The following is a 68,624-nucleotide window of genomic DNA, read 5'->3' on the forward strand; positions in this document are numbered from 1 at the left end:
GTTTGTGTATTAAAGGATGAATTAATCACCTTACAGACAGCCAAACAGACAGTTCATTGTACAAATTATTTGTTTGTGATAAAAAGACAGTAGTTATCTGCACTGTTGTACTTCCCCTAGGCTTGGAGTGTGTCGGCCGCCTGACCAAGTGAAAGCATTTGGTCGGACGACTGAGCGTATGAAGCCGCTGAGGGGCGAGGGCCAAGGCCGTGAGGGGTAATTGGGCCATGTGCCCATGCTGCCATGGGCTAATTACATTAGTTGGAGCGGGTCTTTTTTAATTTCGGGTAGTTCGGACTGTTCAGGTATTGGGACCTAATACTCGAATTATCCAAAGTAATTTCGGGTTTTATGAACTTCTACCCGAAATCAGACTCAAAATTTTGAGTATTGGGTAATTCGGGTTTGGGTTCGGGTTCGGGTATTTCGAGTTCAATTCCAAAATTTTGCCTGTGCATGCTCCGCTCGTCCTCCAGGTTTGCAGCCGCGCCTTCGTAAGCGCAGGTCGACAGCTGCGCGGTGTGTGCGTGTGGAAAGGGCGACGACGCTCAAGACGTGCAAGTGGGATGAACTGGTCCGGGGCCCTCGGGATCATTGGTCTAACATTTGCTGGTTTTGCTTTGAGAACTCGTTGGTTATGGCTGCAGCGTACAGACACCGACAAGGAAGTTTTGTGGCACGCACTCGGATGGGCTGCACTTGCTCCTTCAGCCAGGTTAACTAAACGCTGCAGGATTGGTGGGAGCTGACGAGTAAAGTTGTAGAAACAGAAGATAAGAAGAGGTTTTAATACATTTTTTATTCTGATTGCTTGGCTAATTTGGAAGCAGCGCAACTCACAATCACTTCTTGTTCTTGAGGTTTTCGAGCTCCTCAAGCGGGAGATCCACATTTGGATTCTAGGCTGGTTCGATTACAAGGCGAGTAGTCGGGTCTGTTGTTTCTTTAGGTCTTTCTTTTCGGAACTTCGGTTACAATGTGTACGTGGCACTTCGGAGTAAAATGCATGGCGGGTTCCTAAACTTGTCTTTCTGTGTCATCGCGGTCCCCAAACTCCCAAAAATACAATTCTTAGTCCCCTAAAGTTGTTAATTGGTTCACGTGAGGTCCAAATCACAATTACCCTTCCCAAACTTGGACCTGACATGTGGGGCCCACATGTCAGATCCACCTCCCTCCTTCCTCTACCTTCCACAGCAAGCCGAGCTGCTACAGCGCGGCCCTCCTCCCTCCTAGCGCTGGCCGCCACGTGGCTCTCCTCCCTACCAGCGCCGGACGCCGCGCGGCCCTCCTCCCTCCCCGCGCCGGACGCCGCGCGGCCCTCCTCCCTTCCCGTGCCCGCCATGCCGCGCGGCCCTCGAGATCCGGTGATGGCGCGGCAGCTCGGCCAACCCTCCCACGCGCGGTGGCCGGCCAACCCTCCCCCCTCCCTCTCCCACGCACGGCGGCCCGCCGACCTCCCCCTCCCTCTGTCTCCCACGCGCGGCGGCCGGCCGACCTCCCATTCTCCTCCCCTCCATCTCTCTACCATGCGCCGGCGGCTGAGCGGATCTGGGGCGGCGCCCCCTCCCTGCACGACAGCCGGGCCAGATCCGCCTCTCCCTCGCGGCTCCGGGCTAGATCCGCGACCGGCCGGGGCGGTGGACGAGCGGGTGCCCCGGCGGCGGGCCTCGGAGCGGCGGCCACGATGCGGAGGGCCTGGATCCGGCCGCACGCGGCGGAAGCCACGGGCGAGCGCGGCGCGAGAGCTGGAGGCGGCGGCGCGGCGGCTCGCCGGCACAGTAAGGGCAGCGCGATGCCCGCGGGCGGGCGCGGCAGCTGGAGGCGGTGGCACGGAGCACGGCCGCGGGCATGCGGCGGCCCAATGCACGCGGGCGGGCGCGGCGCGGCAGTTGGAGGCGTGACGGCCAGGCCCGCTCGCCCACGCGACCGTCGGCGAGGCCGACCCGCCCCTGCTTGAGTGCGCCGGCCAGATCCCGCGGCGGGGCGGCCTTGGCGGCGGCTCCTCCCTCCCCCTCGTCAGATCTAGCACGGCAAGGCTGCGGTGGAGGCCCCTGCTCCCTCCGTCGGCGCAGTCGAGCTCAAGGTCGGCCACCGGCGCCCCTCCCTCCCTCCCTCCCCTGCGCTGTCAAGCAACGGCCGAGGTCCGCCGTCGAGCTCGGTGTCCTCGTGCTCCGCCGCACCGAACTTGAGCCCCACATGTTAGAGAAAGGAGGGAGGTGGATCTGACATGTGGGTCCCACATGTCAGGTCCACGTTTAGGAAGGTAATCGTGATTTGGAGCTCACGTGAAATTAATAATTTTAGAGACTCATAATTGTATTTTTGGGAGTTTGGAGACCGCGATGATACAGAAAGACAAGTTTAGAGACTCGCCATGCATTTTACTCTGTCACTTGGCAAGGTTGTCAGCGTGTGTACTGTCAAGGAGCAAAATTTGCAGGTTATTTGTTTGGTAGGAGTAGCTCGGCGGCGGCGGCGGCGGCGGCGGCGAAAGATTTGGTTCGGCGACAGGCGCTGGTGAAACCCATCATTTATTTTGGCTTATGCGGATGGTTAACAAATGATGCGAGGATGCCGTGCTGGGGCTCGTGGCCGCGTCGCAACACGCAATTGCTCAGCAGCCGCTCCACGTTCCAGCAGCACGACACCAATCAATCCGCGGCCGCCCTTCGCCACACGCCCACACCCACCGGTCTACCCACCCGTCACGGTCACCGCGCGCGTGCGGGATGGAGCTGCGGCGGCCGGCAAACCGGGCATGGGCTGCCTAGCCTGCCAAGCCCCTCGCACAGGACCGCGACGACGTGTGGTCGCCATCGCAAATAAACGGCCCGGCCCGGCCTGGGGAGCCACGCACCACGGCATGCGGTTTTTTATTTTTATATTTTTTAAAAATATTTTTTACAGAAATATATTTTTGATTTCACATTTTACGTCCTACCGCCCGGTAGGAGAGCGGCAGAGATCTACATATAAATAAATATATTTTTCTTTTGTGCGAAGACCCCTAAATATATTTTTCTTTTGTGCGAAGACCCCTGGTGGGAGCCTGCCGCCCCCCCTGCTGGGCGGCAGGCACCTACCGCCCGGTGGAGGGCCGGAAGGCTGAGACCATCTTTGACATCGGTGGACGGACGAGCTAGGCCCCCCCCCCGGGTGGGAGCGGTCGATAATATATGGGCACGTGCATGGTTTCAGGCTCCGATGGTCTCTACACACCATGAGAGAGATGAAGTCCAAGCAAGTGCAACAAACACATTATTAACGGACAGTATGGTACAGGAACGCATTTGCATACGTGGCTAATTTTGGGACACGTGAGGAAGGCAGGCAGAATTAAAAAAAGCAGAGCATGCATGTCCGAATACTATAGTATCATGCTATAGCTATGGTATTTTGTTTAACGTTCAATTTAAATTTCGTTCATTGTATTAAATTGGTCAGCCCTAAATGCTTGGACACATGGTTTGTGGCCACCTTTAGCACAAGCACTAATTTTATATTTGGGGGGGAGCTGGCCGCCCCCTGCCGGGCGGGCGGGCTGCCTGCCTCCCCTCCACCGAGCGGCAGGTGCCTGCCGCCCGGCGGGGGGCGGCAGGCTCTCGCCAGGGGCCTCTGCGTAAAAAAATTATATTTATTTACATGTAGGTTCCTGCCGCCCCTGCCGTGCGGTAGGGGTATAAAACTATAAAATGTGAAACCAAAAATATATTTCTGTAAAAAACATTTTTAAAAAATATAAAAATAAAAAAGCCGCCCACAGCATCATGCATGTGATGCATGCGTCCATCTATCTATCCTTTGCCCGGAAATAATACCTTTGTGTCCTGGTCCTGCAGGCCAGCAGCCATTTCCGATTATTTTCTGGTTTTCTAGAGCTCTAGGCAGCCTATGGGGCCACGATACTATATATCTACTCTATTCCTAGATGGTACTGGTACTGCCACGACCACGATAGAATCCATCGCCGGCGTTTTGTGGTGATGAATGTGCCGTGCCGGGAATTTAGAAAATTGATTGATGGCGTGGTGAACGCTTGAAGGTAACCGGGGGAAAAGTTCGGCGCACACACGACGTATATGATGATGATGATAAGACTATGTGCGGCGCATATGCTATATATGTTCTTCTTTCGTGAGCTGAACCCTTTAGCTTTCTGCACTATTGTATTATAATATTATTAGCCTTTTAACCTTACTTTGATGATGATGAGTTGTTGTACCGAGACGTCAGATTGCCGTACGGACATGAAATCTGCCGTCAAATCGCTATCGGAAAGTTAGACACCGCAGGCTTTAGTTCCATAAGGTAGAAAAAGGCACGTGGGTTAGCCCGTGTTTAGTACAGAGAGTCAAAAAGGGCAAGTATTAGGTGCACCCGTAGCTCCCGTAAGGCAAAATAGCCAATATAGTCGCTCAATTTTCAAATGGTCCAGTATAGTTCCTCAATTTTTATTTTAAGGTTAAATGCTGATGTTATATTCCATAACTAGACGTATAGCCCGCGCATTTGCGCGGTTAGTATTGAAAATTCAAAAATTTACATGTCGTTGTATTGTTGGTTATTTACTATACATCACCATGTTCATTATACTATTTTTTACTATACATCACCATGTTCATTATGGTAAATTATGTCTTATTGTTGGTTAAAATAATTTAAATATGATCTACCTATAATAACAATTTGATTTGTTGAGTTTTAATAATATTATGAATATAATTATTCCTATTTTCATTTTATTTTGGTTGATTATTGTTAGCTTTAGTTTTTATTAATAGTATATGTTTGTAACTGATACATAGCTAAATGATATTTTATATTTAATTTTCCATAATGGCATTGGTGGGTGATTTTAGTTAGGCACAGGGTATTTTAGCCTAAATTTTATTATAATGACAGTGGTGGGTAATTTTTTATTTTTTATTTTTCTCCGATTAATGTGGGAATTTCTAGGCCTTGAGAGTGAACGTGGAGGCTCTGTTTGTTGGCCAAATAATAAGATAATAGATAATATGAGATAAATATAAAAGGTCTTTTTTTATTCTTTGCTTCTTCTCCTCCTCCTTAATTTCCACTCTTTATGCACTTGTAATGTTCCAAATTTAACACTTGCGATATTCACCTCCTAAATACATTGATGCTCATGCTACTACACTAATTAGCTTGCATTGGCTAATTATTTTTAGTAATAATAAACTGCTGAGAAATTTAGAAGGAGAAGGAGACCAGGGTAAAGTGAACTTTTTGCACAAATCTCATGTTATTATGAAGTATAAGATAGCACAAGGATGAATTTGATCCAAAAACAAAAGTTTTTGCTTGTTGTTGCAATAACAGTTGTGGCAACGGGCTATCACAAGCCAGTGGAGCATAAAAATGGCTTCAAATTAGATGCATAAAAGTGAATATGTGAAGCATTGTAGTACTTTCATTTGTATTTGGTAATTATTGTCCCGCCATGGATTAACTAGGCTCAAAAGATTCGTCTCGTAAATTATAGATAAACTGTGTAATTAATTATTTTAGCTACATTTAATACTTCATTCATGCGTTCAAAGATTCGATGTGACGTGGAGTCTTGTAAAATTTTGAAATTTTGAATGGAACTAAACAAGGTCTAAATTTTGAAGGAGAGAGAGATGGCTCATACCTATCCATCCCTTCGGGATGCCTCTCTCATCCCTCATCAGAGGGATGCCTCTCTCTCCATCCCTCCGGGATACTATCGTGTTGGGTTACGAGGAGTTGAAACTAGCTAGAGAAAGCCAAACCAAATGGGATCTAAATTCCAGGTGCAAAAAAAGTCAAAAATACACACGTGCACTTAGATGGATGAGCTCTCTGGTCTCATTTACAGCTAGTTGCACTAGTGTGCACCAACACGTTATGGACGTGCAAATAATGATCGATGTGTTTATGTAGTGTGTGGGCGCATCCAACTTCCCCGCGAAAAACAGAAAGTCGTCCATGCACGGTTCGACTGGTAAGGACTGCTAGAGCGTGGCGTCGAGGCGATTGCCCTGGAGCCCACGCAGGTTGGACAAAACAGAAAGCCGGTAGCAGCGGCTGATCGAGTTCAACTTTGCTTGTTTATGCACAAAACTGTAAAGGATCTCTATACTCTAGATCGTCGTGAATTCGTACTAGCTCGGATTGAAGCTAACATAAGGTCTCGTCAACGGGCTTGAATTGTATGCAAGGCCGCTAACGTGCATGGTGACATCCCTACTTTGCGAATGCACGCCTGCGTGTGGCGTAGATCTGTGAAAAGGTAACATCATCATATCGACTTATCGAGGCATTCATGCAACGTGCATTACAAAGTGTCAAATCACAAGTGAAGAGGGAGAAATCTTATTGTTACAAGGAGGCATTCATGTAAGAGAAGAGGAACCTGCCGCATGCACCCAATCCAAACCACGCCAATCAAGTACATACAATACTTTCGGGTGCAAGCAAGCAAGCAAGCATCGATTTACATTTACCGCGCGCGCGCCGAGGTCGATCGATCTACTCGCTGCTGCTGGCGCCAGGGCCGGATGTAGCCTTTGTCACGCCGGTGAAGAAGACGCTGGTGCCAAGCAACTCCGTGTCGACGGTGGCGGTGAAGGTGTCGTAGCGGAGGAACAGCTCTACGACGAGGAGCCTGCCGACGAGCACCACCAAGTTCTTGCCGGGGCACTGCTTGTTGCCGACGCTGGGGCTCTCGGTCTCGCGGCCGTTGGACCAGTACACGTACTGCAGCAGCTTGCTGCCCTCGTCGCCGACGAACCGGTCGGGCACGAACTGCCCCGCCGTGGCGCCGAACACGCGGGCGTCCTTGGTGGCGCACGGCTGGTACCCGAACAGCATCTCGCCCTTCCTCACCTGGAACACGCCGTCGTGGCTCTCGATCTCCAGGTCCTTCTTGGCGTGCCCGTACTGGAACTCGACGGGCGGGTCCAGGCGCAGCGACTCCCACACCACCGACTTGGTCAGCTCCATCTTCTCCACCGCCGCCAGGGTCACCTTGCCGCCGGCCTCGGCCACGGCGCCGCGGATCTCCGCCGCCAGCCGCTCGTGGATCTTCTCGCCGGCGCCGGCGACGTTCGCCACGAGACCCGGGAAGAACACCTTGAGGCCGCCGTAACTGTTGAACGTCGTGGCGAACAGCAGGTTGTGGCAGGCCTCCTCCCGCGACAGGCCCAGGCCCTCGGCCATGTCGAGCGCCTGCTTCCCGGCGGCCGAGTAGTACCTGTACAGCGCCTTGTAGTCGCCCTTGACGAGGAAGGGCGGGAGGTGGAAGGTGTGGAGGAGCGGCTCCTCGAGGATCTTGGGCAGGCCGAGCGTGACGAGGGGGTGGAGCCAGATGAGCCACTTGGCGGCCTTGGTCGGCCCGCCGCTGCCGAGGTCGGTTGACGAGGGGCGCACGCCGAAGTAGGCCTCGCCGATGAAGTCGAAGGACGTGACGTCGTTGAGCTTGTTGAACTCGGCCTTGCCGGCCCTGGCGAGCTCCGATTCGACGGTGGCGAGGAGCGAGGAGAAGTTGGAGTGGAAGGTCGGGATGACCTCATCCTTGCGGGAGAGCAGGAGGTTGAAGAGCACCTGCTTGACCTTGGCGTGGGTGGGCTCGGACGGGTCCAGGTACGAGCACACGCGGTAGCCGCCGGTGAGCGAGGTGGAGGGCATGTAGGTGCCCGTGAAGAGGTTCTTCTTCTCGACCTTGTCCATGTCGAAGAGCACGGGGAAGCTCTTGGCGTCGAGGACGGCGACCACCCGCGGGTCCTTGGCCATGAACGGGCCCGGCGGCACGTTGATGCGCACGACGGTGGAGCCGTAGCGCTCGACGCGGGACTCGAAGTACTTGTCCTGGCCCTGGAAGTAGTAGAAGTCCAGGCGGTCCCGCACGGCGCCGATCACCGGCAGCCCGTAGCTGCCCGGCACCGGCTTCGGAGCGCCGCCGGACGAACCCTGCTGATCGGAGCTCGCCATGACCGCAAACTCTCCGGGTGCCTGCAAGATGCTCTTCTAATTAATCTATCGATCGGTGCTCGCGGCCGGCTACTAGTTTCCGTAAATTCGTCCTCCCCTTGCTTGTCACGTAACTCTCTTCGCAAGGTTTGGAAGAGGGAATGAAGATCGATGTGCGTGGTTTGCGTCTTGGGTAGCGCGAGGAGCGGGGGTACAAATAGCCCCGGCCGGGCGCGCACGGGAGGGAAGGCACGGGCACGGCAACTCGCACCACGTGCGCTTTGCGCGGGTACGTGTTCCGCGTTCCGTGCGTGGATCGCAGATGCATGGCCTGATCCGGCGACTGTTCCGACAGCGACCGGCGAGGATCTCGACGGGAGTAGTAGATCGCGATCGCCGGCGGCTGGCACGAGGTCGGAACGCTGCGTGCGCCCCTCGGCCGGGGCGCGCCGTGGGCGGGCATCATCCACACATTCCCCTCGCCAAGGCTCGCTTCCAGTTGCAGCCTTCCAGGGCGGGCGGGGGACGCGCGGCGGCGCGGGGTACCCGGAATACGGGGCGGAGAAATCCCGAGTTGGCGGTTGCAAGTTATCGCGAGACAGATGAGCTAGCTAGCGCAGAACGAAAGGAAAGGTCGTGGTCGAGATGGGCGCCATCCTTCCACAAATTTCATTCAGTTCTACGATGTTGTAGTACTATTCAAGGAAAGACAATTCGTTCTTGAAGGGCCTGTTTGGCGCAGCTTTGCTTCAGCAGCTTCAGCTTCGCGCTACAGGGACGGAGTACTGTTCTGCACTGTGAATCACTGTAGCACGAAGCAAACACGGGAATCGAGGAGGGAAAATGAAATGTCACAGTGGTGAAGCTGCGAAAGCCGGGAAAACGTGGCTTCAACAGCTTATGCTTCGCTGTGCTACAGTACTGCTACGGTACTTCTACAGTGTGCGAAGCTGAAGTAAACAAAGCTGTGCCAAACGGGCCCGAAGTAGCGTGTTGATCGGCGAGGAACGGGGCGATAGCCGTGAGATGGAAGCCATTTCTGGTTCACTCTGCATGTGTGTGTTTTTAGACAAAAGGATTCCTCCCCTTTGTTGCAAGCACAGCGTGTAGAGTTTTAATGATACAATGTGACACGAATGCGTGCATGTGGCGACATGACAGTAATTATTTGTTTGGCACCAACCAGCCAGCAATATTTTTCTCTCACACCAAACTAGGCGTATAGCCCGCGTATTTGCGCAGTTAGTATTGAAAATTCAAAAACTTGCATGTCGTTGTATTCTTACTTAAAGATTATATTATTTTTTACCATCCAACATCCTGTTCATTATCGTAAATTATGTCCTATTGTTGGTTAAAACAATTCAAATATGATCTACCTATAATAATAATTTGATTTGTTGAACTTTAATAATATTATGCATATAATTATTCTTATTTTCGTTTTATTTTGATTGATTTTTGTTAGCTTTAGTTTTTATTAATAGTATATATTTGTAACTTATACATAGCTAGATGATATTTTATAATAAGTTTTCTATAATGGCATTGGTGGGTGATTTTTAATTAGACAAAGGGGTATTTAGGCTAATTTTTATCATAATGGCAGTGGCATGTAATTTTTATTTTTCTATTTTTTCGATTAACGTGTGAATTTCTAGACCTTGAGAGCGAACGCGGAGGCTCCGTTTGTTGGCCAAATAATAAGATAATAGATCAGCACTAGCCGCCAGTCAGACAGCAAAACTTTTCTCTTACAACAAATCAACACCAACCACCAGTCACAACCAGCCGAATAGAGCTCTGTAGTGGTACTGTTGACTTATTACCGCTGTATAAATGTTTGTCAATCATATTCAATATAATTACACGGGTAGATATGTCTGGATATCTATGAGTGTGATGTGTGGGACTTTAGGGTACATGTAAAATCTGCATTCGAAGAGTTAGGAGATGCTGATGCACAGATGCCTATTTTTATTTTTAAGGAAATTATTCTAAACTGTCGGATGCCATTCTGGACCCAGCGAGCCGGTTGAACCGTCGGATTTTTGTTACCGGTGAAGATTTCGACGATTGGATGTGCATTTAGATCTTGTTGTTGTTGCTAGACTGGAGTTAATTGGTTGTTATTTTTTTTCCTGTTTTCTTTTTGCCCTTAGCAGATCAGCAGATGCTTGCTCGTAATTCACAGGCTTGGTTATTTCTTTCTTATGTTTACGATATGAGCAAATCATATTAAAGAATACTAAGCAAATGTATATGTTATTTTGGTAAATCTAGATACATAATTTTCGCTACGTATATAGATATAGCGTATATCTAGTTGCACAGCAAAAATTTTGTATCTAGATTTGTCAAAACAACCTACAATTTGAATGGAAAGGGTATCTGCCAGAAAATGAGTAAGCACACACGTAGCTGGCACATGCATATAGATATTTATTTATTCAGCGAAGAAAGGGACCCCTTATCGATTGCGAGACGGCAACGGAAAAGTAGTGCGCAAACGACGTGCCGAATTTGTTTGTTTTTTGTGGGCACATGAAAATTGTATTTAGTTACTAACAAGTAACAATGCGACTAACCGTTGATGGAGACGTCGTCACACTGAAACGATCTCCAACGGTTTGTCGCTCCCACATGAAACTTGAGGACAAAGGAATAACCTTGTAGAACTCCTAGATGTAGTGCAAGTATTACACTACAGCGTTCTAGCAGAACTCCGAAGTGTACTGGCCTGAAGAGTGACACAAGAAGTCGGAGGTGCCTAGATGCATGCATGCTGATTGCCACCCATCACATTGCAGTATCTCTGATTCTATCTCATTGCTGCCACTCACCGAACTAATCGTCCCTGATTCAATCTAACTGTTGCAACCCAACTAATCATGCACAATTTTTTTTTGTAGATCTAAGCTAGTTAGCTGATACATGTTGAGTATACAGGAGTAGTGCAACGTGGTGCTTCAGTTCAGCGCAGGGGGCGACTGCCCAGCAAGCTGTTGGAGGAAGGGGAGCTCCTGTCGCTGAACCACCTCTCCTGCACGGACACGGGAGACTCCGCCGCGCCGCCCTTGGCCGCCTCTTGAGCGGCCAGCGCGCTCGCCGCGGCCCTCTCCCTGTCCGTCCGGCTCCTGCCGGCGCCCCAGGACGACTTGTCCGTGCCGCGCGTCGACGCCGCGGACGAGCAGATCGACGACGACGTGGACATGTACGCGGCGTCGTCCGCCGACGGCGCCCACCCGCTGCGCTGTATCTGGTCCAGTTCGTCGGCGACCTCGGCCATGGACGGCCTCATCTCGCTGTGGAACGCCAGGCACCGGAACGCCAGCTCGGCCACCTTGTGGATGGAGGAGAGCGTCCACGCGTCCCGGTGCGGGTCCAGGTACGGGTCCACGATGTCGTCCACGCGGCCCCTGCCGATCCGGTCCACAGCGAGCTGCGCCAGGTTCACCTCGCTGGGCGGCCGGGTCAGGTCGACGGCCTTCATGGCGGTGATGATCTCCACTAGCACAACGCCAAAGCTGTAGACGTCGCTCCGGTCGGAGAGGTGGAAGTTCTGGTGGTACTGCGGGTCGACGTACCCCGGCGTGCCCTGCGGCGCCGTGGAGATGTGGGAGGAGTCCCCCAGCGGCGCCTTGCCCAGCCGCGACAGCCCGAAGTCGGCGACCTTGGAGTTGTACTCGTGGTCGAGCAGGATGTTGCTGGACTTGACGTCGCGGTGGTAGATGGGCGGGTCCACCTCCGAGTGCAGGTACGCGATGGCCTTGGCCGTCTCGGCGGCGATGCGGAGGCGCACCGTCCACGGCATCGCGGCGGGGCCGCGCTCCCGCTGCAGGTGCTGCGCCAGCGTGCCGTTGGGCATGAACTCGTACACCAGGATCTGCTGCCCCTGCTCGATGCAGCAGCCGAGGAGGCGGACCAGGTTGCGGTGGCACACGCACGACACCAGCTTCACCTCGTTCATGACGCGGTCGAGCCCGGCGTTGTCGCGCTGCCGGATCCGCTTCACGGCGACGAGGCGGCTGTCGCCGAGCCGCCCGGCGTACACGGTGCCGTAGGCGCCCGTGCCCAGGCGCTTGGCGTCGGAGAAGCCGTCGGTGGCGCGCTCGATCTCGCGGTACGAGTAGAATGGCACCGCGCAGGAGGCCTCGGACAGGAGCCGCTTCGTGCTCCGCTTCGTCCGGATGGACGCGGACCGGCGCTTCAGCAGCTGGTATACCAAGCAGGTCACGCCCGTTACAAGGGCACCAAACACGATTCCTGCAGAAAAGATTTGTGTGATGTTGTTGTGAGAATGCTGCTGGCAGCTCGAGCTCGGAAAATGAGGCCCAGCTCAACCTGGGCTGTTTTCGGGTTGACAGAAAGAGGCCAGGCCTTTTGCAAAAGCAAAGAAGATAATAGGCCTAATTGTGTAGTAGTGTGAGGCCCATGACCTATTTCGTACTCAACAGGCCAGGCCGCCTGACTGAATGTCTCATGGGCTTGACATTCTTTCGTTCTGTTCTAAATAATATTTTCTTTTTCAAATGATTCTGTTCTAAATATTCAGGCCTGTTTAGTTCTCACAAATTTTTCTACAGTACCCATCACATCGAATCTTCAAATACATACATAAAACATTAAATAAAGATAAAAAAAATAATTAATTACACAGTTCAACTATAAATGACCAGACGAATCTTTTAAGTCTAATTAGTCTATGATTGGACATTAATCATCAAATAACAACAAAAGTGCTACCATACTCAAATTCAAAAAATTTCACAAACTAAACATGGCCTCAAGCTAAATTTGTCGGTGTATTCAGTCAAACTAGTAATTCCCTATGTATCTGAGAGAAGCTAATTTTCTCAACGTTGGATGTATTGCTTAATTACAGGAGCCTCCACCTCCATATCTCATGGCAAAAGTCTATATCACCCCCTTACCTATGGGAGGTGGACTACATAACCCCCAACGTATGAAACGGTCTATATCATCCCCTGAACTTTCAAAAACTGGTCAAATTACCCCCTAAAGCAGTTTCGAAAAATCATAGTAAATCACAAAAAAATCATAAAATGAAAAATCCAATTGTGTTGGACTCCAAATGGGTAGATATACACAGTGAACATATAATGTGGTATGCTTTAGTATATTTTTTTACAGCTATGAAGAAAAGCATAACTCTAAAGCAACAACAAAAATAATATACTAAAACATACCATATTATATGTTCACTGTGTAGATCTACTCATTTGGAGTCTAACACAATTGTATTTTCTATTTTATGATTTTTCTGTGATTTACTATGATTTTTCAAAACTGCTTTAGGGGCTAATTTGACCGATTTTGAAAAGTTTAGGGAGTGATATAGACCGTTTTATAGGTTGGGGGGTTATGTAGTCCACCCCCCATAGGTGAGGGGGTGATATAGACTTTTTCCTATCCTCATGATGTCTTGGGACTTTTCAGTGAAGTTTGCTACTAATATGCACTGACTTGAGCTCAGGAATTGTTTAGCTCAGGGAGCATGCAAAAAGGTTCCTTGTATGACACCACCTCCACTAAAATAATCTACAGGACCTGGTATGGGACTGAAGCTAGGTGAAAAGGCATTTTCTCAAAGACAAGAAAAAAGTTCTGATGTGGATATGGTGTCGGGCAACTATCATTGCAATGCTAAATTCAATTCGACCGCATTTAGACAAGCTTAGGTATACCGGAGATATTATCTTGAATCATCAGCTATTCAGCTAGTTCTTATGAGCAACTTATATTACCTGCCACAAGAAGGGCGATTTGGATGGTCTTGCCACAGCCTTCTGCTAGGTTTTTTGAAGGATTACATTTGGGAACTGAAACTGAAACCATTGCATCAAAGTGTGAGATCGAAGTAGCCATAGAACAAAAAACAAGGGGGTATATGGCAGCAATGTCAGAAGCAAATCAAGCATTGGGCTGGATTCAGGCCAGGAATTGTTACATACCATACCAGCTAACCCAGTGTCATTTATCATCCGTTTCCCCCTGATATATACAGTCCCCATTTGATTTGCAGGTGTGCACTTTCCAAGCTAATTTGTTTCTTTCTTCAATGACTACCCAATCACAAAATCTACTAGTCCACCAATGATAATCATTTTTAGCAGCCAAGTTTGAAGTACTAGAACATTATTGAAACAGCATGAGTGTTCATTGACAGTAGGCCCGTTCAGAAATATACCAACAAGAACGGAGGCAGAAATGTTCATCAGCCAGATTTTTCCTAGAAAAGTTGGGAGGCAGAATCTTTCGTGGTTTGATTACTCAAAAAAAAAAAGAACTTTCCTGATTTCCTTAACCGTGCCTGTGGTTCATCTAAAAAAAGTGCACGTGGTTTGTTGAGACACCGATAGTTATACGTGCCTGTCGTCCAAGCCATTCTGGTGGCGCGAGCTGGATGCAGCATTGCGCGGAGTCAACCATTCTAACAAAATCGCTAGCTCGCATAATTTGACTGACCAATTCAACCGACGACGCACGAGACCGGGGAACTAATCAAACAGCAATTAATTGAGTAGCGCGCGGTGCACTGACCTCTCCGGCAGCCGGTGCCGTCGGCGAAGCCGTCGCCCTCGAACCCCTCCCGGCACTCGCACCGGAACCCCTGCCCAGCGGCCGGCGTGGTGAGGCGGGTGCAGCTGGCATTGGGCGCGCAGCTGCACGGCCCGCCCATCCACCACTCCAGTTCCATCACGCCCAGCAGGACCGCCGGCGCCGGCGCGTCCCAGTAGCTTGCCGCCGACACCAGTCCGGTGCATTCCGAGCCGAGCGCCCGTATCTCGGTTTCGTCCAAGAAACGGTTGCCTCTGGGCGGCAGTGGCGGCGAGACGCAGCCGAAGTTCTCGGCGTTAGCGCCGTGGAAGCAGTGGGACGAGCCGTTGAGGTAGCTTGCGGGCGGGACGCTGCAGTTGCCGGGGCGCGCGGCGCGGTTGCACGAGCTCACGAGGAGCGTGTTCTGGGTACCAGGCGCGTAGTTGCCCGAGAAGAGCGCGTCGACGGAGGCGTTGAGCCGGCGGGTGCAGTCCGGGGGCAGGGTGAGGACGAGGGCGCGCGCCGTGACGTTGCGCACGAGCAGGCCCATCTCGCGCGCGGCCCCGAGCCACGCGGCGGCGCCGTTCGCCGCCTGGTCGCACCCGAGCCGTATCTCGCAGCCGGGGGAGAAGCCGAACGGGTACCGCACCGTCAAGCCACCGCAGCTCCGCGCGCAGCTCCCGTTGCCCGCGGCTGCCGCATGCGCCGGCAGCACCCACGGAAGGAGGAGGAGGAGCAGCGCCGCCGCCGCCGCCGCGGTCCGCATCCCCCTCCCACCGAAGGAGAAGCTTTGCTAGTACTCGGTACTCCTACTTCTTCGCTGGCCGGCGAGCGACGCGCCTCATCGCTCCTTCAGTCAAACACGTAAGGATGCTGCGGCCGCGGCGAGGAAGCTTGACAAGAGGCCGCGCGCGATGGGTTTGGTTTGGCTGAGGCGCGCTTGGCTTGGAGAGGTGCGCTTTGCTTGCCGCCGCGGCTGGCTGCTGTCTTTATTTTCGGGCTCCTTGCCGCAGACTTCCACGTGGCCCTGAAACTGCAACAGTTGCCACCCCATAAATCCCGTAAATATAAAAAAAAACATCACATTAAATATTTCGCACATGTATGGAGTACTAAATGAAGTTTATTTACAAAATTTTTTACATGGATGGGCTGTAAATCGCGAGACGAATCTAATGAGCCTACTTAATCTATGATTTGCAACAGTGATGCTACAGTAACCATCCACTATAGTCATGAATTAATTAGCATCATTAGATTCGTCTCGCGATTTACAACCCATCTGTGCAAAAAGTTTTATAAATAGACTTCATTTAGTACTTCAAATTAATAAAATTCTTTTAATTTTTTTTTTGCATTTCAACTTAAACAGGGCCTAAAGCCAGGGCCATTCGGACCAACGACCAACCTCTCTACTCCTACCGCTCCCGCTGCTCCTGCGTCCTGCTCCTCTCCCGGCACCCATGGTGTACTGCACACGCAGCACATCCTGGGCCCACCTCTGCTCTGCCACGTCCACATCTAGATCTCGTTTAGTTGTATATTTAAAATATTAAATATAAATTAATTATAAAATTAATTACATAATTCGTTTGTGAACTACATAATGGATTTATTAAAACTAATTAATTCGTCATCAACACATATTTATTGTAGCAATTTAGTGTCTAATTATAATCTAATTACACTCGTTAGATTAATATCGCAATTTACAAAAAAAACTATGCAAATCATTTTTATTTCATCTAGATTTAATACATATAAGATTCTCAAAAATAGAATTTTGAATTTTGCAAAACAAGTCCCTACCATCGCTCCGTCTTCTCGGCGTCTTCTTCCTGGGGCCGTGTCACGTCGGAGGAATGCGGAGCCGTCGTCATCTGCCGGTTCCAGGGCGCCCGTTCCCACACGGCCCTGTAAGGTCTCGCCCTTCCCGTCGCGCTCACGGCCCTCTCACATCCGCTGCCCGCACGGCTGCGCCCGTGGTGGTGGGGTGGCCGTGGCCGTGGACTGGCGACCCCGACCGCGTCCGTTCTAGCTCCATCACACCCTCTCCAGTCTCCACACACATGCTGCCCACCAGGCCACCACCACTTGGCACTTGCCAATCCGCCCGCCAGCGCACGGAACGGAGCCGACCTTATCCATGCCGAGGCGACAGCGCATGGAAATGGGAGAGTAGAACCGGCAGCAATTGAAAAATCTTTTAAGAATAGTAACATGGGAAAAAAAACTAATGCGCCGACCGCGGAGGTTCAAAAGTCCATGCGGCAGCTTAGATTACGAGGTGAGTTAGGTAGTAGCAGTGGTTAGATTTCCAAGCAGACAAACGTTACCAGATTTAGACGAAGCTAATGCTAATATCCGATAAAACGATAGGGCAACAGCCAAGCCGCTGTATGAATGAAGACTACGAAACCTTTCGAAGATGTGCAAGCTCATTGCTGCTGCTGTTATGGGTTCAGCATGGAAGCTGAGGCAATCTGCTAAACTAATCTTGCTCAGAGATGGTCATAGACATTCACCTACGAACAATCAAGGCCGGAACTTTATCCTTAATCTAAAACAAAAATCTTGCTCACAGCGATTTCACCTGTAGACGTTTGACAAAAACTCCGTTGCACAACCTGAGAGCATATCCATGTGTAATGTGGAAATTAAGGACATTCTAAGATGGACGCTCATTCCGATGAGGGGTGCATGTTTCAACCAAACCGGGATAACATGTCCCTGATAAGTGATAAAATAGTTCCCCTGACAGCCTTGGATCTTGAATTCTTGAGCGCCAACAATATCTTCATACCCTACCAAACTTCAGTGTGCATTCCTCGGCTCAGTCAACAATTCCAGATGGTTCAGCCAAATTGCGTAGAAACAAGCCTACAAAGAATCAGTGGCATGGAAACCAAAAACAGCATCTATGCAAATGTGTGATACTAAAAACAATCGACAAGGATGTACGATGGCGAATTTTTGCTGGAGACCAAAAAAGGGACTGCCGGACTGAAGTATAACATGCTTGCTCAGCTGCTTCTGGTATACCACTGATATCATTACTCGGTCAAGTTGTACATCAAAAGGGTCAAGCCATACACCAAAATTACAGCACTACAGAAAATAGTGATCCATGTGGTTTTATAACACAAAAAGGAATACAAGAGACACTATGGTACAAGATTTCAGTAAAAGAGGCACCACTTCAATATCTTGTCAATCAATTGAACTCCCAGCTTGTAGTTGGAGACTTGCCTCACGTTGCTTCCTTCACATGGTCCCCCTCAAATTAACATTCTATTGAAAGCATGAGCATACACCTCAAATTTCCAATATAGTTCTTATCTGCTCAGGAGAGTGCTTAACCAATGATCTTGGGTCAGGATAGTCGTTCTTCGGATCCATCACTGCCCTATAAATGAGCTCATATGTTTCTGCTAGAACTCTTGCCAAACCATAGCAGGCATCTGAACGTAACCTTGGAACCTGCAGTTGCTCAAATTCAGGCAAGGAACCTTCTGTTCCAGTCACAATGCCATAGAATGCCTTCAAGCATTCCAGAAGCATTTGCGGAGACGTCTCGGCAACATCAGCCAGAGGCCTTGCATCATCATTGTTATCATAGTCCTTTATGTATGGCATCTTATTTGACAGTCCACATTTCCTAAGAATGCCGTCAACTTCTTTATCTACAAGGGCACGAATGTGCGCTTCAATCATAGAACGCAGGTTGTTTACATAGCTTGTAGCAACCTCCTGGCCCATCAATGGTTCCTGAATAGCTGATAAGCAGTTGATGAGGTAGACTTTGGACAAAGATTCAGCACTCTGCATTTTACATGGAATGAATAAGGGGAAATGCCCAAGTGGTGAAGAATAAAACAAGATTTAAGTTTCTTGGGTGAAAAGCAAATATCCAATTTATCATGAAACCAAAAACAAGCAATCCATCAAGTCATAATAAGGGTTTTTTAGTGTGACATAAGAAATATCAGTTTAATCCTTTCTTTAGTTAGATTTAACAGAAAGAGGTAGAAATTAACATCTAAACTGCAAAACCAATCATGAGATTAACATGTGCAGTTTCCTCATAGAGCTAGTGTTAAGAACTGGAAGAAATATTTACAACTTAGCGGTTGAACAATATAACAGTTTCCCCGTATCTAATAAGTAATAACATTGGAAGAAGAATTAGAATTAAAGTAGGAAATGTCAGAATTGTAGTATTGCAACAAGAAGGAACTTTTTAAGGCTTCTTGCATAATATCTATGTTTCATCAGACCATGTGGTAAGCAGTTGTGGAAGAATTAGAAATGAAATACGGGTAAAAGAAAGGATGCTGCTTTCAGTATTGCATCAGAAGGAACACTTAAGGGTTGCAAGTCCATCTGTTAGTTTAAGTCACGCTATAGACAAGATAAACAATAGGCTCAGTTCAGTTGCTACATATTTTCTAATATGATCTCTACATCCTATACATGGTAAATATTACAAGTATGCTACTAACCAGAACCGATGTAGATAAGTTCTTAGACAGAATAGCATCAACTGATATTGAATCTCTGCTATTTCCACTAGGATCAGAGCTTGTTCTACCACGCCGAGCAAGTGAACCTTTTGACTTTTGCGCATCTGCAGCTTGCTCACACATCTGAAAAGTAAGAAATTTCAGTACAAACACCACATGAAAGTTATACTGCAGATAATATCAAATTAATCTGTGAAAACAATTAATGCTACATGAAATTGCTCCAATATAAGCATATCTCTCAGTAAGGCTACAACTTCTGTAGAAGCAGCATTTATCATCTGTAATAACTGGCTACTTGATATGTATGAACACAGTAACCAAAAAGTTCAGCGAGCATTTAGTTATACTGAAGCAAGATATTAGTTTCTCGGCAACCAAAGAACTAGATATATGTTGCAGCTAATTGCTACAAGTGGGCTGGTGCTAGGTGAGAATATTCTCACTATTATACTTCCAGCAAGGCTAATACTTCATATAGTGCTATTAAAAAAAATATATACTCTATTGAGTCTTGAGTCACAATAACTGACATTTTGGACACCGACATGGTCTCCCAAAAAATAACTCTGACTGCTGCTTTTTGTAATAACATGTTTACTCTGATTCAAATCTCATCATATCATTTTCAAATATTGAAACTCAGAACACACAAAATAATTTGTAATCTAAGTTCGAATGGTTGACTTAAGACAGCCCCAAAACAACACTTATTTGTGACTGGAGGCAGTAGTACAAAATCTTGCACAATTGTTGGTGTATATTGAGCCCATGTATAGAGACCCATGTATAGGAACTATATATCCCACCCTTCTAGGGTTTGGAGGAATACATAGCAATTATTCTCTCCAACATAGTATCTAGCCTTCTTCCTCTCCCACCCTACCTGGGGGGCGCGGGCGCCGCACGCGCCGAGGGCACCGCCGCCGCCGCCTCGGCCCTCCTCGCCGCCAAGTCCGAGTTTTCGGCGGCTCAGGAGCGGGTCCGTGCGGCGGCCCTTGCTTGGGAGCGCGAGCGCTCTGCGGCCGACGCTCTCACTCGTCGGGTCGCCGAGGCGGAACACTACCTCCTTGTCTCCTCCGGCAAGCAACCTGTCGTCCTCTTCCCTGAGCACGGCGCTTCGTCCTACCACCAGACTCCGCCCTCTGGATCTGGAATCCGGATCGACCCGCCCGACCCCCTCCTCGGTGCTCCTCTCACCGGCCAAACCGGGGGTGGGGGAGGCCGCGGGCGTCGTCGGGGGGGGGGGGGCGTGGTAGTGGTGCTAACGGCACTACTCCGGCTCCGGGTTGTGTTGGTGGAGGCCGTCGGGGCACTCCGGACCCGACTCCGGCTCCCACTCCTGCTCCTACCCCTGGAGGTTCGCCCTGGCCATCCTTCAGCGCCCCATGGTTAGGGCGCATCCCGATGTGGCCGTTTCAGGGTCAGGGGGGGCCTCGTCCTCAGCCTCAGCCGGCGACCATGGTCGCCGCTGCTGCTCCCCTGTTCGCACCGTTCTGGAACCCGCCCGCTCAGCCCAGCCAGCAGCCGACCTGGCCTGGGAGGTGGGACCAGGCCGCACTGGCGCAGTCCTTCAGCGTCATGGGGCGGACGCCGCCGGTCAGCACCGAGTGGATCGTCGACTCGGGTGCCTCCTTCCACACCACCCCACATGCCGGTATCATCTCTTCTGTCCGACCCCCACACCCCTCTTGTCCTTCTTCCATCATGGTTGGTGACGGGTCTTGCCTTCCTGTCACCGCCGTGGGTTCTGCTCCTGACTCCTTTCGTCTTCCCAATGTCCTTGTTGCTCCTCAGATGATTCATAACCTTCTTTCCATTCTTCAGTTTACAGCTGACAATTCTTATTCCATCGAGTTTGATTCTTCTGGCCTCACTGTAAAGGATTCGGCCTCCCGGCGTCCGCTACTCCGGTGTGACAGCACGGGGCCCCTTTACACTCTTCGCCTTCCTTCTTCCGCTGCACCACTCTCGCCTTCTTCTTCGCCCTGGCCGTCTTGGTCTGCCGCTTTTGCCGCGACACCGTCTTCCACCACCTGGCACCGCCGTCTTGGTCACCCTGGCCGCGACGTTCTAGCTCAGCTCAGTCGTAGTACCGATGTTCCTGGTACTAGGGCTCTTACTGAGCACCTCTGCCATGCGTGCCAGCTCGGTCGTCATGTTCGGCTTCCTTTTTCCTCTTCTTCTTCGCATGCGACGCATGCCTTCGATCTTGTTCACTGTGACCTATGGACTTCTCCTGTTTTCAGCCTCTCTGGCTACAAATAGTATCTGGTGGTGGTCGATGATTTCTCGCACTACTCTTGGACTTTTAATTTACGCGCCAAGTCTGAGACCTTCACCACCCTCCTTCACTTCTTTGCCTGGGTGTCCACTCAGTTCGGCCTCACCATTAAGGCCGTCCAGTGTGACAACGGGCGTGAGTTCGATAACTCCACCTCCCGTTCTTTCTTCCTCTCTCGGGGTGTTTAGCTGCGTATGTCTTGTCCGTATACCTCTCCTCAGAACGGTAAGGCTAAGCGGATGATTCGCACGACGAACGACGTTGTGCGCACCCTTCTGATCCAGGCCTCTCTGCCCCCGCGCTTCTGGCCCGAGAGCCTCCACACCGCCACCTACTTACTTAACCGCCTTCCGTCCACTGCTTCTGCTCCCACTCCACACAACGCCCTCTTCGGTATCCCTCCTCGCTACGACCACCTTCGGGTCTTCGGGTGTGCATGTTACTCTAACACCTCCGTCACCGCTTCTCACAAGCTGGCGCCCCGCTCGACTCATTGTATTCCTTGGGTACTCCCCTGACCACAAGGGGTACCGATGCTTTGACCTCACCTCTCGCGGCGTCCTGATCTCCCGACACGTCGTCTTTGACGAGTCGGATTTCCCATACTCCACCTCCTCCACACCTTCTCCTGACCCCGAGTTGGAGTCCCTGTTTCCGACCGACCTAGTGGTTCAGCAACCATTACATGTCTGCCCTTTCCCTGCAGGTTTTCCCGGTGCACCGGCACCGCTTCCGGAGACCCCTGCTGCGCCACGCGCGGCCCCCGGACCTCCTGTAGTGCCGTGCGCGGCCCCGGGGTCCCATGCTGCGTCACGCGCATCCCCGGTGCCTCCCCTGCACCTGCGCGGCACGCTCAGCCGGTGCAGGTGTACCAACATCGCTCGTCGCCGGTGCCGGCGCCGCCGCGGTACGCTCAGCTGGTGCAGGTGTACCGGCGTCGTTCGGCACCGCCTCCGGCTCCGGCAACGCCTACACCGGAGCCGCCGCCGCCGCCTCCACCGGCTCCCTCTCGAGCCGAGCCGGCGGTGTACCACCCGCCAGTCATCCATCGGGATCCTCGGCATATCCATCCCATGGTGACTCGATGGATGGCGTCTCAGGCCGCGACTCTCTCCGCCACAGAGGGTGAGCCGCGGGTCTCTCCGGTACCCTCCTCTGTCCGCGACGCCTTGGCGGATCCTCACTGGCGTCGCGCGATGGAAGAGCAGTATGCGGCTCTTCTTGCCAACCAGATGTGGGACCTCGTGCCACGTCCGTCTGGTTGCAATGTGGTGACTGGCAAGTGGATCTGGACGCATAAACGTCGGGCTGATGGCACACTGGAGCGATACAAGACTCGCTGGGTTCTTCGGGGGTTCACACAGTGGCCTGGTGTGGACTATGACGAGACCTTCAGTCCAGTCGTGAAGCCCGCTACGGTGCGCACGGTCCTCTCGCTTGCGCTCTTGCGCTCTTGGCCTGTGCACCAGTTGGACGTGAAGAATGCGTTTCTTCACGGCACTCTGTCAGAGACAGTTTACTGCTCTCAGCCCGCGGGATTTGTGGACTCGAGTCGTCCGGATATGGTCTGCCGACTCAACAAGTCTCTCTATGGTCTGAAGCAGGCTCCTCGGGCTTGGTACTCTCGGTTCGCCACGTTCTTGCTGACATTGGGGTTCACCGAGGCCAAGTCTGACACGTGTCTCTTCATCTACCGCCGTGGGGATGAGACTGCCTATCTGCAGCTATATGTCGATGACATTGTGCTCACAGCCTCCAGTCAGCGATTGCTTTAGAGTGTCATCTCCTCTCTGCAGCAGGAGTTTGCTATGAAGGATCTGGGTCAGCTCCACCACTTCTTGGGCGTCACTGTTGAGCCTCGCCCGTCTGGTCTTCTTTTCACCAGCGGCAGTACGCACTTGATATTCTGGAGCGGGCTGGAATGACTGATTGCAAGCCCTGCTCCACTCCTGTCGACACTCAGGCGAAGCTGTCTGCTGATCTGGGTGATCCGGTGGCTGATACTACTGCCTACCGGAGTCTGGCCGGCGCTTTGCAGTATCTCACCTTCACCAGGCCGAATCTCACCTACGCGGTTCAGCAGGTCTGTCTCCATATGCATGATCCCCGGGAGTCACACCTTGCTACGCTGAACCGTCTCCTTCGCTACGTCCGTGGCACTGTGGACCTCGGCCTGGTTCTTCACCGCTCGTCCTCTGCTAAGCTGGTTGTCTACACCGACGCTGACTGGGTTGGCTGTCCGGACACTCGTCGATCCACTTCCGGCTACGCCGTCTTCCTCGGCGGCAACCTGGTCTCCTGGTCGTCCAAGCGGCAGCCGGTTGTCTCCCGCTCCAGTGCCGAGGCGGAGTACCGTGCTGCCGCTAACGGCGTTGCGGAGGCGTCCTGGCTACGACAGCTCTTGGCGGAGCTCCACAGCCCGCTCGCCAAGAGCACGCTCGTCTACTGCGACAACGTCAGCGCCGTGTATCTCTCCACCAACCCCGTCCAGCATCAACGGACGAAGCACGTGGAGATTGACTTGCACTTCGTGCGCGACAGGGTCGCAATCGGCGATGTTCGGGTACTCCATGTCCCGACCACCTCCCAGTTTGCTGACATTCACCAAGAGACTACCCTCCTCGACCTTCTCGGAGTTTCGCTCCAGCCTCAACGTAGCAGGTGGCTAGGCTAGTTGTTGCTGCGGGGGGGGGTATTTGCCCTTTGTACCTTCTTCTTGTCCAGTCTTGAACACCGCTGCGTCGGTTGCTCAGACTGCGGGGGGGGGGGGGGGGGTGTTAGCTTTCTTGTTGTCCAGTCTTGAATGAACACCGCTGCGCCGGTGGTTCAGACTGCCGGGGGGGTTGGTGTATATTGAGCCCATGTATAGGAACTATATATCCCACCCTTCTAGGATTTGGAGGAATACATGGCAATTATTCTCTCCAACAACAATAATGACTTCCTCTGTTTTGGTGGTACTTGTAGCCTAGTCAGCATAGCTGTGCAATTAGCTCATCATCATGATCAAATAGCTTCTTAAGACATTCCTAACTGGCCAGTATTATAAGAACCCTCCATAAGTCCAAGTCTTCTTTGTCTGTTTCTTTTTTTTTAATTGTGAAGTACACTGCTCGAGATCATTACATTAAGTTTCCTTTTGTTTCTAGTCAGCATTACTATTAGTGACATTGATGCATGAGGGTAAGCCGCAAAAAGGTGAAGGAGAAATAAATTAAGCAACTGAAGCATGAAAGCATGAATTAAAGGATAATGAGTGCATGAAGCAACATGTTGTTACCAGGGGATACTGTTTAAAATAATTATATAAATCATAGCATGGGTAAAATTAGTAATATAATAACAATGGTTTATATATGATAAGAATTCTTTTAGATATTAGCAAGACTTATATTTAACATAATTCTATGACAAAATTTAAAAGACATGGCAAAATTGCCTCCATAATATTTAAGTTGACAGTGTGGTTGCCAAAATACCATAAAAAGTTGTGACATTGCCAATATGGCATCAGCCCAATGATATTTTCGTAATGTCTTGGATGGTATTTTGGCAACTGAGTTTCAACATAATGATATGGTGGCAGTTTATAAGGCACACCTGACAGTTGATACACAAAGCTCACCTGAATTATAGGATCCAGTAATGCAGAAATAACTGGATCAAAGTTTGGCCTTTTTCCAGAGGCAGGAACCATCATGCTATTGTAGGTATCAATGAGCTCAAGCAGCAAAGATATTCCTTCTCTTACAGCTGGTGGGGGGGAGAGGTCGACTGCAACAAGTGGAGGATATCGCAATAACTTCTCTCCTCGACTCTTCAGGATATTGAAGAATGTCTGCTGCGCTGCATCTCTAAGAGACCATATTGTATTGCACAGTGCAGTGTCTTCGCCCAGAAGTTCTGCTATCTAAATGAGAAGGAAAATATATGTAAACAGAAACGCTTTTTAATTTACTAAACCCCAAAAAAAAGCATTTCAGACTCACCGTGTAGCCATAGAATTCCAAGGTATTGCTAAGTTTGAAAGAAACTATCAGGCTTGGTTGTGACTGCAAAACTTGCTCAACTCGAACTTTAAATGGCCGACATGCCCCTTCAAATATTCTATCAAGCACAAAAGTTACATCATGCTCTCCTCTGGAGGAATCACCATCTTTTACAGACTGACGTCGAGAAGCTGGACCACTGTCAGTCATTGCATCAGGATCAAGCAAGACGACTATAAGCTCTCTTTCTGATGCCAGGGCCTTCACAAGTTAAAGAATGAACACTCAGGAAATGCTAACATGCTATCTAAAACTAGAGGTGCATGATTTGAAAGGAATGCTTAATGTTGGTTTGTATGTCTAGTAGCAAGTGAAAAACCTGATGTAGCCAACCCAGCATTTCGCCTACATAACGAAGAGGATCATGGGCATGCACTTCTATAGGTCTTGGGAGCCCTCCAGGTCCACCTCTAGTAAGAGCACTTATAAACCGCCTGAATAAGGCATGGTGTCTCATGTTGGCCACCTGTAAATGAAGATAGCACACCATCAGATATCATTTGAGTTAGTGGTATCTTTTCTATGTAAAAGGAACATAATTACCTCCTCTGCACAATACTTGAATAGAACAGGTCTTTCCTTCAGGCAGCGAACAGCCTTTTTCAAAAGGTCACTTACTTCAGGATTGTCAGTATCACCTAACTTTTTACACTCAGCTTGAACCCACCTGATAAAAGAATGAAAAAGAAATGACTTGTATCATATTATAATTGTAAGCCTGCATGTTCATACCAACTGATGATATAATAATGAGAAAGAAATGACTTGTATCATATTATCATTGTAAGCCTGCATGTTCATACCAACTGATGATATAATAATGAGCATATTGCAATCTTACTTATCCCGAAAAGGTCAAATTACCGCACAAATCACTAACGTAGTAACATTGCAAATGAGCATTTTCAAGCATTGTACTCATTAGTCATTTGTGTCACAATATTTGTCTAATTTCATAGAAACCGGTGATTCACAATTTGAGTTCACTGAAAATCAAGAATACAGTAACTGCAATATTTCCAACCACTACTTTAGTGCTGTGAAACAGACTAAATTTTCATAGCATGATATTCAATAAAGCCATGTGCAGTCATTCCTAAGATCTAGAGCTTCCTTAGTCTATGAGCATGTTGAGCTTTGACCAACATTGTGAAAGGGAAGGATTAACAAACTTAGCACTAAAAGCAAGTGGAGTCCAAAGCAGTATCATGAAGAATTAAGAATAAGATGAATTAAAAAAGTAACAATAAAAAAATACCTGCATAACCTTTCATAAGCACCCTCTTGGTACACAGACATCATATCCATAAGCTCCAAACCAGCACGCTGAAGAAATATCCAAAATTTGAACATTTTATATATGTACTCAATGTTGTTTCATAAGGAAACTACCTAGTGGAAGTCTAACTAACTAATGAACTATCAAAATGTCAAAGCATTGTTGAGTACACTCCATATTTGGCTACAATTAAGACCGCACAATTGAGATGTACTGTTATGTGTTTTTTCCCTTAAAAAATGTGTAGTGCTAGCATTTTGTCTTTTGGATTTCATGAACATGACAATCTTTATTATAGACAGTTAAGGATGGACTCTTGTACTGTGATTGAAGGGCTCAGAAGAGAACGTCATACTGTACAACTCGTACATCAGATATCATAAGTTGATTATGGTTTCTGAGAAATCAAGGACTCAGATCTACAAAACTTTGAGGATAAAGAGATGGTACCTGGTGGTGTGTTCGCAGCAGGACTTTGCAGTTTGAGTGTATTTCTTGAACATGCAGCAATGCCTTGAAGAATTTCTCATCGATCTCTTCCTCACGGAGTGCAATTATCTATTAATCATTAGCAAAAGAGCAATGCATCAAACATTGTGAACAACTACAATCATGATATCCACCTTAAGACAATGACTGAGGCATCAAATCTAGCAGCAAAATATCTTTAATCCAATTATATTTGTTCGAATGGGATAGAAAATGGTACCTCTTCATTTGATAGTTGGTAATCCCGCAGGAAACATGACACAATTTCTTGCTGTTGAGTAATAACTTCAAGTTCCTGTTGCATCCTCTCTGTTGTACTAATGATATCCCCAGTACTTGCACTGCAACTGCTCAATGCTTCCTCAATCCTAACATAATTAAAAAGAATATAAAGGAATAGCAGACAAAGGAAGTACACCTTGAGATGGAAAGGACAATTAAGAAATCAAACTTGGGTAGCAAAAGAATCTGTGTCATGACAATTAAAGCATTTTTTTAATCTAAAGATAAAATGTATTCACACAAGCAAAAAAAATGATAATCGAGAAAGAGAATCGCTAAGTAGAAATTGAGTAAGTATAATATTTCAGGATAGAAGCCCATTGCAACTATAGTGCAGACCTAAGCAGCTCCTCTAAATGCATCACCAATACTTAATTCAAAATCCAGCTTATGCTGTGAACTTGTAACAACCAGCCGCTCCTGCATATAGTGATTTACATAGCATTTTTCTCAAACTGATTCAAATACATCGGAACACAAGCTAATGCTAGGATTCCCGGATGCATTTCCGTCAATGCAGAGCAGAGAAGCACATGGGGGAGCAATGGACGGAGCAGCTCACTTTTTCCAGGAGTCGTTCAGCGCGTGCACCTCCCCCTCGACACGATCGAGCGCCTACACGCAAAACAGTAGAGCAAAGCGATCACAAAACAGGGCACGGCGGATGCGTACGGAGGGGCGGGCGAACAACACCGCACCTTCTGGGCGGGAAGCGAGGCGTCGAGGAAGTGGCGGTTGATGGAGAGCGAGCGCTGCTCAATGGAGGACTTGAGGTTGCGGCGAGCCTGCGGGGTGTTCTGCACGTAGAAGGTGGAGAGCGCGCCCAGCGATGCCAGCAGATCCGGGCTGTCCGTCCGCGTCTCCAGCACCTTCTTCAGCTTCCGGGACACCCCCGGAGCCAGCGCCGCCGCCATCCCGCTCGCCGCCGTCCCCGGCTCGCGATCGTGATCCCCCGCCTTCCTCCGCCTAAGAAGGGTCGTTCGGGATCTGGGAGTGACGAGAAAGGTCGGCGGTAGCCGGACGCGAGGGAGACAAGCCTTCTGCCGTGTGAGCTGGGTGGATCGTTGGGCTGACTTATCAAGCCCATGAAAAGCCCAATAAGGCTATTCTTGAAAAAGAAAACGAAAAGAATAAGAACCCAATAAGCGTATACTGAGTTACTGACATACCATCAACCACTGTCTTGCACAAAAAAAAACATCAATCACTGTCGGAATTATCTTTTATTTTTCTATTCCCTCTGATTATAAAACTTTAACCTAATGTTTTCATGACTGTAAGGAGTATGATAAACTACAATATCATGTTTCTTCCTTTCTCTGTGTTTGATTTTTTTCACCCAATGAACACGAGGGCGAAGGGCACAAACACCCTAGCGACAGACAGACAGATCTTTTCTTATTTATAGATTTATAAGCTGAAAGCCCCCATCAAAACACATTGGAAACCTTTTTGGCTAGTCGAAGTTTGATAAGAATATTTGGCACTTGAGCCCTTAATCCACCAAACAAGACCTACTCATGATGGCGTGTATAAGATAAATGCAGCAGCCCAGATGTTTCTCTCCAGAAAACTAAAAGGAAAAGGCAACCTGTTTACAAGTCACAGCTCATGCTAAAAAATGGTGTGAACTGATCATCTTTGAATATCTGGAATCATGTTTCTGCAACTGCGCAGAGCAGATACAACCAAAACCACATATCCGATGTCACCAAGTCGTGATTTTTTTTCCAATGATGAAACTTGGAAGCCTATCGCACAGATCTGAAAATATCATTCATGAGTCCATCTCCACAGGTTCTGCAGCTGTATATGATAGTTCCTTGCCCATAATCACTGCAGTCATCATCAATTTACCAGCATCAGGAAAATCCTTGTGTTGCATCAGTACTCCCTCCACTGACAAGCATTTGCTCTCCAAACCCCTCAGATGTACATCCTCTTTCTTCACAGGCAGCACATCTTCAAAAGTGCCATCATATAACACCACAGAATCCGGGCTATAACACAGCCTGGAAGCTTTGAAGAGGACAGTTCCTTGAAGAGATTCTTGTATAACTTCGTCGCTCCAACCTTCCGACATGGATGCCTCCGAAAGCTTCACCCAATCATCCTGGTTGGTTGCATTTATCCAGCATGCCTCAAGAAGGCATCTGTTGGAGGTTCGGAATGATGAGTTTGTCGAAGCAAATACTTCAAAAGCTTTAAGGGAGAGTTCTTGGTCTCTCTTCAGGCACATCTCAATCAGTTTTGATGGATCAATCAACGTGCTTGTATATTTGGCTTGAGCATATTCTGGATCATGCTGAACAATTTCTTCCTGCACAGGAAAGAGGGGTTCAATTATTCTGGTCTGCTATGATCATCCTAATTAATTCAAAAACGACAATGATACTATGGTTTCAAACCCAGATTTTAAGAATTGCCCATGCCAGGTCAGGGCCTCAGGGGTCCATAACCCAAAAAGGTTACATGCTTGCTCCCAGTTTAATCCCACTCACTTTTCATACGGTCCTCAATTTTTTTTTCTCAAACACCCAATAACTTTCAATCAATCTAGTGGCCTCCAGGGTCCAAAACAACCAAAAAATGCTCAAAAGTAACAGTCTCGCTTGGAGCTACTCCCTCCGTTTCAAATTATGGGTCGTTTTGGCATTTCTAGGTGTGCATAGCAAAACTATGCACCTAGATATACACTATGTCTAGATGCATAGATATACACTATGTCTAGATGCATAGCAAAAACTATGCACCTAGAAATGCCAAAACGACCTATAATTTGGAACGGAGGGAGTATAATGCTGTTGATGCCCAGAAGGATTAAAGGATTTTAGTCAGGTTTTGGAAACCTGATGTATACCCTAAATGCGAGCCTGCAGGGTTTCCATCTTGTATAGCTTGGATTTGATTACTCACACTACATAAGATAGAGCTAGTAAAAATGTAGTTTGAATACTCGAACTAATACGTTAAGATACGTCCATGGTATCAAGCATCTAAGTCATGAGGCAGCATAGATGTCGACCTATTGCCGAGTAGATTCTGGGCTCCCAGGAAGCAAGAGTACGCCATTTTTACAATGATGGACCAGAACAGAATTGTTAAAAAAAATTGTTATGCATAGGAAAATTCACCTGAAGTTTTAGAATCCGCAAGTCTGCTTCTATCCGTGCAACCTTCGCTTCATAGTCAATATCATTACCTATTTGTTGATGAAAAATATATCAGGAATTCCTTATCAATAGAAGAGAAAGAAACTATATCATCTAATTAACAGCATTTAGTGCAAACAATGATGCAAGCTTATGTTCAGTCCTCTAAACTCTAAAGTTTTCTACTAGACATCAGTAACCAAGCATTTCTTATTCTGCAGGAACTTAAGTAGAATCAGGCAGATTTATTTGAAAACTAGATGAAATTTAGAGTAAGATGTCACAAGACACTAAAAGGATTTGCAATTTTGCATAGGCATGGAAGCATGTGAATTAACTTTGATAACCATTAAAATCTGGATGGAATTCCTCACACAAACTTTGCAATAGATAAGTTAGCATTTTCCATCATCCAGAAGACAATAGATGTATATTTTTCCATAATGCCATAAATTTATGCAGAGATAATTGTTTCAGTCCAGAGTATAACACGAAAGTAGGAAAAAAACAGCTACCTGCTGTTGCAGCAATTTTAGAGAGATAAAGAAGATGTCTTCTTTCAGCAAACGACAGTGGCTTTCTGCTGGTTGTGACACTAGCATCTTCATCAGGACTACCATGCAGCGCATAGGTATGAAGAGTCTCAGAAGCAGATGAGAACTGGTTTAAGCATATCTCCTGAAGCCACAGAAGATCACTGCGGTCTTTCAGAAAACTAGCTAGCTCTTCCTGGAATTCTTCACCCAGCCTTAACAGCTTAGAGTAATGTCTTCTGATGACTAGCTCTTTAAAAACAAAGAAACTGAATCCCCCATGAGGTCCTACACTATCATGCTGCAACAAGATGAACATTAGAACCATGTCCTAGAACATTTCTTAGTAGAAGCTAGAAAGTGAATGACCTATTCTTTTGATGCTAAACCATTGAGCTAAAGTGCAACATGTTTATGGCTTTATACCCTGCAGCAGAAAAATGGGCCTGGAATATTTCAGATATGGTGTGATTTATACCATTAGGCTACGGAGGAGAACTGAATCATTGAGGTCAGAGCAGATCTGCCACAGTGTTTGGTAACCTTCATGCCGTTTGGCTGTTGCCAAAATTGGAGAAATAACCTCTCTAAATATAGATTCTTTCAGATCCAGATTGTCTGTACCATCTCTTGACTCCTGCTATTTAAGGAAAAGATATTAGTTGTTCCATATGAAGCTCAAGAAATTCTACAACTACTGCCGTAAAAAGCAGAGATTCGACAAGTACCAAAGAGGAAGGCACCAGCCCTATACACCAAAATGTAAGCAAAATTGGCAATCATTCAAATAGACCTTTGCTACACTTCTTTATCATTCCTGTAGAAAATACTTTCTTTTTGCCCATTATAACAAGCTAAACACTTACAGACTTAATGAATGATTGACAGAATCACAGAATGACTATTGTGGAAAATGATAGGAGAACTAGTCGAGCCTAAAACCATCAAATGAAATTGGAAATCATGGATTCAGTATGAAAGCATGGTCACCTGAAAACTAAATGGCACCTGAATTATTACTACAGACATGTGAATTTAGCTATAACTTTTGCAGTCTAATCCTTTACAGCAGTGCGTTGTCGCTTAGATAAGCTATGCTCATATTAAATAGAGTAAAATGCACTGGGGGTCCTTAAACTAATTGACCTGTTCTGTTTAGGTCCATGAACTTCGAAAATGCATTTATAGGTCCACAATCTATTCAAGTGTGTCACTTGAGGTCCAAAACACATATGACCAGTGTTGACCGCCTACGTGGACCGCCACGTCCGATCCACGTGGCTGCTGGCCGCCACGCGTGCTCCGCCCTCCCCCTCTCTCTCTTTCTCTCTCTCCCTTTCTCTCTCTCCCTGTTCTCCCGCGCCGGCCCCAACTGCTCCGCGTCGCGCCGGCCCCGCTCGCCTGCCCCGGCCGGTCGCCGCACCTTGGCCGCGAGCCTGCCATCTGCACGCTATCGGTCGACGTGGCGCCCCGCGTCGGCCTCCGTGCCCCGCGCCCAGGCTCGGCTCGCTCGCCGCGCTCCGCCGCCGCCCCGCCACGCTCCGCCGCCACAGGGGAGGAGAAGCATGGGAGGGAAGCACGTCCGCCGCGGCCGCTCTGCCTTGCCTTGCCTCGCCACGGCCGCCCAGCCTCGCCAGCGGGGGATGCAGGGGACAGGGCGACGCAGCTCGGCGATGGAGGGAGCAGGGGAAGCCGGCGGTGAGAAGGCAGCGGGCGGCGGTGACCTCCAGGGGCGCCCGCGAGGAGGAGGGCCGCGCCGCCGCGCGCAGGCAGGCCGCGCCACATGCAGGGGAGGGAGGAGGGGCAGCCACAGCCGCAGATCCACGAGGACCCGTGGCCGCCGCGAGGACCCGCCGGGCAGGGGAGGGCCGGGTGGCAGGGCCGGCTCCGCCGCCTAGGGGCACAGGCCAGCGCCGGCCCGAGCGCGGCGCCACTGCCGCCGTCGATGAGAAGAGCCGTGGCCGAACTCGAGGGGGGCCGCCGCCTGCGAGGACGAGGATGTCAGAGCTCCCCGCCGCGGCCGACTGAGCGCCGTCCTGGCCCGCTCCGCCGCTCCGACCTGCCGCGTGTCGGCCCGCCGCCGCCGAAGCACGCCGGCCGGAGAGGGGGAGCCGGATCCGACAGCGCGCCGATCCGCCATGGCCGACCGAGCTCCGCCGCGCGCAGATCTGCCATGGCCTTGCTTGCCCGCCGCAGCTCCGCGCCGGCGATGTAGAGGAGGACGTGGTCGCCAGGGCGTCGGGCAGGAGGGCCCCTCTGCCGCCAGCCACGCCTCGCCGGGGCTCCGGCCCCTCCGCCGCGGCTCGCCTCGCCGGCGGCACAGGGGGGAGAGAGGGGGCGGCGCCGGCTAGAAATGGGAGGCGGAGGCGCGGTGCAGGGGGACAACGGGGAGAGAGAGAAAGATAGAGAGAGAAAGAGAGAGAGGGGGGAGGGCGGAGCACGCGTGGCGGCCAGCAGCCACGTGGATCGGACGTGGCGGTCCACGTAGGCGGTCAACACTGGTCATATGTGTTTTGGACCTCAAGTGACACACTTGAATAGATTGTGGACCTATAAATGCATTTTCGAAGTTCATGGACCTAAACAGAACAGGCCAACTAGTTTAAGGACCCCCAGTGCATTTTACTCTATTAAATAAGTACAATATTATTCAAGTGAATGACAGACAAATATTAATCGGCAAAAAAGTGAAATGACAGAACAGGCAAATAAAGGGGCAACACCAAATTGCAGAAATCTAAACATTATCGCAGTAAAGATGATTATTAGGAAATCAGTTATGCTTAGCTAAACCAAACCTGGTATTTGGCCTCCACTATTTGTTTAGCAACATTGTAGAGGGATCCGAGAAGTTCATCTCTTCGTTCACAATATTCTTGGACTAGCACGCCATGTTCATCCCCACGTTCAAACTTGGCAGTAAAAAGACCTATGTATGCCTCCAGTAGAACATCTGTGAGTCCCTCCAGCTGAGACCATAGATTAAATTTCATTGACATGTCTGCAGCTACTGATTCTCCCAAAAGCTCCATAACAAATGCTGCCAAACTCCAGATTCCAGACCGTACGACAGGGTGGCTGTTCCATGTTATCAGTCCTTCAGGAGAAGAATACCACTCCTTGTGCTCCTTCCTGTAGTGCAATGCTGCATGAACTAAGGTGATACAAGCATTTCCTAATTCAAGTGCCCGTTGCATCTGAACAGAAGGGTGTTCCTCTCTACTAATGATGTATTGAAGCTGATGAGATAAGCAATAAAATAGATCCTCTATCTCAGAAATTCTACTGTAGAAGACTTCTGCATTATCGCGGTCCATTAAGAGAACTGTGTTCCTTCGAGCTTTCTCACCAACCAACTGAATAAGGTTCCAAAGAGCACCAGTGGTTTGGGTTTTTAACTGAGGTGATAAATGAGTACTTGAGCGTTGCTGGATAAGAGTATTATGTAATTCCCTAAGCTGTATCATTCCAGAAAGCTTTTCACCATGCTCCATGATGGTTAGCATTGCAGCTCCTACAGAATCAATAAATTGCTTGTTTAGTCAAATAGAAGTATCATAAAATAAATCAGTAATGATTAACTCAAAAAACAGAATTGATCTTTCTTTTTGCATTGTCACAGTAGTCCTACATAATGTTATCATTACTACATTCATGTAAAGCAAAAGGCTAGTCGTTAGTGTGGTATCATATGGCATTGACTAATAATCAGCTGATATGAAGCTCCTGTAACAAATTAATTGATAATCAGCCATCCTTATAATATGAGTGGCACGACTTTCCATACTGGCCTGCTTTCAGTGACTCAGGTGGTACCACATGTAGGTGACACAGGTGATTTGACACTCGGAGAGTGGCAAAATAGTAGGATTATAAAAGCCTAGGTGAGAACACCACTATGAGGTAGAGCACTTGATATAATCCATCAGTTGTTGACAACATATAACAAAGATCACAGATGGGGAAGAATGGCTCTCCATTGTATCCAGCTTTTAAAAACACTAGAAGTATTTTGATTTATGTGAATTACACGAGAACCTTGCTTATATACTTATACCTACAAACAAAATAACAATGTTTAATGAAGATACTAAACAAAAATGATTGTAAGAGTGAATCCATACTTTGCTTTGAAGCGAGTTCTTCATGACACTTTGACAAGACAAGAAACTGGAGGAATTTTTCATGTTTTTGCTGCTTCTCAACAAGGGATGAAACAATTGTTGAGGCAAGAAATTCAGCTTCTCTGGTTGTTGTCCAGTGTTTAGCTAGTGTGTTTACAATGGATTTGCTCATCCGAACAAATATGTTCATCTCACCCTCTTTGTCAAATGCTCCTGCAGCTCTAAGCTTTTGAAGTGCCTCATAAACTGCACCAGAGATTATGAAATCATGAAATAACCGATTCAGTAGCATTTCAGACTCTTCATCAACCACAGCCTGCTGAGCTATGCCAGTTAAAGCGGGCCTTTGCCTCTCACCAGCACTCCAAGCCTCAGAACTAACTCTCCTGGGAACAACACCGGCACTGAAGACTTGAGTTCTTCTTTTCTCCTCAGCAACTGCTTCATTACAACTACCTTTTCGTGACAAGCTGCGTTCTGGTGGTTCGATCCCACCAACTAATACAGCTTTTTCAGGAATCGCCCAGACTCCTGCCTTTTCTGTTATAACAACCCAAGCACCTTCATCCCTGTCATCAGCTGATGGGATAACGGAAGCATCTAGGACCTTTCCAGCATCCCAGGGCAGATCAAACTGATAAAGTCGGGTGGAACCTCTCCAATATATGGCCACTGTTGCTGTTCCATCACCTGACAGGATGATTACAGAACCAGAAGGCTTACCACCAGTTTTTAGCCTCATTGAGAACAAGAATTCTTCATCCTCTACTCTAGCCTTAGGAATAATCACCTGAGAAGGAGCTTTTTTCTCCAAAAATCTTTCAACTTTAACAGCATTATCTTCATATGAAAACTTCTGGTTAGGTTTGTACAGCATTGTCAGAAGTGAATACTGAGTGTAGTTTGACCCACTAACCCTATCTTTGCAAAATGTAGCAACAAGAATGCTAAATTCCTTCCCATGCTCATCTATCTGCATGTCCAAAAGCCAGACATTTTTCTGCCCAGCTATATCTTTCTTTATGCTCACATCCCCATCGGTACCAACAATTTCCTGAGACCCTAATTTTTTTATATCAATGTCATGCAAGAGCGAGATACTCCAACATTGCACCTCATTGTTTGTCAACAAAAAGAACTTCCGATCAGAACCCTCAGATGAGACATAATTTGGCAGCCAAGCCAATGACCTTCCACCATTACTTTTCTGAGAATGATCGGCACCACCATCAACAAATGTATCTCCATGGACTTTCTTTCGACGAATTCCTTCTGGTGAACACTGGAACAACCACAAAGCACCGGTAGGCTCAGAAGCTATTGCAATACATTCGTGAGTGCCTCCTGGAACTGTGGCTGCAATAATTGAATTAAACCTGAAACAATCAGATGCACCATCACTTGCAGACACCTCACCACCACCTGGTGAGCTAAGAACTAGACTCTTATTAAACTCAGCATAGATGTCAGGCCAATAAGCAACTGCTTGTGTTCTTTTGTTGTAGAGGATAACACCAGTAGAACTTTTTCTATACAATATATCTCCACTGTTTCTTGTTGATGCACCGCTACTATGCCATCTCATTATACAAACTGTCCACTGAATACCGGGGAGGGATTTCACATCTTTGTATCCAATAAGAGAAGATGGAACATCAAGTACTAGACAGTCTTTAGCAGAAGAAGCTGAGTAGTTCCAGATAAAAAGCTCATTTCCGCATATCATCCACGCAAGGGATGTTTCTTTATCAATGCCACCCGCAAACATGTTCTTGCCTACAAGAGATGCACAACAGGTATAATATGGTTCAGTAAGGTACAAACAAACTATTATCAGGGAAAATAGCAAACGTGCATTCAGTTGAAATAGTTACCAGAGAAATTTTTCTGTAGAAGGCTGGCTTGGGCATTCCGAACGATTTGGGGAAACTCTGCTACGTGCACCGGTTGGATCTGCTCCGATTCACCAGCCCTGTCAGTTCGCTTCGATGTCGAAATCCTGGAAATTTACAGAAAGTAGAGGAAACAGAGGTCAGTTGCCTGACCTAGACGTGCGAGGCTGCTGGAAATCTATATGACGAAACAGATGCCCGCACCGCACTCTGCTTTTCGCGCCTTCAATAAGACACGGCCATACGACAAAATGCGATGAGTTAGTGAAAGCAAAGCAGCTGAGAAGAAAGGGGTACCTAGCGAGGAGAGAGGAGGAGGTCCAAGGGACCGGGGTGCCGGTAGCGGGGCGGTCGGAGATGGCGAATCCGCGAGGCGACGGGGAGTGGGCGGGAGCAGCAGGTGGAGGTGAAGGGGATGCCTCCTCCCTGTCCTTGCGGTGGAGGAGGTGGGGCTTCCTGATCGCCGGAGAGAACATCTTCGGCGGCGCGGCGGTTGGGCAGAGAGCACCCTCACGGCCTCCCCTTCTCCGACCAGCCGGCCTCTCGGTCTCGGCGCTCTCTCCGGTGGGCTAGGGTTTTACTAGAGTTTTTGCTTTTTGAGTGTGTTTTCTCTCTTTTTGCGCTTTGCCCCCTGCTTTCTTAGTTAGAGTGGGGCATAAAAACAGAGCGATTTTTTTTTCAAAATGATCAAAAACCGGGAGATCGGTTTGAACTTTGAACGTTTGAGGCCAAGAGCGAACCTGACTGTAAAATTACTTTTCTAGTTTCGTGAGGAGTGAGATTGACAATTGTGCTTGAAGATGGCATGCGTATGAGTTCCATACCTCTTAAGTTGATGGGGCTTCTAAGCCTTATATAATATAGTAATTTTAACGTCTTGTTTTTATAAGATTTTAACATCTTGTTTCCTATTCCTTGAAAATCTTTTCTTATCCTAAAATCCATTAGGATACGAGGATATAGAAGAAAGACTGTGTTTTCTCTTGAGTTCCGAAACGTGCTTGCGACCTTAGCAGCTTTGAATATATATCAAAATAAAATTTAGCAAAAAGTAAATAATATTGTAAACTTGCAACGAATTTCATGCACAATCAACACATAAGCAACGACAAAAGTTAATAACTACATCCAAAAGGTTGAGCTATCCCATCCATATTGTTACAAATATCATATATTTCATACCACTATATATATTTTTTACTGAAATAACAAAGGCTCTTTAAATATATAGAAAGAATGCACATATTTACTTACAATTTCCACAGATCATATTCCATAAACTCTAAATTTTTCTTTCACTGGATCCAAAAATAGATTTATACTGTTTCACCAGATAGTTTTAGCTTTTCTACTAGATACACATTTACTATGTATAACATTTTTTATACACCTTCATATAAATTATATCTAGATACATAGTTTAATAAGAAATTAAGAACTATAATTTAAAACGGACCTCTTTCCCCTACAATCCAAACGAGTTATAGATGGAAACAAGTCAACAACCGATCAAGATCAACCGCCGTGGCTACCTGGGAGAAAACTCGAGCGGGATTTGAAAGTCGACCCACGACGCCGCGAGTGGATAGACCAAGCAGCAAAGGAAAGGGAAACGTGAAAAATCGCGGAACACACCCTTCCAGCCTTCCTCCACTAGCGCCAGTGCGCCACCGCACTAGCAAGTAGCAACCCCCCTCCCTCCCTGCTCGGCGGGACGGCGGCTCTCAATTCGACCCCTCCCCTCCCCCAACTCGCTCGTCCCTCCAGCACTGGCGCGCTGAGGGCCGCCTCCGCACGACGCGCACCGGTCGTCCCCCCGCCTCTGTGCCGTCTCTACCTATCTCGCAGCCGCGGCGGCGCGGCGCGCTCCTCCGCCGGCTGGCCTGCCCCTAGTGGCTCCACCGGACAGGCCCTTGCAACTGCCAAGGTAACTGGCTCGATAGCGTAACGCGCACTCGGTTTGCTCGTGGTACGGTGTGAGCCGTCATGTGCTGCTGCTTGGCGCTTGCTAATTGTGTCTGATTGCCAGGTGGGGGAGCATGTCGAGTGCGGCGGTGAACGGGCTGGCCGGTGCCGGCGGTGGCATCATCGCGCAGATCATCACCTACCCTCTCCAAACAGTACCATCCTATTCTCTTCCTGCGCCCAGTCGCTCTACTTAGTCCTATTACCCCATTCCGATTCGGTTAATACTTCTGCTGCTCGATGATGATTCGATCAGGTGAACACCCGGCAGCAGACAGAGCGGTCGGCGAAGAAGAGGAAGCCCGGGGGCGGCCCCACCGATACCTCTACCCTCTTCCAATTGCTCCAGGTGATTCATCGCGGGCTTGTCGTCTACTTGTTGCAGTAGCTGCTGCTGCTAATGCCCACTAATGACCAAGTGTGGAATCAAGTAACAGCTGATCCAAACGGAAGGGTGGGGTGGGCTGTACAGCGGCCTCAAGCCCTCTCTCGTTGGCACCGCCGCATCGCAGGTTAAAATCCCACTTCTTCTATGCTAAGTGGACTGTGCAGAACATTTTCTCCCAACAATATCTGTTAAGTACTATTTCTGAACTTGAGCTAAATTCCAATTGTGGCTGCAGGGAATCTATTACTACTTCTACCAGATTCTGAAGAACAAGGTTGAACATGTAGCAGTTGCTCGTGGTAAGAAAGGCCTCGGGGATGGTACTGTTGGGATGCTCTCTTGGCTTGGTATTGCTGCTGTTGCTGGGTAAGCCGTCTACTCCCACTGCAATCACTTGTTTTATTGAAATGTTAGGACAAATTAAAGCAGATCAATGAGCTTGTCAATGTACCGTGGAAAGCGATCCGATCCCTCTCCCTCTTGGTCATCTGGGAGATCTGGTGTGAGCGAAATGCTAGAGTCTTCAGGAAGCAGGAGACGTCAGTTCCCGGCCTACTCTCCAAAATAAAGAATGAGGCGGCGGTTTGGGCTATGGCGGGAGCAAAGGATTTAGAGTCACTCATACTTAGAGAGTAATCCTTTTGTAACAACTTCCGGTTAGCCGGCTGTACTCTCCTTCTTTATCAATGAAGTAGACACAATCTCGTGCCTGTTCGTTCAAAAAAAAAGAGCTTGTCAAGCTTCTTATGTATGGACCTGTAATGTCCCTGGATGTCCAAACTAATGGAGTTTAGGGTTAATATGTGTACTTTACAACCAATGTGCTGAGTTTGTGTGATTTTGTGAAATAGGGACCAAAAAGTGTAGTTTCCATAGTTTGTACAATTTACGTTTAATTTTCCGAGTTAATGATCTTTTGGTATGCTCATGGTCACTTCCTGTGTTTCAGGTCAATCAATGTTCTTCTTACCAATCCAATATGGGTTATTGTGACACGCATGCAGGTAAACTTAATCAGGTTACTTACAGTTCCTCTTTTCTCCAAAAAGAACAGAGAACCGGTAAAGTTCACCAAGTAAGAGAATTTATGAACATGTTTAGTGAGTTCTACTATCTTAAGATTACCAGAATTGGTGTTGTCAGGGAATGCTTACATTAGTGCTATGGTTACATTCTACTCTGTTATACTGATGCAGTGTCATGTAAGTGTAACTTATGTGACCCCCATATGCCTCGTGATGAGCCTATCTTCTATTTAGAGATGATGAAGGTTGTATAAGCAATCAGGCAAAGAACTAATATTCCATTGCCTCCAATTATTTCCATATTAGGAATTTGTATGGGTGATGAAAATTAGGGGACTGAAATGGTCTTCTCTATGAGCAGCTATGGGAATGTGCATAGTATTTATGCAGGACATTTATTGCCAAAAATATGCTACAGTCTCATTTAATTATAAAGCTTCTAACCTCCAACTACTGCACTGAATAACAGAATAAGATCCTCACTGAGTCACAATAAGGGGTGACATCACGTTCATCCATGACGGTGCATTGGCACCACACTAGAGAATTTGGTTAGCAGTAAGTGGCTTATTTTGACCATGTTAAACAGCTCAAGCTAATGGTGTCCCTTTAAAATTATACATGTGTCACCTCAACTTCCTCATAGCTTCACCCTGATCACAATTATTTTTTGGGGGGAGGAAAGCTCTTATGAGCTATGACCTAGATGGTTGTTCCTTCTGTTTATACCTCCCAAAAGTATTTCCATACTTAGTTTTTTCTATTTGCCTATGAACTATAACTGGTACATTTGCCATGACACATCATCCAGATTTCTTGCAGTCAGATGCAAAAGTAGTTATGTGACAAACAAGTATTGCTTCTTTATATAGTTGAATTCCATGTGGCTTGCTTTACCAAGACTACGCAGAAAATTCATTGGCTAAACTGAACTGGAATATGCTTCTGTACTACTAAGAATAAAAGCTGCATCAAACCAGTAATTAACATTGCCTTCTTTCAGACACATACACAAGCAGAAAGGAAGATCTTGGAGTCTAAGAAGGACCTTTTACTGAATGAAATATATAGGGCCAATTCATTGGAGGTTTCAATTCTGAAGGATAGGTTGGTTAAATTGGAGTCTGAAAAACCTCATCCATACGGTACACTTCAAGCGGTTAGTTGTCATTCCTCAAGTTGCTAATCTGTCATCCTAAGCCTTTCTGTTGAAATTTGGCATTGAAACTATTCATTAGAGACATGAAAAGGGCAGTTAGTGAATGACTGAATGCTATAGGTCTTTTCGAAAAAGAAGAATATGAAAGTATGCAACATGCCAGTGTGTCAGTTGTTTTCCTTAAACTTCAAATGACTCAATTATTAAGTTCAGGAATATTAAATAGGCTAGCCTATTAATTAGGATATAGAGAATACAAGAGTTTACTTTCCTATTGGTAACATTAGTTCAGTACCCTACAATATTATAGATTTCATCAAATTTGCATCTGAATAGATTGAGTTACTGTAACTGGAGTCTGTAGTCCTGCCTTCTTCTAATTTGCTTTTACATCACTAATAAACTTACGAGACATTTATTTACTATTTTCTATCGATCTTAGACAGATCCGGGAGGTTTATCGTGAGTCTGGCATAAGAGGATTTTGGAAAGGACTTGTTCCAACGTTAATCATGGTTGGTTTTGGTTTTTATTTTTTGAAATATCACACATAAAGTTTATTGGGTACATATGCAAGTCAGCTACTAAAACTTGTAAAATTTCAGGTATGTAACCCATCGATTCAGTTTATGATATATGAAACAATGGCAAAGCGTCTCCAGTCAAAGGGTTCTGGAAAGCAGCTACCTAAAAGGAACCTCACTGCTATGGAGGTATAAATTTCAGATTTAGGTCATGCTCTTGTCCTATGAAATGCTGCAGGAGCCTGCCTTGTAAAACTGTGATTGTTTGGACTCTCTGGTTGCCTTAATTGCTTGTCCCACTCCTAGAAACTTATTTTTCGATGATGTTATAATTATAATGTTAAATTACATATTTTCACGTAAAAGAGCCGCTATTACCTTCAGAGGTCAGAGTCAGGCCAATTGTCTGCAACTGTGTAGCACTTTTTAATGGGATTGTAACAATCATTCATTGCGTATGATATGCTATATTGGTGTTTTTTTTAAAAAAAAAATTATGAATATTTAAGCTAGGTGTAATTATGGGCAAATTTGTTTACATGGTATAATTAGTTTGTTATCAAGAACATCTCTTCTGTATCATCTGAAAAATGATCCACATGATTCATTTGTGGAAGATTCTGCTTTTATGTAAAATGCCTGGGTTAGTACTTAGTACCATAGGATTGCTATGTAAATACGGTTCGGTATGTGTTCAGACTTCAGATGTGGCGCCGGTAGCCAGCTAACAGAAGCCATTGAGATTAAATTACTGCATTGATGGTGACTGGTGAGCGTGATGTATTTACTGAATAGCACAGATCTTAATTATGACCAAGTTAAATTCTTTTTTTTATCAGACACATATACTTGCAACAAGCAATACAGGTCCACAGCAATTTCTGTTGTCACCTTTGATTTCGTTCCATTTAATTTTTGACGGGAAATGAATGTGGGGATGTACCCTTTGTCATTAATAACTACGTATTTGTAAGAGGACCAGCAGCAAATGTCATAACTTCTGTGCATTTCTACGAACTTAAGAAAGAAGAATTCAACTTCTTTACTTCTCTACCCTGTTGTGCTATCTTCTTACATGTCCTTTGTTAGTACTCCGGATTAAACATAACAGTATGAATGAGCAAGCTCATGGTAATTTTCCATACATATTGTATGCCGTCTTTCTCAACAGTTCCTCCTTGAGCAGGTATTCTTGTTGGGTGCAATAGCAAAACTGGGAGCTACTGTTATCACTTACCCATTGCTAGTTGTCAAGGTACATTTCTTTTGGAGACTAAGTTAATAATTTTGACCATGCCTGAATTCCAATTACATGGGATTACATATTACGTAATAAAGCTTACACTTGAACAGACTGGTACTTGGGTATGCTTTAAATGCACCTAGGCACGCGCACGGGGTGCGGGGGTGGGGGGGTGGGGATGGAGGCTTCTTGTTTGCTCATTATGTCTTAATTATTGCAGTCTAGGTTGCAAGCAAAACAAGAAATAGGCAGGAATGTGATGTCCAGATACACAGGTATCTTTCTCCTTTGCTCAACCAAACTAATAGCAAGTTGTTGATATAGTTTCGTCTAGAACGAACTGTTTCTATGCTTTATTGAGAACTGATTGTTGATATTTTCTGAACTGTTGTGCTTTGATAATATATGTGACATCATACTTATCTTATGTCATGCATGTCTATTCATGTTGTTGTTAACATTACACTATGTGCACCAGGTACAATAGATGCGATAATAAAGATGGTCCGTTACGAAGGATTTCATGGGTTTTACAAAGGAATGGGTACAAAGATTGTGCAAAGTGTCTTTGCCGCCTCAGTTCTCTTTATGGTAAAAGAAGAGTTGGTTAAGTTAGCAGTGCTTTTAGTTGCCAGGAGTAGGACTATGCTTCTTACTACGTCCAAGAAAAGATAGGTGTATTCCATGACGAATTTTTTTTTTTAGAAATGATATCCCCTTCATCATCTCTTGTTGACCTCTTTTTGCCTCGATAAAGTTGCAGTCCAAGACTCCAAACGCGAGTTGGTTCCCGCTCATAGTGTTATGTATGGAGAAATAGAAGTCAGTCGATTAGTTTCTTTGTTCTGTGTTATACCCCTTGCATAGCTGCCTATATATGTCAAATTGTCAATCAAGGATAACATCATCAGGAATTTATTGCAGATTTTGGGGTTTACTGGTAGCGCAAGCTATATGTTTTAGAGCCTGTGTGCTTGATATTTGAATGGTCTAATGTTGAATGCTCTGTGTGTATTTCACCTGCCGAGTGAACCAGTACAGCACAATGAAAAAAAATGAAGCCAGTGCAAATAGATCTTTTATTTCATTTTTTCCAACCCTGTAATTTAAGAGCAAGAAAGAACATTGAGCAGCTAACATCACATGCATAAATCAAACTGACTAAAGCAGTTATAGATTGTTCAAATGCATCTATCAGACACGACTATAGAAAAAGAAGTTATGCAATAAACCATAATCAAATACCAGTCTTTAACGACGAGCACCGCAGAAACTGTGCCAAGCCGGTACCACACGGAAATCACAGCAACATAGGTGAAATGGTCCACCTTAAACAGACACGCATACATATTCCACGCATACTAAGTTTCAAAGAGAACGGCAGCAAACAGCTGCAGCAAATCAAAGCGAGCAAAACCAAATCTGGAGTTGGACATATATCAAACCTAGCCATCACCGCTAGGTCGGCTTGAGCAGTTGAGCTCGATCATGATTATTCAGATGGCTGTCTCGAACAGCATTCAAGAAGAATAGTGCCCTCTTCGGCAGCGCCTGCTTGCGCAGCCGCCTATACGAAACGAGCTGCTCTCCGCGCACCCTGGGTTTGCCGCCTGCGGTGCGTCAGATGGCTCCGGGGGGTTGTCGACGATGGCTCCCAGCTCGTTTCCATGCTCAGCCACCGGCGGGTACTTCAGATGGCTCCGGGGGGTTGTCGACGATGGCTCAAACGTCTAAAATCTGAAGTTTTAGAAAATGAATTAAAAATAATGAACAAATATAAGGGAAGATGGTAATAAGAAAGAAAAAACAATGTGAGACATTTTCTATATAATAATAGATCCACTCTTCATTGCAGTCAGATGTTGTGTGTGTTGACCCTTCACCTAAATCACCAGTCTTCTGGTGAATCTGAATTACCATTGCGAGAGGCCACCCACTTCAAGAGCTACATGCATGTAATGTTGTCATTCTTCCGTACTACTTATATGCGTCAACTCCCAGAAATCCCCATTAGCTTCCCAGGAAGTCAAGGTATGAACCGTAAGTAAATGGGTCTTTGGATTCACATTGAACATCTTGTGAAGACATTTCCGTATGGACTCAAAACTCCTCTCTAGGGGTTTATCTAGACTGCACTGTCTTCTTTCCAATGCTGATAGATTTACTCCATAGGAATCATGAGTAATTCTATAGAAGTCACCGTAATGAACTTGAAATGCCACTTTGCTCGACATATCTGGCCATGCAAATACTTCATTTTAATTAATCTCATATCTACAAATATACTATGCCTTCAATTATAACCACTAATCCGAACCCTAAGTGCTTACAATAATAAAAAATACTAGTAATAAAATTAAACATACAAAAAAATCTGGAATGACAAAGTTGAGAAATATTGGTTACCTGCGGTTCGGATCCAAAATCCTATAGGGCTTCGCCGGTTTTTTTTACCTCCCTCACCCCTCCTCTCTCCCTCTCCCCTCTCTGGATCTCGTGGGCAGAAAATGAGGGCGCAGAGGGAAAGGGCGGAGTTTTATATTTGGGGAGGGAGCCTGCCGCCCCCCTGCCGGGCGGCAGGCTCCCTCCAAGGACCTCTGCGCAAAACAAATTTATTTTTATTTACATATAGATCTCTACCGCCTCCCTGCCGGGCGGTAGGCCTCCTGCCGCCCCCTGCCGGGCGGTAGGGGTATAGAACTGTAAAACCTAAAACCAAAAATATATTTCTGTAAATTTTTTTAAAAAAATACAAAAATAAAAAGACGCGGCAGCCCACTGGCAGCCAGCCGCCCAGCCCACACAGACGCGGATGACGCGCTCCCCACCGTTCTCCGCCATCTCCGTCCGCACAACCACCAAATGCCACCATGCGCGGCGGCGCTCCTCCTCCTCCGCCGCCTCTCCACCCGCCCGCCCCTCCAGGAGCATCCCAAACTCGCTGCTCTGCTTGACGTCCTCAACCCACCGCCGACTTCCTCCACTCCGCTCCCGCACGCGCTCTCCAGAGCCCTCCCGTCCCCCTCCGACGCCTTCCCTCTCCGCACACTGCCCCACCTCCTCCCGCGGCTCCCCTCCCCGCTTCTCTCCCTTCGCTTCCTCCTATGGCGCCTGACCGCCTCCACGCCTCTCCCCTCCCCGCATGCTCTCTCCTCACTCGCCACCTCTCTTCCCGACCTCTCCTCATCCGTATCGCTCCTCCTCTCCTCCTCCCCACAGCCCCTCCCACTCCCACATTACGCCCTCCTACTCAACCTCTCGACTCACGCCGGACTCTTCCCCGCCTCCCTCGCCATCCTACGCCACATGCGGTCCTTCGGCCTCGTCCCCGACGCCGCCTGCTTCCACCATGCCCTTCGCGCAGCGGGCTCTGCCGCTGATGTCTCCGCCGTGCTTGAGATCATGTCCGGGTCCAGCGCCTCTCCGACCGTGCCTGTGATCGTGACCGCGGTGCATAAGCTGGCGTCCGCTGGGAATTTCGAGAGCGCCCGCCGGCTGATCGACAAAATGCCGGAGTTCGGCTGCGTGCCCAATGCTGTGGTTTACACCGCGATGCTCGATGGGATGTACAATTTCGGGAACTTGGATGGTGCGGTGAGGTTGATCGAGGAGATGGAGGGCAGTGGGTTGGGTGCAAATTGTGCACCGAACGTGGTGACCTATACATGTTTGGTGAAATGCCTCTTTGGGAAGGGGAGGTTGGCAGAGGCGCTTGGTGTGCTGGATAGGATGGTAGGTAGAGGGGTGATGCCAAACCGGGTTTTTGTGATGACACTCCTCGAAGGTGTCTGCACGGAGCGGAGGGTGGCCGATACATATAATGTGTTCGAGCGCGTGGTTGGTGATCGGGGCATGTCGAGTCAGCAGTGCTACAATGTTCTACTTATTTGCTTGTGGAGGGTTGGCATGACAGCTGAAGCTGAAGGATTGGCACAAAGGATGATGAAGAAAGGGGTGCAGTTGTCCCCGCTTGCTGGCAGTTTGATGGTGAGGGAGCTCTGTACAAGGAAGAGGTCGCTGGATGCTTACCACTGGTTGGGAATGATGGAGGAGAACGGTGTGCTGTGTGACTCTGACGTGTATGGAACTCTGTTGCTTGGTCTGTGTGAGGAAGGGCATGTCCATGAGGCATCAGCATTGGGGAGGAAGGTTGTCGAGAGAGAGATCCACATAGAAGCATCTTGTGCTGAACGTTTAGCGGAGTTACTGAAGCAATATGGTGATGAGGAGCTAGCATCTCATTTATTAGGATTGAAACAGTGCCCTGGAGGGCTGTCATTTTAAGCAATGCGCGATTCTGCCCAACCCTCTGCATGAAGCATGTCATGGTTAGTCATGGGGTGTGCCAAGAATAGTGGGGAATTTGCCTGAGAACAGATTTAGCCAAATGGCTTAGTGCAGTCAAAAGTTTACTTTTGTTGAATAAAACATGAAACATAATTCAACCGAAGTGCTGCTGAACTACTTGCTTCTTTTGTACAAATTTGCTGAAGAACATGATGCAGATCCAGAGGACACTTGGCGTCAAGTAAACTACCATTTTGATCACTTCTCAGGTAGATGACATGCTTGGACAAGTGCTGTGCCTGTCAGTCGAACGTTTTAGATATGTTTCATGTACTGTAATCCGAGGAAGTTATGTACAACGTTGCTCGAGTCATTTAACATGATACGTGCCCATAAACACCTACCCTGACATGCTGTAACGTTTTCCTGTTACTCAGTTTTTTGCTGCCCCCTTATCCAAAGAACTGAAAATAGAATTTACTTTCTCATTTTCTTCCAATTTGTTTGTATGATTGAGCACAACATTTTCTTCCAATTTGTTTATATGATTGAGCACAACCTGCACCTGCACCACATTGCTTTTTAGGAACGTTTACTTGCAAATTTTGGTGCCCGTCAAATCTGAGTCTGACATTCTGCTCTTGTCGGTGTGAAAGAAATCTAAGGGCAAGCAAACAAAACCAGGCGGTCCAGCTGATGCTGATGGAAGCAAGGCGGCCGCTGCGCTTGCATAGTTGTATTTGCATTGCATTTGCAGGTGGCTGGGCGCTGGAGGCAGCGGTCGAGTGAGAATGTTTTCACATAACTGTAGTGCAGACGGCATTCTTCAAGTTCAGGAATCAGGGATCATTTTGATTTGCAACCGGAATATGACTAGTTGCTGGGATTTTGCTGCTGGGAACGCAGTGAGCGATTGAACTCTGAAAGAAAAGTCACGAACCTATTGCCACTCCGAATCAAGCTATTCAGCAGATCACACACATCGCAGCAAAAGTGAATCACGGCAATACGGCATGACAGTGACAGTCTGCAACAGCCCCGGACATTCCCAACGGAGGCTGACGCGGCCGTTGTTCTGGCATCCCACGCCGCGAGCGGGGCTCGCAAGTCGCACAGCACGCCGTCAATCTACTCTGGCTGCGGGTGGGACCAGTGAAGCGCACCCGTCCATCACCGTTCAGGATTTAAATTCGAATTGCTTTTCGGGCCTGGGCGTTCATTGTTGTTGATCTCTCCTTCCCCAAGTCTCAGTGGTCTCCACACAGGCAGCGGCAGGTCGGAGCTATATAATCAAGGCAAACACGGCATCTAGCCGTAGCAAGTAGCACAGCAAATCACACACACACCCCCGGGGGGCACGCGCACGCACGGATCACACAATGCCTCCCGCCCTGCTCGTGCCGGTGCCCACGAGGCCCCGCTCCAACCCCTTCCGCCGACGGAGAGGGGCGGCTCCGCTGCTCCTGGATCAGGCCGCGACTGCGGCGGCGGCGGGGAATCGGCCCGCCGATTCGTCCACCTCGGCGTCCTCCTGCTTCTACAGCGAGGTGATCTCCGCCTCCTCCACCTCCCTCGCCGAGTACCAGCGCCCGGAGAAGAGGCCTCGGCACCAGGACGCGGACGAGGCGCGGCCGGCCGGCTCCGAGTGCTCAGAGGTGATCGGCGGCGCGAGGGCGTGCCCCGCCGAGGTCGAGGCCTCCGAGTCGTCGTGCCTGGGCTCCGTGCTCGAGTCCGACCTCACCTGCCCGGAGCAGCTCGCCGACACCGCCGAGGCGACAGAGTACTCCTCGGCGTTCGAGGAGCTGACCCCGTCGGAGCCCGAGGAGGATGAGGAGGTGCTCAGCGGGACTTGCCGCTGCGCCGAGTACTCCCTCAGCCCCCTGATCAGCTCCCCCTTGACCGAAGACGGCGGCGGCGACGCCGCGCCCTCCGCGACCTTCTCCCTCTTCCTCGACTTCGCCAAGCAGTTCGTCCCCTGCGTGCACCCCGAAGCGCGCACCGTCAACAATGCCGCTCTCGATCTCCTGACGGTGAGCGGGTTTCCACGCGATTTCTGACAAATTTGTTGGGAATTGGATTTGACTGCATTGATCAGTGCTGTAATCGATCTGTTAAATTGGTAGCTGATGTGATGCGAATGCTTGTGTCAGGGGAGGCGGTTTGAGGACTTGGACGACGAGGAGAGCTACGAGCGGTTCCGGCGGCGCGAGCGGCGCGAGGCGGTTGCACGCGACTACACTGAGGTGTACGGCTCCATGTCCGGCAGCTACGGCCCTCTCGTCGTTGAGCAACGTGTCGTCATGGTGAACTGGATCATCGAGGTCAGTGTATACTACATTCTGTTGTGCGCGTACGGTGCGATCAACAGTTCACCTCAGGTTAAGCATCCGATGTGACCGATTTGTTGCATTTGTAGGAGCTGTATAGGCTTATGACTGCATTGTACTGGTGGCATACGACTCTAGATCCTCCGTTGGTTAATTGTTTTATTGTCAGACTCAATGGTCTAGAATTTGTTTGCAGTGTTCAGCAAGCACGGTATCTGCATAATTGCATAAGAAGCTGTTCTCTGGTGTAAATGTTTTTTTAATTGATGACTATCTGGTTCCCTTTAGTATTTTGTGCTGGCGAAATTATCTACCATCTAAAAGTTTGTTAGTTTGCCATTAGTTGATGAGTGGATTTGGAAATGGCGACACTATTGTGAGATATCAGGGTTCAGGGGTGTCCTTGTAGCCTGTCATTGAGTAGTCATGCTTGTACTGACTCAGTTTGAGCACTCAGTTTTTTCAACCAAATTGTCCTTGTCCCAGAGATCAGCTATGTCTAACATGGGCTGTTTGAAGAGGAAGAGAGAAATAACTGGTTGGGTCGCACAAAAAGAAAATCTCTGTAGTTCCCATTTGGCATTTGAAACTTCATTTCATTGGCATGTTGCTTCCATGTCTGGGATTACATATTGTAGCAATTAGGATACCTGAACCTTCGCTCTCTAAATGCAATTGTCTACCTGTAACTCTGAATGTGCCCTTCATTGCATATGCATCCCCACAAATTTGAGCTGTTTTGATGCACTTGGTATTTGTTTGAGATTCAGAGAAATCCTGAAAGCATTGCCATCACCATTTTCCATCAGAAGGTTTCTTGAAATTATGCATTACGAATGTTTTTGAATATTTACGTTGCACTTTACTGCTGTGTCATTACAAAAGCTTGACCTGAACAATTTATGCTCCTTCATTTCTGCTGTTCCAAAACCAAAGTTCACTTGCAAAGAATGACTCTTTCCCTTGCAATGGCAGCATTCGCATCTCACGAAGTTGCAGCCAGTGACCATGTTCATGGGGATTGGACTGATGGACCGCTTCTTGACACAAGGATACATGAAGGGTCTGAGAAATCTGCAGTTGCTGGGTATTGCCTGCATCACCCTGGCCACCCGCATAGAAGAGAACCAGCCGTACAATTGGTAATGTTCTCCCTTGTGTTACATGTTTTAATTTTCATGTCTGGTTTTAAGGTACGCTATTCTTCATATTTGGTGAATCCTATCTGGACCGCTAGCTCCCTTTCATGCTCTATTTCAGTATAACTACCGACTATAGTTGGTGATCCTGTGTTGTCAGATTGCCTAATTGATATATACACCATTGACATTCAGCAGCAATTGATGCATAATTAACTACATTAACATTCAGAAGCAACTGATGCATAATTAATTGGCTTAGCACTCCAAATTAACTCCTCCTTTAACCATGCATTGGTGCTGGACATTCTCTCAGATTGTCAAATATATGCTGCAAGGTATAACTGTGTTTCTTTTACCAACTGCATCACTACCTCACAGAAATATGGGTTGGGTTTGAGTCAGTAGAACTATTTCACTTTTAAATTATGTTATGAATCTGAACTATGTTAGCGTGTGACAGTGGTTGTCATGTTATTTTCATTTTTTATTTGTCCCTTTTTATACTAGCACTCTGTAGCTTGCATTTAGAAGTGTGCACAAGGTGAGCATGTCAGAAGTGTTAGAGTATATTAGGCAACTCCGGATATGGTTAGTTTAGGATTGATTGTAATCCCGGGATAATCTTTCTTATCTCTAGGAAATGCTACTTGCCCTCCAAGCCATGTACTCATATATATACCGCCCAAGGGGCTCAATGCAATACATCGATCACATTATACGCATCCTACTTTCTTACATGGCATCAGACGCCTAGGTTTTAGATCCTGACCTAGCCGCCGCCGCTTCCGCTGCCGTCGCGCCGCCCCCGGGGAGATCGATCTCCGCCGGGGGTAGCGCCCTCCTAGGATGCGCCGCGGATCCCTATGATCCGCACCGCCGTTGTTGTCAACACACAGCAGAAGGACCTACCTCCCATGGTGATGCGATCTCGTTGGCTCCCTCATTGCCCCTTCCACGCCGACTCCCCCCGTGCGCGCGGCCCCGTGCTGGCCCTCTCTCCTCCTGCGCCGTCGCTGCCCTGTGCGCAGGCTGCGGAGGAGGCACGAGGTGCGCCAGGCTGCTGCGCCATCGGAGCCGCGAGATTGGGGCGGGTTACCGTGCCGCTGGTCGATTCCGGCACCGCCCGACGAGATCCGCCGCTGGGACGACCTGCAGCGGGGCCACCCCGTTTCGCCCCGGCCTCCATGCTCCACCACCTCGCTCCTCCGCCATCGCCGGCGGGCCGCACCATCGTGGGGGCTCCACCCCATCTCGGCTTCCCCAGCTCCTCGCCGCCGTCGCCTCCCGACCCGTCGAGACCGGCCTCGTCCGCGCCTTCCGCGGCGGCGCCGCTCCCATAGTCCCGATCCGCGCCTTCCTGGAGCGGATCCACTTGCTAGAGGCGGAGGCCCGCCGCTACGCCACCGCCGCGCCGGAATCGAGAAGGCAGCGCCGGCGGCCCACTCCCTCCTTTTCTTCTCTGCCCGTGTTGACCACGGGGGGAACAGATAAGGGAGGGGGAGGGGCACCGCTAGGGGTACCCTGAGAATGTATCCATGGTTCGTTTGCTGCAGCTGATTTTCTTTTTTTTTCCGATCTAAGATCGGTTTGCGTCGCCTTGCCATTCGTCGCCGTTCATCGACACTCCCGAAGGACGAGGTTGTTGCTGCGCCTTCCAGGTTGCAGCGACAGCGACGACGTTCGTGATCAAGCCACCCTACCGGTGTCGTCGCCTTTTCAGGCGGTGGCGCCACTCGCCGCCGGTCTTCGTCAAGCAGGCGCTCGATCCGTCTCCGCGCCTCCAGCCGTTCTCGTGCAGACATCGCCGCCGATGTTCCTGAAGGAAGACGTCGTCGCCACCCCTGATCTGAGCGCGACACTTGCTGCAACCTGCGCCGTCGCCACCCCTGTCCTGAGCGTGACCTAAGTCGCAAACCGCGTCGTCTACCATCGTCATTCGCCGCACCGTCCTGCTGCTGTCTTCGGCAAGAAGCTGCTGAGTTTGTGTACTCGAGCACATCAACGATGCTTCGACCCGCGCCCCCTCTACGGCTTCGACCACGTCCACCTCAACTTCGGCTACTACGGCACTAAAGGGCTATCATTTGCATGAGTCTCTAGTCAAAGCTTTCGCACCGGCATTCCGACTGCAGGGGGATATGTCTCCATTGTTCTCCAGTCTAACCGTTCGTGTTGCTACCGCTACGACTGCGGGGGGATGTTAGAGTATATTAGTCAACTCCGGATATGTTTAGTTTAAGATTGATTGTAATCCCGGGATAACCTTTCTTATCTTTAGGAAAGGCTACTTGCCCTCCAAGCCATGTACTCATATATATACCGCCCAAGGGGCTCAATGCAATACATCGACCACATTATACGCATCATACCTTTCCTACAAGAAGTTCCTTAGTTTCCTGATTGTGCTGTCCTGCTGTTATGTGTTAACAGTGGTAGAAGAATTGAGCATACTAATTGGCATTTTTTGTTGATTGATAATATCTTTTGCTATATGGTTTTCATTCCTGCATTTTGCATTTGTAAGACAATTCACAGACATATCTTTAGTTGAAATTGCGCTGAAACGTATCCTATGAGTTTGTCTCCTGATCATAACCTGTTTCCAATTATTTATTTCTGCTAAGCTTGATGTGCAACAGTTATGTGGTTTCTTGATTCTTTTCAGCGTCCTTCAAAAGACATTTAAAGTTGGGATCAATATTTACAGCCGGAGTGATGTTGTTGCCATGGAGTGGCTGGTTCTGGAGGTCCTCAACTTTAAGTGTTTTGTCACAACAACTAACCATTTCCTCTGGTACCACGAACTTCCTGCTTTCTTGTCTATATCAGCTGAACAAAAAGGAGAGGCTAACACCATTCTGTTCAAAATTTGCAGGTTCTATCTGAAGGCTGCAAAAGCAGATGACAGGGTAGCAGACCTGGCGAACTACCTGTCCTTGCTCTCACTTCTGAACCATAAGCAGCTCTCCTTCTGGCCCTCAACTGTGGCAGCCGCCGTGGTAGCCCTTGCTTGCCTTGCCACAGACAAGGAGTCCTCGTGCCATTTAGTCATGGAGGTGAACACCCGAATCCTCCATTTCTAGTTATAAACTGCCGTTGCAGTTGTTATTCTTTAGAACTCAGTAACCATAAAAGCCAAGTATGAACTGTAACTTTCTGAACCTCTCGTCTGATAACTTCTAAATATATATCGACTCCAAAATTACATGTTCTGATTCTAGCTAGACTGGAAATGCAAATGCCTAACGAGTTGCTCACATGTATGCAGACTCACGTGAGGACGCACGACGACGATCTGCATGAATGCCTAATGGTACATTTTTCCTCTTTTTCTATATAAAAAAATTACCGGGCACCAAGAAACATGTTAATTACAGTTTGTAGCACTAGGCAAATATCGACTTTTATCACTCTATGACACCTAATTGTCATTAGCCTGTTCAATGTTCTTTCATGCAGAGCCTAGAGTGGCTGATCAAGTACGCTTCGTGATACCCATGACTCCAAGGTGATGACATTGATCCACATTTTTTGCTGATTCCCAGTTACCTATCACAGTACAACCGGTCGGGTATGGGGATGTATAGGCCATACGTGAATCTTAGCATTGACAGATTATTCTGCACATGCCATTAGTTTCCCTGTAGGTAGATAAGATAAAAGAAAGGCAGCATAAGGTTGCGTCTGATTATGAGAGAATGGCTAGGAGCAAGACAATGACGAGAATTTGGTATTTAGCTGTCGGCCTTTAGGGACTATACCGAACTGCCGTATTGGGCTATATATCTTTGCATCATTTCTTCGCTGTTTTATGGACAATTAAAGCTGCTCTGTTGTACTCACCACTGATGCAATTTTTTTAAACGGTGTCTTGTTCATAACTTTTGCTTTAGAAAAGGGTCTTGTTCATACCTGATGTAAGACTGAAATTTGTTGCCTGCGTGTGGATCGGGGCGTGATCTTGTGATCCTGGAAGATGCTTCCGTATCCCGGTATCCGGTTTTATGGGGTGAACAAAACGACTGTCCTCAGATCTGTCAGCTTGTCTGCTAGACTGGAGATCGCAAACGAATAAAGTTTCAGTTAACTGCAGATCCTGCAAGTTCGGATCGCAACACAAGCCTGCACACTCGGATCCACATCGTATCACTGATTAGTTTCACTTTCACGTGTGGGGGCTGCTGACGGGGACCCGGCTGCGGCTCTACCTTTTAAAGGCTAGGTAGGGTACGCTTGGTAGGGGGTCCAGGGAAGCTCCTATCTTGCACGCCTTAAATGAGGAAAACGAAAGGGAGGCCGGAGGCGTGCCATTTTCTGCCATCATTCCATTCCATCAAGTTGTGCGTTCATGCATGTTCCCCCCGGATAGCTGGGACCAAAGGCGTTAGCGTGCATCTCCCCTCTCACCCCAGTTGCGGCGGTTGGGTGTGTGTGGGGGGGGGGGGGGGGGGGGGGGGGGTCACAGCCCAAAGAAGAAGAAAAAATCCCTCGCCGGGCCCGCTCGTCAACCTCCCCTTCCCTCCCTCCTCCCTGCTCTGTTGCGGCGGCCACACGCGTCGCCCCGTCGCCGGCGTCCATCCTCGTAACACGCGTCGGCCATCCTCATTCCGTGCGCGCGTCCTTATCCGTGGCCTCGCCCTTGGCCTTATTCCCTCTGCCGCGTTCCCCTCCTCTTCTTCCTCCCGTGCAAGAGCTCGAGCAGAGCAGACCCGCCGCCACCCCCGAGCTCCGCTGGCCTGCCACGATTCGCCTTCTCCGGCGAGCCATGGCTCGATTCCTCGCGGGGAAGCTTCTCCCCCCCCCTCTTCTCCTTCGATTCCCCTCCTTATCCGGCCCCTTCCCCTCCCCTACAGGGCCGCCGCGCGAGCCCCTTCGCCCGCCGCCGCACGTCGCCGTTGCGCCGCCACCTCGCCGCCATTCCCCGCCGTCCAAGCCCCCGGTGAGGCTCGCCGCCACCTCTTTCACCCCGTGCGCCCTCGCCCCGAGCCCCTCCGGCCTTGCGTCGTCGCGCCGCCATCCGCCGGCGCTGCGCCGCGCGCGCGGGCTGCGCGGTGGCCGCGCGCACCACGCCCACGGCGCGTCGTGGCCGCGCCCACGCCGCGGTCAAGGCATCCGCCTTGCCTTGACCCGGCCTGGGGTGGGCCGTTGGCCCTAGGCCCCACCTGTCAGCGCTTGCAGGTGTGAGATCCGGATGGATCTAGCAATTAGCTAGGGTTTTGTGATGTTTAGTATACCTGCAATCTTGCAAAATACGTAGAAATTCGTGTATAACTCCAAAAATTATGAAACTTGTTTTGTTGGATTCCTCTAGCTTAGATCTACTCAAGAAAAATATTGTTTTGCATGTTACTTTGCTGTAGATTTATCTATAGTTTTATCTTGCAAAAGTGAGTTTAATGCTTATTTATTTGTGTATTGCTCTAAAATTTCCAAACCAAATTTTGTTAGACTCTTTGTGAAGTATAGTTTCCAATGGTGTGACTTGCTCATATGTTTTCTTGCTGTTTGTTAAAGTTTTGGTGTGGTTTTGTATGCTCTATCTAGAAATGGTTTAATGTAGAACTTTTTGCTGGAAAGTGATAAAATGGTGAAACTAGTTTTGTATTCATGCCTAGTATCTATGATAATTTTCTTCGATTTGTTTAGTTAAGTTTGCATGCCTTTTCTGATTTACCTTGTTTAGAGTGGCTGAAAAGTAATATATTTATGATTAATTATAGGAAAATATTTTTGCTGCAAAACCAATTTTCATGAGTTCCTTACATTGTCCTCTGCATTCTTATTTTATTTCATGATTTATGCTTGTTGTATAAGTTCATTTCTTAATTCTTGCATCGCATTCATGCATTTTAGTGACCGAACCGTCGGAGGTCGAACCCGTGGAGCCCACCGAGTCCGTCGAGCCGGAACCCGGAGTCCCGTTCGCGGTCGAGCCCGAAGCTAACCGAGGCAAGCAGCTAAGCATGATTCCTTGCTCCTATTTAATCTGAGTTAGATAGTTATCTCACCGGATAATGTTGGGGTTATATGTATATTATGTATGTATTGCATTCTTGTACCTATCTGCGTGCATTATCTTTCCTTGATTTGTTATCCTTATTCTTGGCACTAGTTAGTCAGTTAATCAATTAACTTGACTAGATGCTTAGCTCTGCTTAGAATATTTATATCGCTCGCTAGATAGGAATAGTTTGGAGGATCACATTTACCGGTTACCCTTGATCGCACTGGTTCGGTTTGGTTGTTAAGGGTTTGGTAGCCTCGAGGTTCGAGCGGAATGGTAGGGCCTAGTGAATGGAGTCACATGGGCAAGTCCGCTTGGATCGTTTAAGAACCGTCCGTGGATTACGTCGGCTTTGAGCACCTTTCCGTGCTACCACATATCCAATATAATGGTACGGATAATCCAATTACCTTCTTTGACTTGATTATTGATGTGCAGTCCTAGATACGTGGCTAAGGGCTATGCAGAGAGGTTTAGAGGTGTCCCCGGGTGGACCTATGTGTAGGAAAGTTTAGAGATGTCCCCGGTGGAAACTAAGTCTCTACGCGTAAGCTAGGTGTGAAGATTTCAATGATCGAGCCTTGTTGGGAACGGTTGACATGAGTACCCCATTGCCCGGCGTGATCGGTTGGGTGAGTCGCATAGTCCTCGCATCGTGTGGGTAAAGTAGTACACCCTTGCAAGGTTTAAATCAATTCGAATTGCCGCGCTCTCGGTTATGAGCAAGCTCTTTGTCCGTTGAACTCTTCGTAGAAAGTTCGGTTCAGTTGGAAGTGGTTCATGTCGCTTCTAGAATCAATTGTATTTCATATTATGCTCTTAATCAACTAAAACTTTTGGGGTTTGGGCAAAAAAAAATAACCTTGCTAGGTGATAGTTAAGAGAGTTCTGGCTGTGAAATATTTACTAAACCCTAAAGCTTTTATTTGAGCCTTTGCATAATCTTTGCTTATTTAATCGCATAAGTCTTGCGAGTATCTTTTGTACTCAGGTTTCTTTCTAAACCTAGTTGCAGGTGAGCCGGAAGTGGTGTTCGGCCACTTCTACCCCGCTGATCCAAATGCGGGGGAGGAGTAGGTCGTTGTGCCTATGATGATGTCCTTGAGCAAAGCATTATTATTTTAATATGTTGATATCGTAGTCGAGCTCCGTGAGAGCATGTAAATTCAATAAATTTTAATTTTCTGTTTAATATGGCTTTCGTGAGGCCAAGGCTTGTAAGTGAAGCTTGAAACCCACCTATATTGAACTTGTAATATTAAGTGTGTAAAATTACTCCTGTGGTTCATCGGCACTGTGTATGCGTTTGTGTAATGGTACGCATGCTTAATTCTGGGCATGTGGCAAACATGTACTGGGACTACCGGATTTGATGTTATTTTGGACGGATAACGTGTTGGTTATTCGTGTCTCTGGATGTGGGATAACACGTGGCACGCTCTCCGGCCAGCACGTGTTAACTCTCATCTGGATGATAATGACCGGCGATTCGTTTAAAATAGTATCAAATTAGGCGGTTCTCACCAAGGTATAAAATCACGGGCTAAGACGTTTAGCGGAAGCCCTTCCAAAAAGCTAAGAGATCTATAGCGAAAGATATAGCGGAGCTATCCATTTAGCGGTTTGCAAAAAAAATATGCATAATGTGGCCAATAACATCAGTAATGCAACCAATTTCAGCAAACTTTTCATAGCCATACGTCCATAATACATACAAAATTAGAAGTATCATTGGTCTAACATTCTAAAATAGACTCAACACGTCTCTTGACTGCCTAATTGTGCCCGTGATGCTTTGTCTATGGTCTACCCTAGTTATATTGATTCTTTATTTTTTTTGCTACATCTTTAGCGGAAGTAGCGGACATTTATTATCACTAAATCCTATAAAAAACCACTATAGCGGACAAATATTGTATAGCGTAGCAGAAGATCTCTTAAAAAGTTAATAGCGGACAATAGCGGGCTATTAGCGGGCTATTTTGTACATGGGTTCTCACAGAGTGGGTCGGGTTGGGGAGCAGTCTGCCTTCTTGTGCCGAGTGAATTGGGTAGGGTTGGTTGTCGCCACGTTGGGGAAAGAAAAAGGTGAAAGCAGATGGCGGATGGATGAGTGGCTCTTCCACGACTTCTACGGCACTTCACTACACTAGATCTGTGTGCACCACACACACTCTATAGCAGCGCATTGCTCCGGCTGAGCTCCCGTGTGCAAGCATTATCTGGGCATTCCGCATTCCGCATTCCACTAGTATTTGATGATCAGCTGGCCGTCTCCGTCTACATCCAAAGTTAAACCCGCAACAGTGTAGTCGGCAGCCTCTGATCTTTTCAGTAGCAACACGACGAATATGACACGTAATTAAGCTAGCCGCCCACCGCTGTGGCAGCATCATCTGTAGATGGAGGGCTTGCAATTTAATTCATTTTTTATATGATAAGGAGAAGGGAAATCGCTCTCCTGCCACGATCGCGTCAATTTCCTTGGGTGTGTTTAGATGAAAAAAAAAATCCAAATCCAAACTTTCCATCACATCTTCATCACATCGAAATATTAAATATAGCAAATGACCCATGCATGAAGTACTAAATGTAGGTAAATAAAAAAATTAATTGCATAGTTTTGATGTACGTTGCGAGACGAATCTTTTGAGCCTAGTTAGGTCATGGTAGGATAATATTTACCACAAACAAACGAAAAGTACTACAATGTACTACAGTGTCCGATATGACTTTTTCTCCCATTTTTCCAGGGATCTAAACACAGCAATAGAGTTGCTCCCATAAATACCAATGACGTGTCACTGTTCACATCATTGCATGACATCTGGGTTCTGAAGAGGTAGTACGAATAATTAGTGTAGCGTTAGCGTGCAACCGCAAGAAATCGATTGTTCGGTTTTGGAGGAGCGGCGAGAAAGGCAACGGGTACGCATGGATTACATTACAGGTAGGCGAGGCGATTTGTTTTTTTAGAAAAGGGTTATGGGGAGGGGGAGCACTTAAAAATGGTTATGATTAAACAAGGAACTGCAGATAACATAAGAATATAGCTACATTCGTAGAGAGCTCCATGCACACAGGACTTAGTTGTCCTCCGTTTCTTGGCGGCGGACTGCGTCCAGCGAAACGGGCGAGATTCTTCGAGTACAGAGTACAGACTCCGCAACCTGACAAACAAATTCAGACTCCCAAAATTTTTTTCAAGATTCCCCGTTACATTAATTTTTTGACACATGCATGAAATATTAAATATAATTTAAAAAATAATCAATTACATAGTTTAACTATAAATGATGAGATGAATTTTTTAAGCCTAATTAGTCCATAATTAAACACTAATTACTAAATAAAAATAAAAGTACTACAGTAACCGAACCAAAAAAAATTTCGCGAATTAAACACACACTAAGTTTTGTGAATTTGGCAATCATATACCTAACCCCCGTATATGGTTGCAGAAGTCGCATTTTATATGGTTGGGTTGGATCCCCTTTACCGGCCTCAGCTCGGCGGCTGCTAGTTGAAGTAGTAGCTTCCAAATTAACAATAGACCCCAAATAATCTAACGTCACAATGTTAATGACGTTAGCTTAGCTAACAGCCTAACACCCCAGTTTGGTTGCCTGAGCTCAGAAAACTAATACCGACGGTCTGTATGAAATGCACGGAACGTCAGCAGCCCATAGCGCTAAGACTCTGGCCTCAAGTAGTACTCCTACATGCTAGTAGCTGCTGGCAACATGCTCGAAACATGCAAGTGAAATTTCGCGTTGCAAAAAGGTTTGCTATGCACCGCGCATTAACTCAGACGGCACGATGCAAACATTGTTTTGGTGTTGCTAATACCGTGTGACGTCCATACCTAGCAACTAGCAGTGACCACTGAGCGTGAGCACTGGCAGTCTGGCACTAGTGTGCACCGGAGGCACCGGCCGGCTAGGCTGGCTAGCTATGCGCGCAGGTCCGCAGCTGTGGGCGCAAGTAGCGCAGGTGGGGCGCGCCCGAGGAAGCGGGAGCGGGAGGCCGCCGCCGGGCGAGCGGAAGGCGGCAGGAACTGGCGGTTGCGGAAGAAGGTGAGAAGAGCGGTGGGAGGGGACGGGTCGGGAAGGATCCGCGCTCCACCCGCCTCGCTTGTCCCCGTGCGGGCGGGTTCCATTCCGTCACGTGTATGTACTGCTACCGTCACATGGCCCCGGCTCGGGTTTCCGGTCCGGCTGCAGTGTCAGTTTTTTTAAAATTCCTGCGCAAAAGGCCGAGCGAGACGGGGACAGGTGACGTGACAGGTACTTATCGCGAACGAGGCGTGCGTGCGTCCTGGGGTTTTTTCTTTTTGTTTATGGTTACCGCTGGCGATGGAAAAACGGGAGCTGATAGTGACAGTGGTTTAGAGAAAAAGAAGCGTATATACGGAGAAGATTGCTTTGTAGAGTGGCGCTGGATGATGCTTCAGAATCCAGGTGGGAATAAACTACTGTAAATTAGCATTTTATATATTACTTAGGGAGAAAGTTGTAGGTACAAGATCTTTGGGAAAGCCTCACCTGGTCGTTTAGGTCTGATAGAAAAGCTGATCCTTGAAGGCCTCTGCTGCATACTAAAGGATAGAAAGATCTGAAATCGATCAGGTACTTGTCGATGCATGAGCTAAATGCCTAAATCAAGTTTTGCAATTGGATGAAAGTTCAGTTACCCAGGAGCCGGTAATAAGGGTTCAGAAAGTTTTCTCGGAAGTGCTAAATGACAGAGCGAGAAACCTTTCCATGTACTGGATTATAGAATTTTTTTTTCCCGCACAAAAGGAAACTCTAATCCAGATCACTATCACTAACAACGAAAGATTCGGATCTCAAGCGAACAAAAATCTATCGACGCGTCCATTTCCAGCTCCCAACTTGCCGATTCTAACGAGTACAGGCAAACAGCCAACTTGCCCAGCGCTGGGTGGACATCTTGAAGGCCAAAGCTGCTGGAAAATACTTCAATTGCTTCGCTGGTGACCATCGCATTGCTCAGTGTCGCGACCCACCAAAGTGCATCCTCTGCTTGCGCTCCGGCCACAAAGCGCGTTACTGCCAGGCGCCGGCGAGCTCTGCTGCTGCTTGGCGGCATGGGGCTGTTGTTAGTGTGGCTGTGGAGCAGCGTTGTGCCTCTGCGCATGATAGGCTGGAGGGGATGCATCAGGATCGTCCACCGCGTTCACCGCCGAGGGGCGCTGGTGGGAGCTCTGCGAGACAGTCCCAAGTTCCCCCGCTCAGCAAGTTTGATATCGACAACGCAAGAGGGGGTCAGCATGATCTCTTGGGAGGCAACCAGAGCCGCGGTGGCCAAGCACCGTTTCATGGCGGCAAAAGATATTGTGTTGAAGAGGACTTTATTGGGAAGGATGTGGTGCAACACATATCTGAAGCTGAAATCTCTTCGCGCATTGATCCAATGGCTGATGAACTCAAGGTTGGGGAAGTCTACTGTGTTGGGAAGCAAGTGATTCGCCGTGAGGGGCCCTTCACCCGGGTTTTGGCAGGCGTGATTCAAACGTCGGGTAAAGAGGGGAACGGTTGACGTGTGTGACCCGACGGGGTTTACGCGTGTCGTGTGAGTTAGGTCCACCTTGCAAAGTTAAATCGGATCGATTCGCCGTCTCTCTCGGTTAAGAGAACCTTGGTCACTTCGTCACATCGTAGTAAAGAAGTGAAAATGAAAAGAGAAGTATAATGAGATATGTTTGTGGCACTCTGTAAAGATTAATGTGATCAACCATGCTTGCTTTAGATGTCAGGCAAATTTAGTTGGTACTTGATAAACTTAAATTGAGCTAAAATATTGAAAGTAAGAATCCAATATTAGTATCCTTTCAGCAAAACAAACTCCAGAGCCAAAAAGCTTTGCATGTCTAGATAGTGGGCTAAGTATACCCGTGTCGGGTAAGTCTTGCTGAGTATTAGTATACTCAGGGTTTGTTGTCACCCTGTTTTCAAGTAACTACTGCTGGATGGAGCTAATCAGGATTTACATTGGTGGGCTCGATATGACGTCCTCACGTCATCGTAGTTATCGTGGTTTTCAAACTAAACTTCTATTTAAATTTTGCTGCATTTCGAACTCTGATATATTACATAAACTCATTTTGTTAAGCTCTGCTTTGTAAATTAAATTTGAGAATTTTTGTCTGCTTGTAATCATCTGCGCTCGCCTTCGGGTGAGACTTCCAGTGTTTTCGATTCTTAACCCAACAGGCTGCCGGACTACATCGTTTTAAGTGCGTGTTTACTTGATTAACACTTAAGATGATAGTTAGTGCACTTAAGCCGGTTTAATTTGGGCGGTTCTGTTACAGCAGCGCTCCTGCCGGTTTTTCAAAAAAAAAAAGAAAGTGTCATGAGCCGTGGCCAGGGAAGCCTGGGGAGTTTGAATCGGCTGCATTCTTGGGCCGCATTTATTACTTTGTGTTTTGGGCCAAGAGCCTATGTAAGGAAATGTGTTGTAATCGTTGGGCCTAGACTCGGGGCATATAAAACTCATCACCGCATGACGATGGAGGCAAGAAGAGATTAACCGAAACCATTTCCTTCCTGTCTGTGTTCTTGCCCTTCCCTTGTTCTTCTTGTTGCTAGCCTTTTCCCCTTCTGATTCTACTCTTCTCTGCTGTTCTTGTGAGATTGATTCGAGCAGGAACACAACAATTGGTATCAAGAGCCAATCCACCACAGTTTCCACTGATTTTTTTTTCACCAATTCATGTGCGGCTTCGCTCTGGCGCCGCGGAAGGCCACCAAGTTCGAGACGCAGTTCGTAGCTGCCATGGATGACATCTCCACCAAGTTGGCCGGATTCGAGTCGCTGATGAACCAGATGCTGGACAAGATGACGAGCCTGGAGGCTTGGCGCTCTACTTCGGAGGAGGCCTCTGACCGCCTTCTCACGCAGGCGGAACGACTGGCGTCGCGTCTTCAGCGCTTGGAGGCGCAAGCTCCACCGGTACCGCCACCGCCACCGCCGCATCAGCCGCCTCGTCCGGCTACGGCTCCGCCACACACGTCCTCGGGGTGGCCAGACCCGTTCGACCTCAACTTGGTTCCACGGCAGGAGACACGCCCATCTGTGTCGACCTCGGAGCGGTCCCATGGGCACCGCATCGCCACCACTCATCGGGATGTTGGCGGAGGGATCCTTGGACCCCATCCGCCGCACTCGGTCACGGGTATGTTCCTTGATCTTGCTCCACCTGTGGTTGAGCACCGCAAACATGTCCTTGCTGTTCGTGCGCCACATATGCCTAAGTTGGAATTCCCAAAATTTGATGGTGATAACCCTCGCCTCTGGCGTGATCATTGCAATATGTATTTCGAGATGTTCTCGGTGAGCCCGGAGTTGAAGACAAGGTTTGCGGCGTTGAACTTCAAAGGAGCTTCAGCATCATGGTTGCAAACATTTGAGCAGCGTGGCCAAGTTGCATATTGGGATACTTTTTGTTCGGTTGTGTTCGGCCGCTTCGACAAAGATCAATATGAACTCCAACTGCGGCAATTGGATGCTCTCAGACAAACATGTTCTGTTTCTGATTATTTGGATCAGTTTGAGCAGCTTTTGCATGGGATTCTCTTATACAATACTCATTATGATGACACATACTTTGTCACACGGTTCTTGGGAGGATTTTCTGAGGAAATTCGGTCTATGATATCTCTGCATCGCCCAAAAGATGTGCAGTCAGCTAGTGCTTTAGCACTGTTGCAGGAGGAGGAGTTGGAAAATTGTAAAAAGAAAGCCTCATCAAGAGATTATGTTCGACCCACTTATCGTCCTCCATCTCAGTCAGAAAAGTTCAAGACCCCCAATGCAGACAAACAATTACAAGCCAAGAGCAAGTCTGAAAAAATGACTCCGAAGACAAATGGAAATCTCTGATGGCATTCAGGAAAAAGAATGGCCTCTACTACAAATGTGGAGAAAAATGGGGCCACAATCACAAATGTCCTCAGCAGGTGTCTCTCCATGTCATAGAAGAATTGTGGGATGCTTTGGAACATTCTGATGACAGTGATACTATGAGTAGTGATGAGGAGCCTGATCCTGAAACAGTTTTAGCTGTGGCCACTTCTAAACAGTCACAGATCAAGAGACGCACCATGAGGTTGCTTGGGCATGTGGAGGGTCAAGAGGTCCTGATTCTAGTCGAATCTGGCAGTGTGGGTACTTTTGTGAGTGAACAGTTGGCACATAAACTTCAATTGTCAACTATTTCTTGTCCTATAGCTCAGTTCATAGCTGCTGATGGAAGCCCTATGGCATGCACCAACAGAATTCCCAAGTTACAGTGGGGTGTTCAAGGCCATCTGTTTGTGTCTGATGATGGTATTCTTCCTTTGAAATGCTATGACATGATAGTGGGTGAAGATTGGTTAGAGGAATGCAGTCCCATGTGGGTCCATTGGAAGAAGAAGGTGATGAAGTTCACTTACTTAGGTAAAAGGATCACTCTATTTGGTGTTCAAAATGAAACAAGTAAATGTGAAGCCATCAGTGCAAGAAAATTAAAAGGTCTCATCAGAAGAGGTGCAGTCTCTCACTGTCTGGAGATGAAGCTTTTGCCTCTGAGTGCAAATTCTCAGCAGCAAGATATGGCAGTTCAGTCAGTTCAGTTGTCTGAATCTTCTCAAGTGGTCCCAAAAATTAAACAGTTACTCTCACAATATACTCACTTATTCCAGGAACCAACAACCTTACCTCCACAAAAAAATTGTGATCACCACATTAATCTAATTCCAGGAGCTCAGCCAGTGAGTGTCAGACCTTACAGGTATACTCCTGCTCAAAAGTCTAAGATTGAGAAGCAGCTCTCTGAGATGTTGTAGAATGGTGTGATCAGACCTAGCTCCAGTCCATATGCTTCACCAGTTTTGTTAGTTAAGAAAAAAGATGGGACATGGAGGTTCTGTGTGGATTATAGGCATTTGAATAGCATATCAGTGAAGAACAAGCATCCTTTACCAATAGTAGATGAACTGATTGATGAGTTAGCTGGTGCTAAGTGGTTCTCTAAGTTGGATTTCAGATCAGGTTATCACCAGATCAGAATTGTGAAAGGTTATGAGCACAATACAGCCTTTAGGACTCATAGTGGCCTTTATGAGTTCCTGGTGATGCCATTTGGGCTCACTAATGCACCTGCTACCTTTCAAAGTGTGATGAACAACATTTTTACTCCTCTGTTAAGGAATGGAGTTCTGGTCTTCATGGATGATATCCTCATTTACTCAGCAACTTTGGAAGATCATGTTCATCTGTTGGCCCAGGTATTTGACATTATTCACAGCATCAATTTTTGATCAAGCTCTCCAAATGTTCCTTTGGTCAACAACACATTGAGTACTTAGGCCACTGTATCTCTGCACAAGGAGTGTCCACTGAACCAGCTAAGATAGCTGCTGTGCAGCAGTGGCCAGTTCCAACAAATCTGAAAGAGTTAAGGGGTTTTGTAGGGCTGACTGGTTATTACAGGAAGTTCATCAGGCACTATGGGATGATCAGTAGACCCTTGACCCACCTACTCACTAAGGGTACACCATTTCTATGGACTCCAATTACTGATCAGGCATTTCAAGTTCTGAAACAAGCTCTGATTGAGGCCGTGTTACATTCCGAAAATTCACTCAAATAAATGACTCGCTAAAAATGTTTTTCAAAATCTTTGTCGTCATTGAGCTCAAATCATTTGAAAATCTTTTCTGTCCGAGACCAGTCTCCTGAAATCATTTCCCGGCGATCCGCCATCCCGACACTAGTACCAATCACCATCCCGTCTCTTTGTTCTTTCCCGATCTGCGTGCATCACTTTCCGGTCGAACGCGGCAGCTCATGCGCGTGGCCGATCGCCGCCGTGAATCGCGCCGACGCCTTCCTCTCTTCTCCTTTTCTTTTCCTTCTCCCCTCTTTCTTTTTCTCCTTTTCTTTCTCTCCTCCTTCTTTCTTCCTTCTCTCTTCCTCTCTCCTTTCCCACGCGCGGCACGTCCAAGCACAGAGTAGAGCACAGCACCTCCACGCACTGCATGCGCGCCCCTGTGCACCCACACGCCCCACGCGCCCAGGATGCCCGGCGCGCCGCTCGGCCCTGCCCGAGCCGTCTCGTCGTCCTGTGCCCGCCTCGCCGCTCGCGTCGCAGCTCCGCGACTTCAAGTGCCATTAATGGCTGTGCAGAGCTTGCCCCTCCCCCTCGCCTCGCCCGGCCTATAAATAGGGCCTCCCCGGTGCTCTCCACCACCACCACAACGCCCACCGCCGGTGCAAGCCCCTCCCCTGCCCCCCAGCGCCCCCTCCCCGACTTTGCAGTGCCGCCACAGCAAGCTGCTCCGCCGGCCTCTGCCCACCGCTGTGGAGCCGCCTCCTCGCTCCACCGCAGCCCAAGGTGAGGAGGGAATGGAATCCCCTCATCCCCCTCGTCGTTTTGCCTCTCCTCCCGGCCGCCGTCATGCCCTGGGCCGCCGGCGCCCAACCCCCCAGCGCCCCCATCCCTCCCCTGTTCCGTTCCTTTGTCGTAAGGAAGAAGAAGGGCAGATTTGCCCAGAGGCCCCTCCCTTTCTTTCTATTCTATTAAGAGCCCTCCCACCTCTCTAGTCCTTTTACAAAAGAAGCCCTCCTTTCTCCCTTTTTCAGAAACTAACCCTTCCACTATACAAAATATTCATAAATAGACCCCTGCCTATTTTCTAGAGTGATCCTAATATTTCCAAAAATTCTAATCAGGCCCTTACCACCTCCAAAGTATTTACCAATAGGTCCTTGGACCCCTGTGTAGCCCCTAAACACCTCATTAACCCATCATTTCATAAGCCAAACATTCTCCGATTGCCCTGAAATTCGACCACGCCATTTCCAATATAATTTCAGCCGTACCATTAGAAAATCTTCTGAAAATATTCTTCCTAACTTCCTATCTTAATTTCTCCCGATTTGAGCTCAATGGTAAAACCTTTATTTCCTTTTTCTTGATTGTGTGCTTGTTTGGTGCGCTGTAGATCACAGAGTGACCGAGGAAGAACCCGTCGATGAGCAGTACCATGAGCAAGTGTGCGAGGACCAGTACCGCGACCCCGAACCCGAAGGACAGTACCTCGATCAGGACTTCCCGGAAGGATTCGAAGACGGCAAGTTCATTCTCATCCTTTGATGCATATTTTGTCCCAGTTTTATAAACACAACCTATTGTCCTGTTTTACAAAACTGCATATACTTTGATTGCTGAAAACATGGTTGGATAGCCACCCCTTGATTGCTTTGACCATGCCTTGACCACCTAGATTAATGCCTAAATATGATTTATTCTATTTGGATATTAATCGCTGCTAGAACGCTTAGGACCCGGTTACTCATTGCACTTCAAATATTAATACAAAACATTTTTAAAACGCAGAAAAGTGTGAGTATCAAAATGGGAAA

The 68,624-nt window shown here is 47.9% G+C and overlaps 7 protein-coding genes across 9 annotated transcripts; 3 read left to right on the forward strand and 4 right to left on the reverse strand.

The window, feature by feature from the left end:
- Positions 1-6,516: 6,516 nt before the first annotated feature.
- On the reverse strand, positions 6,517-8,130 carry LOC120689341 (allene oxide synthase 2-like). Its single transcript, XM_039971629.1, has 2 exons — positions 7,062-8,130; positions 6,517-6,923 (listed from the first exon to the last, which is right to left on the reverse strand). Exons 1-2 carry the CDS (start codon positions 7,975-7,977, stop codon positions 6,517-6,519), a joined length of 1,323 nt encoding a protein of 440 aa, XP_039827563.1. The 5' UTR covers positions 7,978-8,130.
- Positions 8,131-10,704: 2,574 nt separating this feature from the next.
- On the reverse strand, positions 10,705-15,522 carry LOC120691077 (wall-associated receptor kinase-like 14). Its single transcript, XM_039974041.1, has 3 exons — positions 14,521-15,522; positions 13,725-13,805; positions 10,705-12,222 (listed from the first exon to the last, which is right to left on the reverse strand). Exons 1-3 carry the CDS (start codon positions 15,281-15,283, stop codon positions 10,931-10,933), a joined length of 2,136 nt encoding a protein of 711 aa, XP_039829975.1. The 5' UTR covers positions 15,284-15,522; the 3' UTR covers positions 10,705-10,930.
- A 1,999-nt stretch (positions 15,523-17,521) lies between these two features.
- Positions 17,522-28,495, reverse strand: LOC120693207 (conserved oligomeric Golgi complex subunit 6-like). Its single transcript, XM_039976624.1, has 11 exons — positions 28,122-28,495; positions 27,986-28,038; positions 27,362-27,509; positions 27,103-27,210; positions 26,632-26,699; positions 25,917-26,040; positions 25,693-25,839; positions 25,314-25,574; positions 24,950-25,234; positions 19,020-19,163; positions 17,522-18,339 (listed from the first exon to the last, which is right to left on the reverse strand). The coding sequence occupies exons 1-11, from the start codon at positions 28,335-28,337 to the stop codon at positions 17,833-17,835; spliced, it is 2,061 nt and encodes a 686-aa protein (XP_039832558.1). The 5' UTR covers positions 28,338-28,495; the 3' UTR covers positions 17,522-17,832.
- A 321-nt stretch (positions 28,496-28,816) lies between these two features.
- On the reverse strand, positions 28,817-37,737 carry LOC120693206 (nuclear pore complex protein NUP133-like). Of its 2 annotated transcripts, none has more exons than XM_039976623.1 (8): positions 37,422-37,737; positions 37,107-37,231; positions 35,233-37,008; positions 33,907-34,622; positions 31,587-31,745; positions 31,091-31,409; positions 30,558-30,625; positions 28,817-29,743 (listed from the first exon to the last, which is right to left on the reverse strand). In XM_039976623.1, exons 1-8 carry the CDS (start codon positions 37,598-37,600, stop codon positions 29,201-29,203), a joined length of 3,885 nt encoding a protein of 1,294 aa, XP_039832557.1. In that variant the 5' UTR covers positions 37,601-37,737; the 3' UTR covers positions 28,817-29,200. The 2 variants fall into 2 exon arrangements, with proteins under 2 accessions (XP_039832557.1, XP_039832556.1); XM_039976622.1 differs by having other exon boundaries at positions 31,587-31,748.
- A 966-nt stretch (positions 37,738-38,703) lies between these two features.
- On the forward strand, positions 38,704-44,390 carry LOC120693208 (peroxisomal nicotinamide adenine dinucleotide carrier-like). Of its 2 annotated transcripts, none has more exons than XM_039976627.1 (12): positions 38,704-39,051; positions 39,154-39,244; positions 39,346-39,438; positions 39,527-39,601; positions 39,713-39,843; positions 40,427-40,481; positions 41,506-41,661; positions 42,108-42,176; positions 42,267-42,374; positions 43,372-43,440; positions 43,654-43,703; positions 43,907-44,390. In XM_039976627.1, the coding sequence occupies exons 2-12, from the start codon at positions 39,164-39,166 to the stop codon at positions 44,037-44,039; spliced, it is 1,020 nt and encodes a 339-aa protein (XP_039832561.1). In that variant the 5' UTR covers positions 38,704-39,051; positions 39,154-39,163; the 3' UTR covers positions 44,040-44,390. The 2 variants fall into 2 exon arrangements, with proteins under 2 accessions (XP_039832561.1, XP_039832560.1); XM_039976626.1 differs by having other exon boundaries at positions 38,758-39,051; positions 43,649-43,703.
- Positions 44,391-46,227: 1,837 nt separating this feature from the next.
- LOC120691680 (pentatricopeptide repeat-containing protein At5g47360-like) lies at positions 46,228-48,214 on the forward strand. Its single transcript, XM_039974828.1, has one exon. The coding sequence runs from the start codon at positions 46,291-46,293 to the stop codon at positions 47,710-47,712; it is 1,422 nt and encodes a 473-aa protein (XP_039830762.1). The 5' UTR covers positions 46,228-46,290; the 3' UTR covers positions 47,713-48,214.
- An 816-nt stretch (positions 48,215-49,030) lies between these two features.
- On the forward strand, positions 49,031-55,179 carry LOC120692581 (cyclin-SDS-like). Its single transcript, XM_039975935.1, has 7 exons — positions 49,031-49,745; positions 49,866-50,036; positions 51,018-51,184; positions 53,850-53,978; positions 54,060-54,240; positions 54,453-54,497; positions 54,644-55,179. The coding sequence occupies exons 1-7, from the start codon at positions 49,095-49,097 to the stop codon at positions 54,674-54,676; spliced, it is 1,377 nt and encodes a 458-aa protein (XP_039831869.1). The 5' UTR covers positions 49,031-49,094; the 3' UTR covers positions 54,677-55,179.
- The last annotated feature ends 13,445 nt before the right edge of the window (positions 55,180-68,624 follow it).

Source organism: Panicum virgatum, chromosome 9N (assembly GCF_016808335.1).
Source record: "Panicum virgatum strain AP13 chromosome 9N, P.virgatum_v5, whole genome shotgun sequence".
NCBI lineage: Eukaryota > Viridiplantae > Streptophyta > Magnoliopsida > Poales > Poaceae > Panicum > Panicum virgatum.

Excerpts from the sequence above, each read along its gene's own strand:
- LOC120689341 (XM_039971629.1), bottom strand. The coding sequence starts at position 7,977 with ATGGCGAGCTCCGATCAGCAGGGTTCGTCCGGCGGCGCTCCGAAGCCG. Across the intron at positions 6,924-7,061 it reads CGGCGAGAAGATCCACGAGC|GGCACGCCAAGAAGGACCTG; the intron begins GGCTGGCGGCGG and ends AGTTCCAGTACG.
- LOC120691077 (XM_039974041.1), bottom strand. The coding sequence starts at position 15,283 with ATGCGGACCGCGGCGGCGGCGGCGGCGCTGCTCCTCCTCCTCCTTCCG. Across the intron at positions 13,806-14,520 it reads CGGCACCGGCTGCCGGAGAG|TTTCAGTTCCCAAATGTAAT; the intron begins GTCAGTGCACCG and ends CAATGGTTTCAG. Across the intron at positions 12,223-13,724 it reads AATCGCCCTTCTTGTGGCAG|GAATCGTGTTTGGTGCCCTT; the intron begins GTAATATAAGTT and ends TCTTTTCTGCAG.
- LOC120693207 (XM_039976624.1), bottom strand. The coding sequence starts at position 28,337 with ATGGCGGCGGCGCTGGCTCCGGGGGTGTCCCGGAAGCTGAAGAAGGTG. Across the intron at positions 28,039-28,121 it reads CCTCGCTTCCCGCCCAGAAG|GCGCTCGATCGTGTCGAGGG; the intron begins GTGCGGTGTTGT and ends TTTTGCGTGTAG. Across the intron at positions 26,041-26,631 it reads GCTTATGAAAGGTTATGCAG|GTGGGTTCAAGCTGAGTGTA; the intron begins GTATTTTTTTAT and ends TTCTTTTATCAG.
- LOC120693206 (XM_039976622.1), bottom strand. The coding sequence starts at position 37,600 with ATGTTCTCTCCGGCGATCAGGAAGCCCCACCTCCTCCACCGCAAGGAC. Across the intron at positions 37,009-37,106 it reads TCTACAGAAAAATTTCTCTG|GCAAGAACATGTTTGCGGGT; the intron begins GTAACTATTTCA and ends CATCTCTTGTAG. Across the intron at positions 30,626-31,090 it reads TAAAATTGCTGCAACAGCAG|GTAATGATATTGACTATGAA; the intron begins GTAGCTGTTTTT and ends ATCAACAAATAG.
- LOC120693208 (XM_039976626.1), top strand. The coding sequence starts at position 39,164 with ATGTCGAGTGCGGCGGTGAACGGGCTGGCCGGTGCCGGCGGTGGCATC. Across the intron at positions 39,245-39,345 it reads TCACCTACCCTCTCCAAACA|GTGAACACCCGGCAGCAGAC; the intron begins GTACCATCCTAT and ends TGATTCGATCAG. Across the intron at positions 43,441-43,648 it reads ACCCATTGCTAGTTGTCAAG|TCTAGGTTGCAAGCAAAACA; the intron begins GTACATTTCTTT and ends TAATTATTGCAG.
- LOC120691680 (XM_039974828.1), top strand. The coding sequence starts at position 46,291 with ATGCCACCATGCGCGGCGGCGCTCCTCCTCCTCCGCCGCCTCTCCACC.
- LOC120692581 (XM_039975935.1), top strand. The coding sequence starts at position 49,095 with ATGCCTCCCGCCCTGCTCGTGCCGGTGCCCACGAGGCCCCGCTCCAAC. Across the intron at positions 50,037-51,017 it reads TGGTGAACTGGATCATCGAG|CATTCGCATCTCACGAAGTT; the intron begins GTCAGTGTATAC and ends TTGCAATGGCAG. Across the intron at positions 54,241-54,452 it reads CGTGCCATTTAGTCATGGAG|ACTCACGTGAGGACGCACGA; the intron begins GTGAACACCCGA and ends ACATGTATGCAG.